This window comes from Pezoporus flaviventris, unplaced genomic scaffold (assembly GCF_033815535.1).
Source record: "Pezoporus flaviventris isolate CSIRO_AGI_PZ_B2104156 unplaced genomic scaffold, CSIRO_AGI_Pfla_v1 ptg000031l, whole genome shotgun sequence".
NCBI classification, from domain to species: domain Eukaryota; kingdom Metazoa; phylum Chordata; class Aves; order Psittaciformes; family Psittacidae; genus Pezoporus; species Pezoporus flaviventris.
The window spans coordinates 46080133-46152221 of NW_026892579.1; the positions used below are offsets into that span (position 1 = coordinate 46080133).

Below are 72089 nucleotides of genomic sequence, written 5' to 3' on the forward strand. Positions count from 1 at the left end.
ATCCTCCACAGCCTTCACCAGCTTCTCAATAGGTTGTCTCACCCCAGTGTCCCACCAAGCCACCAAAGGGCTGTGCTGCCAGCCTGCCCAGGAGCCCCCTGCCTGTTTCCCACTCTCATTCAATTTACTTTGTGCAAAAAATACCATTCCTTAGATTTGCAATGCAAAGACCACCCCAGACAACACCAAAATACTTTTCTCAGGAGACTTGAAGGTGGGCTGGGGGCGAGGGTCTGTGGTTGGAAATACCCTTGGTTGCTGGGAATACCCTCGGTGCAGGAGAGGCTGACAAGCAGAGAGGTGGGCATTGCACAGCCTTGGGGTGAAACCTCAGCTTAGACCTCGCCTTCCTTAGCTCAGACACCGGTTGTGTATGTCCCCGTGCTGCTGACCCACAGGCATGGGTGAGGTTCCCACTGCCCACTGACAGATGTTGGAGCTGGGGGCCTTTATCCTGGTGGCTCCAGGCCGTGGAGATGGTTTTGCACGGGGAATGGTGCCGGCAGATGGCAGTGGCCTCCGTGTAATGAAGAGCTGGGTAGCAGGAGCCTCTGCGTCTGCGGCAGGCGGCGGAGCAGCAAGAACAGCAACGTTGCACTTGGGGGTGCAGAAGAGGATGAGGAAGGGATTAGCTCTCATCCCAAGGGAGTTGTTCCATGGTGCAGCCTTAGGCAGCCAGTGTGCAGCCCTCTGCTTACCCAGAGCCCTGTGGGACAGTCCAATTCACTAAGGCAGCAGAAAAACTCATTTTGAGGGCAGGTGAATGAGATCAATCAGCTTTGCTTGTGGGGGGCTGGTGTGAGGGAGAGACAGGATCCTGTGGCTGGAAGTGAGATGGGGAAAGGGAACAAGCTCTCCCCTCCCCAGCAGCGGGCTTCTGGTCCCTGTGCCCCCTGCTCCAATTGCTATACCCCAAGCGCCCACGATCGATCACCACCAGAGCCACCCAGTGAACAGCACAGGGGAGACCTCTTTGGGGCTGCAGCTATTGCCCTGCAGCAGCCTCTCCCTGCCCCAGGACAGGGGATTCTCCCGCGGGTTGTTGCTTTTTTGCTTGAAGCAGTAATGGTTAGAACGGAAGGCAGCTCATTGGGCTTAAATCAGCACGAGTCCTTATGATGTCAGGGAAATGAATGAAAACTGCATTATTCATGGCTGCATTTGAAACATAGCCATTCCCCTGCCATGCCAGAAATCCACATGAAATGCTTTCATGCTGGGGCCGGATACCCCCAGAGGTACTTTTGTAGAGCACTTTAAAACCCGGGTTTTTGCCTTGACTTGAGATCAAAGCCGTTTGGGAAGCAGGAGCCACCTCCTGGAGCATGCAGGACCTTGCCGATCCAAGCTCATGGCTTGCTGGAACCCCACAGGGTAAAACTCCAGACTCCAGTTTGTAACTGAGCACAAACTGAATCTGGCTTTTTCATTCCAGTCTCCAAGGTGAGTGCAAACAGATAAAAACATGGGATAATAGAAAAGTATAAAGCAGAAAGTTAGCATTTATTTATGATGGGTTGGTCCATAACACAGAGAAGCTGCAGCTGTGAATGAGGACCTGTGTTTTGCTAGGTGCAAAAAGCACAGGGGCAGATGCAGAAGCCCCCTCAAAAGTGAATCCTTTTGCCAGAGACCATCTCAGCATGACTGTACCATACAGTGCTGGAGCTGTGCAGAAGCAGCATGTTGTGTTTTCAGTGGATGCAGTTTACATCCTGGAGCCCCAATTACAATGCAATTTAATGTGCTTTGGGTCACACATGCAAAGTGTGACCCATGGGAATGCTTTGTGGGACAGTGTTTCCTCCAGAAGCATTTTCTTGTAAGAGATAATAAGGGACTGGCAAACAAACTCAGTTTTCCCTTTCCAGCATTCCCTAAGGTAGGACAGCAGGCGAGCACATTTCTCTTTGAACAGATGAAAAACAGAGGTCTCAGTTCACCAGCTTGGCTTGCCCACAGAGATGTATGTCCCTCCCCTTCCTGTTGGGAATATCTGGATCCACGCTCATGACGCGTCAGCAGCCACAGAGATGTCCTGTGCTGGTACAGCTTCAAGCATAAATGGAGGTATGTAACTTGTATCATAAAGCTTACAAAGCAAAGAATACATGTACAGACAATATACCTGCTTTCTTTTGTAACAGGACGTAGAAAAGAAAGTGCAGAAAGGGCAAAAACTTGGGCTGTCTGCTCTGGAGATGTCCTGGGCAGAGGTGGCGAGCCAGCCACAAAAGGCATTAGCTATAGCAAGCTCATTTGCTAAAAGCACTTTGCATATTAGCAGGTTACTTCAAGCTGGTAATGATGTTGCTTCTTTGTTACTACCCTGGGCAGTGAATTCTCCAGGGTTATGGTGCACACTATCTGTTTTTTCTCAAGCCACTGCCCTGTGATCTGTGTTGCCCCCAGGATGCTGAGCATCCTTTCTGTGTGACGATCCGCACCATCCAGGACACTATCCCAGCATCTTGTGTAATAGCTTTGACTTTGGCCTGGGTTCTGTCTTGAGGTTTATTGAAAAAAACCAGGGGATTTTGCCTCACAGTGAATGCATGTGCCAAAGAAACAGTCAGGAGAAGAAGGGAGAAATGAGAACAGAGCACGGGATGAACCTGGATGGCTTTTTGGAGTCACTGAAAGAGACAGACCAACAGATGGAAGAGCCAGGAGTTTGTTGGAGCAGGGGCAGCTCCACAGCCTGCAATGTCATTGGCTGGGGAGGGCTCAGTTTTGGATCTGCCAAATAGGAGAAAAAGCATTTGGTAGAAACCAAGGTGAAGGAGTGGAAGAAAGGGGTAAGATTGACTCTGTGTACAAATGGCGTGTAGCCTTTTGCACCTTTGTATTATGAACCAAAGAAAAGGGTAGATGAACTTAAAGTCCCTTCCAACCCAAACCATTCTACTGTCCCATGATTTTCCCACCCAGTAGTGCAGTAGTTAGTGTGATTTCTCATGTTGTCCCCGCTGTCCTGTCTATTTTCCCCTGCACAGTCACACACTGCGTTATCCCTGTTGGGGGTGTAGGGCAGGAAAAGTTGCAACCACTGGTAACACAAGAAAATCAAACCTGATATAAAACCTGTTTCATTTTAATAACAAAGCCTCCTCTCTGCTGCAGCAGTGCCATTTTGGGGGCAGACATGGCCAAATGACCCCTCATGTAAGTGAGCTTCTCCGAAGGCCAGTGCAGCTCCCTCTGAGGGACACACAGACCTCTCAACTTCTCCCCCCAGCTGAGTTTCAGCCCCTGGTCCCATTCCAGACTTTAGTCTATGAAAACGTAGCCAGATCTAGCTCCTTGCCTCTCACTGGCTGGGTGAGTTAGGGGGAGCTTTCCACCAGTCCGGTGCATTGCCAGAGCTGATGGAGAGAAAATGAGATCCAGATGTACCCTCCAGCATGAGGCTTTTCTTCCAGAAGGAATTTTCACAGATCTTTCCTCAGATTTTGCTGTTGGGGCGTCTCTCATAATGTATGGACACCTGGATTCCCTCCAGCTTCCAGATATCAGCTTCCATGGGGAGAAGGTATGGCCAAAATACTGGCTGCTCCCCTCCATCTCTGCAGCCATCCTCTGTACCCTGCAGGGACCACAGGGAACCTCTCAGGCACCTGAGCTGCCCCACACCCCCCACCAGCTCCTCACCCAACTTCAGAAAGCCAACTATATCCTGGACTGCATCAAAAGCAGCATGATCAACAGGTCGAGGGAGGTGATTCCCTTTACTCCACTGTGGTGAGACCCCACCAGAAGTACTGCATTCAGCTCTGGGGTCCTCAGTACAGCAAAGACATGGATCTGTTCAAGCAGGTCCATGAGAGGGCCACAGAGATGGCTGGAGCACCTCTGCTAAGAATACAGGCTGAGAGAGCTGGACTTGTTCAGCCTGAAGAAGAGAAGGCTCTGGGGAGACCTCAGAGCAGCTTCCAGGGCCAACAAGAAAGCTGGAGAGGGGCTTTTTATAAGGGCCTGTAGTTACAGGACAAGTGGGAATGGCTTTAAAATGACAGAAGGGAGATTGAGATGAGATCTTAGGCAGAAGACCTCACCCTGTGAGGGTGGTGAGGCACTGGCACAGGTTGCCCAGAGAAGCTGTGGCTGCCCATCCCTGGCAGTGTTCAAGGCCAGGTTGGACGGGGCTTTGAGCAACCTGGTGTAGTGGAAGGTGTCCCTGCCCATGGCAGGGGAGCTGGAACTGAGTGACCCTAAAGGCCCAAAGCATCCTGTGATTCTATGATCCTGTGATTCTTCCCTGGGAGTCTCCAGCACACAGCCTGCCCTCTCTGAAGACAACAGAGCATTGAAGTTCTGTTGTACTGACATGAGATGATGTTTCAAAGCACACAGAGAGTGGAGAGTGGAGCCAAGAACTAAGCCTGGGCTCCTTATAGCCTCCGTGCCCTGCACCAGAAATGATGATGAAACATTTATTGATTGCAATGAAGTATTGCTGCACTGAGAGAGCTCAGGCAGGAGTCCATGTGGCTCAGTGTTTCCAGTCCTTTTCCTCAATATTTTTCCAACTGTCAACATGTATTTTCCCTTTCTCCCAGGCAGACATTTGGCAGCAGAGTTAAATGAACCTCAAGGGTTGTTGTAACTTACGCCCATCTTTGGGAGCCTGGTGACGCATGAGACAGCTCTGTCTTTACAAACTCCTAAAAGCACATAGGACTACTGCCTCCTGCTTTTCCATTGAGACTTCCTGACATCTTCTATCAGGATCCCTGTCTGGGTTGCAGGAAACCTAATACCAGCACTGCATCGTCTTGTCTGTTTATTTGGTGAATTCAGATTTTCATACCTCAGTGCAACAGAGTGACACTGGGATGAAGAAAACCAAAAGCTTGAGCCGCCTCCATTGTATTTCACAGCACCATCATCTGCTGGCAATTTATTGCTAATGCAGCATATACCATATTCACAGCAGGTCACTGGAAATATACCCAGACCCATTCATTGTTTTTAATAGCAAAGCAGTGCTTTAGTGCAACATTAATTTAAATTTGCCTCACTGCCAAAAACTGGTGGAAAGGGAGCCTTCTGAAAGATGCATTTTTATTAGCTCTCTCTTCCACATTTGGCTGCTGATAAATATTTATTTAGACATACCTTGCCAAAAGCTTTAAATACAGCCACATTTCACCTCCTTCCAGAGGCAAGTGGTAGCAAACAGTCAGCAGCAACAGGAAGAGCCTGCAGGCAGACCCAAAATCGTCTTCCCACGATGGCTGAATGTGACTGAAGCTTCACCACATGGACATGCAGGTCAGAGGCAGGGTGGGGGAAGGAACCCCAGTAACCTGGTGGGAACATGAGCTGTGGCTTTCTGACTGAACTCTCTTTCAGATGCTTTTCCTGGACGAGGGACTCTGCTCCGTGTGCACGTGTGTTTGGGGGTCTAGTGAATGGGAAGCTGAACTGGGTGGTAACTAAGATAAGAGGTCTTGGAAGCCAGGTATCAAAGCAACCTGGCTAGAGGCACCAGAGGTTCTGTGCATTTGCTACTGGAGGGACTAAAGGGCCCTGGCCAGCTGCTAGGGAGATCTGGAAGTCACCTGAGAGATCTCTGTGTATGTGTTTGTGCAAGAGCCATCTGGAGATGAGAGGACCCAGGGGCCAGCTAATGTATAGACCAAGTGTTTCAGGCCATGGCATATATCCATGTTGCATATATGTCTGTGTAAGTATATATATCTTCTGTTAATGGGCTAGGCACATCCACCTAGCTTGGTTCAGACACACCTGAGCTGACAAAAGGTGCTCCCAGAGACATTGAACTGCTCAGAAACCAGTTCTTGGTGTGATTCATGAATTGGATGTTCCTCTACTAGTCTACTAGAGTACAAGACTACTCTACTTGTCCCTCAGCCCATACAATGTACTGAGACAAGTCCCCCCCAAAAGCAGTCTCACCCTGACAGAGGAGGTAACTGGCATAAAGCATGTTTGGGAACATGAGCAGATTGAGAAATGTGAATACAACAACAGTGTGGAGGTACTTTCAATGATGGACAAGTCTGCTAGCAAAGATTAAGCTGAACAAAGAGGCTCTCAAGGCCTTAGCAACACCTCAGTTTAGTTTTGGCAAATAAAGTTGCAGTCCTTCTGCCTTTTCATATGCTACTCTGAGCTGCTGTGGAGGAATACCATGATCCAGCCCTGTATTTCCAACAAAACATAACAACAAATTACAGGCTCTCGTATCAGCTTGTCATTCTCTGAGCGATTGCAGAGATATACTCTAAGCTGATGAATTATTTAAAACAGATGCAGTGCATTTCAGAAAACGAATCTGATTAAGTGGTGAGATATTATGAAGAAAACTGAGACAAAAGCCTAAGAGAATCCATTTTCATAAAATATGGCATGTTTCCTGTCTGATGTTAATTTTGAGTAAACAGACAAATTAGTAGGTAGATAGATAGATTGTCCACTAGGAAGACATATTTACACAGGAAGCTAATATAAAGTGAGAATGTTCCTGCTAAGCAAGACATATTACCTTCTCTCCACTCCATCTGTGAAACAGGCAATGAAAGGAAAATAACACATGGAGCTTTTTTTAGTTTCAAATTCCTGTTCTTCCCAAAGCCCTGTACTGTGTGCTGTGCAGGTCTGTGTTTGCTAAAGGACTACTGATATTTCACGTTGCAAATGCTACTGAAACTTACAGGTTCTGTCTGAATTTCTACAAAGCATGTTGTAGATTGTCATGGTTTTAATGGCTTATCATAATATATAAAGATTTACAGGGAGAAGTCCTTTTATAGTGCTTTATTAGATGGGATCTGGAAGAGGTGTTTGAAGACACGAGCGTCCAGAAGCTTGTCTATTGTTTTTCCCAACAAAATCAGCTTGTCTACAAGCCTTGTCTTGACAACATTCTTAGGCATGCAGGCTACTGCAACACTATTGCATGAAATACATGATCTATCTTTGCAATGAAAGTGGAAAATTGCTCTCACATATTGCCTTATTATTGTTATGTACTAATTTTCTTTCTATTTCTACTGAAAGACATCATTTACTTGCATATTTGTTTCACTGAAATGGCAAAGAAGCTCTTATTTAATTGAAATGCATATCATCATATTCACCTAATAGAGTATAAATTCCCCTGCTGCTTCAATTGGACATCTGTCTTAAACTGTTGTGGCAGGTAGTAAACAGTGTATTTCATCTCAGGAATGGCCCTGTTGAATCATACATGAATATTTAGCTAATTTCCATCCTCTCTTCCATAGCACTTATTTCCTTTGCTTTTTCTTTTCCTTAATAAAAAGTCATATTTAATATTTAAATTCACAAAAGTAAAAAAAAAGTTAATAAAAAAAATTCTATTTTCCTTTCCCTTTACCTTCCTCTCTCCCTCTCCTTCTCCTTTTTCTCCTCTCCTCTCCCCTCCACTGCTCTCACCTCCAACACTGCATTAGAGGATAGTACTTTGGCTGAAGTCTAGCCTTGATATTGGCTGCTGGCAGTGTACTTCTGTATAGATTTATCACTATTGATTTGTGTTCCAGGTTTAAGATACAGGCATGTAGCACTTGCTCAGCGTCAGTCTCATACAGACTTTCTAGCTCTCCCACAGCAGATACCTGAGCTCCTCTCATGCGTGAGTACAACCAACATGCCAGCAGGCCTGAGGCAGGAAGCCCAACGTCAGCTAGAGATACATCTGTGCTGTAGACTGCAGGGGCTCCTGCAGACACAATCTTACATGAGAAGGATGAACTAGCACCCACCAAGCTCTGTGCTGCTATGGGGAGATTGCTTCCTTTCAGCTGCTCTGCAGTGCAGATGTGCACACCTCTTATGTACAGTCATACAGACTGCAGTTTGTGATGGAATACAGAAGCAACACCAAATACATGTGTCTTAGGCTAATATCCTGACTACTGGGCTGTATCCCCTTCTTTCTGAATCACGGGCCAGTGCTAAAATACAAAAAAAAGAAACTATCCAGTCTGTGGATTTCTTCTGGATGCCAGATATCCTGAAATACAGACCACTGTCCAATGGATTTCTTGAACAGCCACATAGAAACTTGCTCTTGCAAAAGTGTTCCAAGACAGATAAAGAAGAGCATTTTGATTTTTTGACAAAAGTGGCAAAAAAGAGAATTCATACATCTTTAGCAAAAGGCTGATGAAAAACCTCCAATGTATTTCTCTTTTCTAGTTCCAGAGGAGTATACAGTGGAGATTGCCAACATTTTATTTCACATAAAATCAATAAAAAGGCTAATGTTAAGAAATAGAAACAAAGATCAATGTAATAAAAGTTTAATTCAGAGTTATGTACAGTGAGCATCCTAGGAGAAGGACAACTCTAACTTCAAACCCGGGCAGATGGAGCTCGTATAGCCCTGTAAGGCCATCCACCTAAGAGAAGGACACTCTAATCGAACCTACGACCTGAGCACTTTGCTGTCACCGTCCAAGCTCGCTAGGCCCTGGCAGATAAACCTCAGGTGTAAAGGGTGGGGCCAGTTCTGCGCACGCTGTGCCTCACCTAAAAAATCCACTGTGCAGGCCCGAAGGGTTTACCCACACTTGCAAAGCCCTGTAGTGACAGGCAAGGGGTGAAACAGCAGGTAATAAAGTGCACTGGGAGTCGCAGACCCAACCCTGCATGCAGGTGGTTCAGGACATTGGTTGCTCGAGACTGACCCAGGAGATGACAGTCTTGTGCAGCAACATCCCAAATGAACAAGCAGCCTTTTCTCAAGGAGAGCACTGCTTGCTCCATATGGAGAGAGGCCTAGAAAAGGTGGCCTAACCAAAGCTCATCTCCCCCTCCACCTGGTTGGCTATCCGCAGCCAATGGGCATCTTCTGTTGCAGTCGATTAAAGACAAAGAGACAAAGGCATACACCTGCCTCCAAGGTGTGTCCAGATTGACACTCGCATGTTGGAACATCAGAACCATGCTTGATACAGCGAACAGCGGGTGTTCTGCACTAATTGCCCACCAATTGTCACGACTTAACATCGATATTGCTGCTGTCAGTGAAGTTCGCCTTCATGATGAAGGTAGACTTAAAGAACATGGTGCTGGCTGTACACTCTACTGGTCAGGCAAATCCAAAACTGAAAGTCATCTTTCTGGAGTTGGCTTCATGTTTAAAAACTCCATCGTCTCTAAACTTGAAAATTTGCCAATAGGTCATTCCGATTGTATTACCTCCTTACGTCTTCCACTACACAATAAGCAACATGTTGTTCTTTTCAGCATATATGCAACAACTCTGCAAGCTGCAGAAAAAGAAAAATTCTACTCCGACCTGCGTCACCTCACTCAAAAAGTTCCTATAGAAGATAAGATCATAATCCTTGGTGACTTCAACGCCCGAATAGGTAAGAACTTTGAAGCCTGGAAAAGAGTACTAGGCAAGCACGATGTTGGCAGCTGCAATGATAACGGTCGCCTCTTACTAGAGTTTTGTGCAGAGCAGCAGCTTACCATCACCTACAATATTTTCCAGCAGAAAGACAGCCGGAAGACAACCTGGATGCATCCTTGATCTAAACATTGGCACCTTACTGATTATGTCTTAGTGTGCCAGAGAAATATTTTTGGTGTCTGTCACACCCGAGTGATGCCTAGTGCAGAATGTCAAACAGACCACCGCCTTGTGCGTTGCAAACTTAACTTCCACTTCAAGCCTAAACCTAACAGGGGCGGCATTCCAAGGAGGAGGCTCAATGTTAATAATCTCCAAATAACTCCAGTGAGGGACAGCTTTCAGGCTAACATTCAAACTAGGCTTGAAGACCAACTTACAGATTCTTCTCCTGAAGTGCTTTGGCAACGTATTAAAAATAGCATCCTGCAGTCCTCTGTAGAATCCATTGGATTCTCCTTAAAGAAAAACAAAGACTGGTTTGACAATAGCAACCAGGAGGTCCAGGAATTGCTGACAAAGAAGAGATCTGCTCATCAAGCACACCTCACTGAGCCACTTTGCCATGTAAGAATGGAGCAGCCTTTTGTCTTGCATGTAGCAAACTCCAACAGAAACTTCAAGTCATCCAGGACAAGTGGTGGCTCAACCAAGCAGAAAAGACTCAATTATGTGCAGATCTGGGTGACCACAGAGGATTCTATGAGGCTCTGAGAGCAGCATATGGACCCACATTTCAGGTTCAAAGCCCCTTACTTAGTGCAGATGGCCAAAGGCTTCTTACAGGTAAAATCTCCATCCTGAATCGTTGGTCTGAACATTTTCAAACACTCTTTAGTGCTAACCGTGTAGTCCAAGGCTAAGGAATCCAGGACATTTTACAACATCCTGTGAAAAACGAATTGGATATAGCCCCTGCCGTGGGAGAGACTCTTAAGGCTATACAGCAGGTGAAAACTGGCAAGGCAGCTGGGGTCGATGGAATCCCACCCGAAATCTGGAAGCACGGAGGCCAAGCACTTCATGCTAAATTTCACGAGCTAGTTGTGCGCTGTTGGGAGCAAGGTAAATTACCATCAGATTTTTGTGATGCAATCATCATCACTGTATAAAAAAAAAAAAGGTGTAAAGTCAGACTTCTCAAGCTACCGAGGTATAACTGTTCTCCATTGCTGGAAAAATTCTTGCAAGAATACTATTGAACAGATCAGTACCCGCTATCGCAGAAGAACTTCTACCTGAAAATCAGTGTGGTTTCAGAGCTAGTAGAAGTACCTCAGACATGGTATTTGTTCTCAGACAACAGCAAGAAAAGCGTAGAGAACAGAATAAGGGGCTCTATGTAACTTTCGTTGACCTCACTGTGAGTAGAAAAGGCCTGTGGCTAATCTTGGAACGATTAGGTTGTCCCCTCAAGTTCCTCAAAATGATTATTCTGTCACACGAGGATCAGCAAGGCCAAGTCAGATATGGCGATGCACTCTCTGAGCCCTTCCTAATAACCAGTGGTGTGAAACAAGGTTGCGTTCCTGTACCAACTTTATTCACTATCTTCTTCAGCATGATGCTCCAAAGGGCTATGGTAGACCTCGACAAACAAAACGGCATTTATATTCGATATCGTACTGATGGGAGCCTATTCAATCTAAGGCGACTGAAGGCCCACACTAAGACCCTAGATCATCTTGTCAGTGAACTGATTTTTGCTGATGATGCCGCCCTTGTTGCCCACACAGAAGCAGCTCTGCAGCGTTTAACACCTTGCTTTGCAGAGGCGGCTGAGCTTTTTGGGCTGGAAGTCAGCTTGAAGAAGACAGTAGTTCTCTACCAACCTGCACCACAAGAAGATTATCATCATGCCCACATTACCACTGGCGAGTCAGAGCTTAAGTCAGTTCAGCAGTTCAGCTATCTGGGAAGCATTATTTCCTCGGATGCCACGGTAGAGCCTTCGGAAAATTCCATAGAAGAGTCTGGTGCAATAAGCACCTGAAGAAAAGTACAAAGATTAGTGTCTATAGATCCACTGTACTGTCTACTCTTTTATATGGGTCTGAATCATGGGTTATCTACCACCACCACCTGTGACTCCACGAACGCTTTCATCAGCGCTGCCTCCATACAATTCTAAACATCCATTGGACTGACTGTGTGTCAAATGTTACTGTCCTCAAACAGGCAGGGGTCACCAGTGTTAAAGCCATATTGCTGAAATTGCAGCTGCGCTGGGCAGGGCACGTCTCTAGGATGAAGGATCATCGCCTCCCTAAGATCTTGTTTTACGGTGAGCTTGCCACCAGTTGCCGAAAGTGCTCCAAAGAAGAGATATAAGGACACCCTGAAACAATGCCTTAGCCTTGGCCATATTGACTACCATTGGTCCACCTTGGCCTCGAATCGGGAGACTTGGCCTCCAATCTGGAGACTTGGAGACACACCATACACACAGAACTAGTCTTGAGGAGAAAAGACAGCGCAGAAAGAATCACACCCTGGCTATACCACCCAAGGAGACCTTTTGCTGTGCTGTTTGCAGGCGGATTTGCCTATCTCACATTGGCCTTTTTAGCCATCAGCGCGCTTGTAGTAAGTGTGGGTAAAGCCCTTCCCAAATCTTTGTTCGCGAAGTTAGGCCATGATGACTGACTGGGAATGAAAACAGTTACCCTTACCTTGAACACAGCACCCTTCTGGAGGAAAATACTTGTTTATTTAGATTGAAAACAGACAGCAGTCCATACGCTGACCAGTGTCCTAGTGAAGAACAGGCAGCGTGAGCTCAGGTTCACCCTCAGCTTCACCAAAGTGGTCTGAACTTTCCAAGCAGTGGGTGCAGGAAGTGCTCAACATCTCTGCAAAACTGCCCCTCTCCAGTTCAATACCCCACATCAGAGGCACCTGGGACACCTGTGTGCTTTACCTTATCTGCCGTCTAATCCTCCCCACCCACACGTACACACATAAAATGGAAATAACAATTTAAACCTACCTACATAAATACAGGTCTTTGAAATGAACTGATGTATGTTACTACCCAAATGTCCTGGGTTCAGCAGTAGCAGTCATTTTTCTCCTTCTTGGTAGCTGGTGCAGTGCTGTGTTTTGACTTTCAGCCTGGGAACACAGCTGATAACACTGATGTTTTGGTCTGGCCAAGGACTTTGTGAGCCTCATGCTCTGCCAGGGAGGAAGGGAAGCTGGGAGGAAGCAGAGACAGGACACCTGACCCAAACTGACCAAAGAGCTATTCCATACCACAGCACGTCATGCTCAGGATGTAACTGGGAGTTACCCTGAAGGGCTGGTAGACTGCGGGGTTGGAGGAGGTATCGGTCGGTGCTTGGTCGGGCTGGGGGGGGGGGGGGAGTTATCAGTAGGCTGGTGGTGAGGTGTTGTATTCTCTTCCCTTGTTATTTCCTTTATCATTATTATTATTGGTGGTAGCAGTAGTGCTACCAAGTGCCAATTGTGACCACAACAGTGCACCAGCGGCAATATCGCACCAACCAAGGAGAAAAATGACTGCTACTGCTGAACCCAGGACACCAAATCAGGAGAGCTGTTATGCACAGCACACACTCACATCCAAGCTGCATGGGAAGAAGTATTTTAAAGTTTGGGTACAATATCAGGTTGCACCAAGGGGATTATTATAGACAGAGGAGAGAGAAAATTGAGGTTAAGAATGGTCCAGGAGGCAAAAGGGAAAGGGCACAGAAATCAAGAAAAGGAAAGCTCCAAGAAGTAGGTGGTTCACAGTTATTTAAGGCAGTAGTTCCAAGTTTCTCAGTTTTGAAAATGTAAATAACACCTACTTATCACCAAGAGGTGGGTTAGTTTTCAATTCATGTTGAAAAGTGCTCAGAGATTCTTGAAAGGAAGGTACTTTTGGAAATGTGTGTAAAATACTGTCCTTCAAGCATCTGTTATGCCACAGTGTGTGATTGTGGACTTCAAAATTGCTACTAAAAAGTGATGTAGAAGGAAAACACCAACACATCCAATAATGAATACTTGGCCAACCCTGGTATTTCAACCCATGATACCATCAATAGACAAATACTGGTGGGAAGAATGGGTAAGAAAATAGTCTTAAGTGTGTATTTTGCTAGGCCTCTCACCTGGAAAAGCTAGTTTTCTAAGTATTCAGCTCCAGGTGACATCATCAGTTTAGAAATTTGTGTTTATTCTCAGTTTGTTTCCCCTTGGGAAACTGTAACCAAGCTGCCAAAGTGATGAAACCAGCACTGAGGAGGTCAGCAAAAGAAAGTGATAGACTTCCATGTTCTCCTAGTTTGTGACAGTAATTCTCAATTAGCCCCAAACCTTTACTTCAGGGTCAGAAGGGGTTTAAAAACTGTTTCTCTGTCCACTTACATACAGCATGTGCTTTCAAATCCTGCAGTCACATTATTTGCCCAGCTCCAGACTTGTGCCTTTAATGTCAGTCCATAATCACTTCCTTAGGCTGCCAGAAATTAGTGCTTCACAGAAGGGAGTAGTATGGAGATTCACCTGAAGTCTTTCCATTTTGGTTCATCTCTGTGCCTCTCTGAGATTTTCTGCTTAGGTTGACAGCATGTCTCAGTCTCTTTCCAGACTCTTCATGACTTGCAAAGCTGAGAGTGCGGTTGTTGGCATTCCCTTGACTTCAAGTTTTCTGCCTGCAAGGAGAAAACAAAGATTTCAGATAGGTCCAGACCATAAGGACAAAGAGGTTTAGAAATTGAAGTCTGGTCTTTTTACTTCTCTACTTTTAAGGTAGGAACTATCAGGAACTGGATTATCCCACCCCAGATCCAGGCTGTTTTACTCCAGTTTATTTACCTGTGCCTGAAGAAGAGGTGGAGATAGCACTGCCTTCATTGTACCCTATGGTAAACATGGCATTCCTGACGCATTTATGGAACCAAGGCCAGGCCAGAATGAATCCCAGAGGAAGTCAGACCTGTTCTTCCAGTCAGACTACTGGCTATGAGTGTGGTGACACCTTTCCCTAAGGACATCCTTCAAGGAAGTGTATGGAAGGGAGTGCACACAAAGAAATCTTGTCAGCACAGCTGCTTGCCACTAAACCTTGGTACCAGGAAGCCAGGATTAGATTCACTGAACAACATGTTCTTGTGCTCAACCCGATGGTGCTGGTTTAGGTTCCTGCCCTAGTCTGTCTGTCTCCCTTGACCAAAAAATCACTCAGCACTTTGTTTCTCAAAGGTGGAGAAGGAACAAATCCATTTTTTCAGGTGTGACACTTTGCAGATATATGGCATTTTTTTCCTCCTCCAACATAAGAGCAGTCCTTACAGCTCCCACACAACAGCAAGACAGACATCTACTTACCTTTCCACATGCTGAAATCCAACGTGTTCACTCCTCTTACAAAATTCAACAGTGCCTGTAGTGCCTCTTTGTCTTACTTTTGTCATTTAATGCACATTGGCTAATAATCTAGGGCTGTATCAACACCTTCTATAGTCTTGGCAGAACACTCCAAGTAAGCATATGCCCCAGTGCTGGCAGCTAAAACTTTTCCTTCTGTTACGGTAATTGTCTCACTTCCTGGAGTAGTTAGTTTCTTCTTAATACCTCCATCATCCCTTAGTTCTATCTTGGTAGCTACCAGAATAATAGTTATATTAATAACAGGGCAGAACATTTAGATCTCTGCAACGCAAAAACCAAGAATGTTTTGCTGAGTCAGGCCTGCCCACAGAGCAGCACATTAAAATAACATCCTTGTCCTTGTAGAACACTGAGTGGAGATTTCAGTAACTGACTTCATTCTTTCCTGCCACATCGAGGAGAATTAGTTTCATCTTTTTCCCCTCTACCTCTGCGTCAGTGGTGTAAGCATCAGAGCTGGGTCATAGGACTTGGAAGCTGTTCATTACACAGAGCGAAGAGAAGACACGTCTTACCACAGTAGTCACCTCCAACTACAGTTATCTTTCTCCTAAGGGCAGCCATTACTTGAAAACCAAGATGAAGTACAAAATGGATTATTCCCACGCTGTTTCCCCCAGCCCCCTTTTAATGTCTTTAGCTTTTGTGCAGGGTAGGAGGAGAAGAGAGAAATCCCATTAGTTTGGAATTCTTCCCCTTATTTCCTGCTTTTTCCCATACTCCTGTCTTAACCTTTGTTGCTTTTTAACTTCTCTGTTATCAGAATGTTCTGTAACCGTGATTAGCTACCTCGCTCTTGGCTGCTATCACAGAACAAAAACTGAAGGTATAAACCAAGTCTGAATGTAACCAAGACTCCTGCTGCACTCTGTATTTCTGTTTTACCATCTCAGACATTGTTTATGGTCAGTGTTCAATTCATAACAGATTTCATTTTCTAGATTGAATGACTTAATTTTGTGAGTGATAAAGAATATAAAACACTGTACTGAACAACTATCCAAATCTGTTTTATTGACTACATTTTTCCTGCCATGGTCTGCTAGTGGAATTCTACCCATGGCAATAGCTATCCTGTGTAAGTCTTCAGTATTCTGTGTAAGTCCATGCTGCTTTTGCTCATAGACCTATTGTCATGTGGGAGTTAAGAAAGTGTTCTCAGTCTTCACATATTCATGGTTAATTTATATGAGGTGTAAGTTTGTTATATTTACAGGATAGTGATTTCCAGCATCAATCTTCTCTTTTTTGATGCTCAATATTAGATTGGTTTCTTCTAACATTGTTGCCACCTCAGCTTACCTTACGTCACTGGCTCCCCTGCAGAGAGGACTTACCACCACTCTTAAAAGACTATCATGATGACCATGGTATTTAAAGGAATAGGTCAATGTTTCTTAATGTAGACAACCAGTCCACAAAGAGAACCTGATGACATCATTGTTTTTAAAGAAACTTACCTTACTGGCTGTGAAGTGCAAGTTACACAATTCATTAACAAATCACAGCATGTTTTCTTTAGACATTTCCTCATTCCTATTGCAAATGACTCATCCTGACTGAGCATTTCAGTTCTGAGTGTGCCAAACTACTTGGCAGAGTGGAGGGGGGGCTGACAGTACTAGAATGTAAACCAGCAGTAGACTCTCAAGAAACCCCTTTCCAGATCTGCTGAAGCATTCTAAAGAAATGAATTGCTGAATCAAAGAATAGATGAGGTGGGAAGGGATCATCCAGTCCACCCTGCTCTCCTCAGAGCAGGATCAGCTACAGCAGGCTGATCTGCACAGGACCATGTCCAGCTGGGGTTTGAGTATCTCCAAGGATGGAGACTTCACAGCCTCTTCGGACAGCCTTTCCCAGCATTTGATCATCCTCAAAGCAGTGAAATGAAGTCTATCAACAAGAAAGTCTAAAGCAAAAGAACTTTCCAGTGTTAAGGATACTATCTTGAGCTCCAGAGATAAAGACTGAATTCCCTGCTATCTTATGGCATTGGACAAGTCATCTCTACTCTCTCTGTCCTAGTTTTCCTGCTAGACAAAGACATCAAAGTGGCTGCAACTGCTAAAAACTGAGAACAAAGGGAATCAGAGGCAGATTAATTTGATCCCCCTGCAGAGAGCACTGATTCCAAAGACATTATTGGTGATGCAGATATGTATCTGCTGATTGCTACAGTTACATGGTCAGCCCATTTATTTCATACAGATACAGAAAAGCTTTTCAATTTAGATGAGGGAATTTAGATCTAAAAATTTTAGCCTAAGGATGAAGAGCTTGTTTTTGTTTAGTTGGAAGTCAGCTGAAGACCTGAGGCCACTGTAGTTTTCTGTGGTGGTCTAATTTTACTTCTGAGTCCTATTCAAGTAAGAATCTAATATTCTTTCCATAGGAACTTGACAAAATTAAAGTCATCAGCTTCTGACTTGCCCTACTTATTCCCTGGAAGAGCAGAGCAATGCCAGTAGGACCCATACAGCTATCTAGGATCATGAAGGCATTTCTTGTTCACGATAATGTGCTTTCACAGGCACTGAACTTAGCCTAAACTTCTGTGTGAAAATACACAGGTCTTTTTCATAGAATAGTTAGGGTTGGAAAAGACCTTAAGATCATCTAGTTCCAATTCCCCTGCCATGGGCAGGGACACCTCCCACTAAACCATGTCACCCAAGGCTCTGTCCAACCTGGCTTTGAACACCACCAAGGATGGAGCATTCACAGCTTCCCTGGGAAACCCATTCCAGCGCCTCACCACCCTTACAGTAAAGAACTTCTTCCTTATATCCAATCTAAACTTCTAAACTTTCCCTGTTTAAGTTTGAACCTGTTACCCCTTGTCCTATCACTTCAGTCCCTAATGAATAGTCTCTCCAGCATCCTTCTCTTCTTGTGCCTTGGCATTCTGGTTTCTGGGTAGATCAATCTGGCTTCTCTGCTGAGAGCACTGATCACAAAGGGATCCAAGAGTTAAACTGCTGATCTGAGAGTTAAATTGTTTTTCTTCAGGGACACTGGAAGGTAATGGACCTGCTATGACACAAGTGGTCTGGTTCCTATATATGCCAGGAACCCTTAGCAGCTTCGAGAGACAGACACTACCATTTCTGCCTGACCTCCCTCATCTGCTAAGAGCTTTCTCACACTAGCCTATAAACTGCTCATATTTAGCTAGTTCTCGCTTTCCTGACTTCACCAAGAAGCTTTGCCTGCATGAGGACTGCAGAGTGCTTGATGCCAGTGTTACAGTACAAGCCAGCATACAGCCTCAGTATACCATTACTGGCACATATGGTTCCCTCAGCATGTTACACCACAGCAGGCAATGTACTTACTTTCCTACTTGACAAAAAGGAGAAAGATTACCTTCCCCACTAAGCTTTCATACTTTCAGTACAGATTTATGCTTTAAGACACATTATCTGAGTTACAGACTTGCCCTTTAGAAAATCTGTTTTGCAAAAGGAGCGGGGGGGGGGGGGGGAGGGGGGGGGGGCTGGGCAGGGAATATAATCTGGAAACAATCTCTGGTAATTGACTGGAATTGTCTTCTCAGCAACAACAACAAAAAAAAAGGCAATTGAATTAAATCAAGTAAAAAAAAAAAAAGGGCTGAGTTTTAATCTCAAAACCACCAGCATGAGCAATGAAAGCAAAGAAGGGGTGTCTTATTTCTCCTACTTCATACTTTCTTCATCAATCATGCAGATGTATGTGGTGCAGCAGAACTAATGCTCTGCTTAGAGAGTGCACATTTAGGATTACTGGAAGTGAAGTTTCAGCTTGCTTAAAAAAGTATAGTTTAGCTTAGCATGCATATTTGATCAGAAAATGTAAAAATTACAAAAAGTTCAAATTCAGCCCTAAAATATGTGAGCTGGCCATACTCCCTGGTGTCTTCCAGACCATGACTATGCTTGAATACAGTCCTGTACGGTCCTGTACAAAAATCCCTAATGAGAGGAAAGAGCCACTTCATCCCAGAGCCTCGATATAGCCATTTGCTATTTTGTTTCCAGGTTTCACACTTCTGCCCTCAGGCACTGCCCTAAGGAGGATGCCCGAGCACTTTCACAGATGATTATCCACTGTGCTTGGTTACAGCACCGATGCAGTGCCTTCCTGCTGCAGTCAAAGCACTGCCACGCTGCTCAGATTCTCACTTTCCCTGATGCATCGATTCAAGCAGGAAGAGAACAGGATTCCTATGTACAACTCTACTGATTTCCATGGTTGTTAAAACTGGCTCAGTTCATGCTTTCATGTGTGGGCTGAAGAAAGAATGATCCAGAGAAGAGAAGAGAAGCAAATATATATAACTGAAAAGATAATATAAATTAAGGGTCTCCTAAGTTCCACTTAAAACAGCTCCAGGCAGGTACTACATACTGCAGTGATACCTATGGGCTAAATCCACTGCAGGATAGAGGTGGCGTGTAGCAAATTTACATTAAATATGAAACCCAGGCCATAATCAAGTCCCAGGTATTACACATTTAAGTACAAATGTGTGATAACCATAGTGACTTAGATGTTCCCTATAGAGTCCATGGCTGGAGCATACCCTAGGACAGTGAAATGAGGGTGATCTCAGCTGAAGTGAGTCACAGGTCTGGGGTTCCCAGTGAAGTGAAAATAAAAAACATAAAGCATTTGAAACCCAGGTTAAGGAATTACATAGACTCTGCTGCAATTTTTCTTGCAAGTGAAAGATGAAACATCTCTGCCTTCAGCATAACTGTGTAGAAAACTACAGAAGCAAGACTTCACTAGGAAATTAAGCAGTTACGGCTCAGACCCTAACAGGGTGCTGTAACTATTTCTGCGCTGTTCAGATACATGAAGAGCCCCAGCTATGGGTTTGGTTTGGGTTAGCTGGAGCTTTGTAGAGTATTTCTGTAGCATAGTTTGGAAGTCAGGACCAGCAGACAGTTTGGATGAGGCCACTCTGCTTTGAAGTCCAAAAGAGTTGAAGAGTATGAATGTGGGCCACTTAAGTTTGCTTTCTCTGCACAGTGGCACATGGAAAATTGCTGGCAGCACTCTGGGGGAACGCCAGAGCTGGGTACTTCGAGATGAAGAAGCTGGTTATTTCCCTGACTTTCATGGCACAGCACTGATGAGATATCAACACAATCAGTCATTCGGATGATTCTTTTTCCTATTGAATGAAAGTGGTTTTGCTTATGAAAAGACTAAACCGAATATACAGGCATGATTCTCCGTGACACCCAGAAGTCAAATAAGGACGGATTCAAAAGTATATTTAAGAGCTTAATTAAGGAGCACCTTTCACGATCTGTAGCGCACTTGCAGATTCTCGTGCTGGCACCGCAGAGGTGAAACTTCCCAGCCTTGGAGCTGTGAAGTGCCGCCGCGAGGTGGCACTGGACCCCGTGAAATATCCACTACCAGTTCAGTATCGCTGGAGCGCTTTCAAGAGACTTACAGCAGCAAATTCATTTAGAAGACTCACATTATACAGCAGGAATTAGAATTAACTCTATCTGCCTGTCAGAATGGCTCTGCATACTTGTGATTATAGAGAAAACAGCTACAAGCTGCTAATGCTCCATCGCCAGAAGGATGTGCCAGCATGTGGGAAGACTTCCACACAGGCAACCTCTTCCTGTTTCAGGAAGAATTTAACCTGTAAGCAGCAAAAACACATGTAAAGGGACAATGCAAATCAGAAATTTATCATAGAAAGAATCATAGATCATAGAATGGTTTGGGTGGAAGGGACATTAAGGTTTTTGACACCAACCCTCCCAGGTGTCCCCTAGGCAGGGGCACCTTTCACTAGACCAGGTTGCTGAAGCCCCATCCAACCTGGTCTCAAACATTGCCAGGGATGGGGCAGCCACAGCTTCTCTGGGCAACCTGTGCCAGTGCCTCACCAACCTCACAAGAAAGAATTTTTTCCTAATCTCTAATCTAGATACACTCTCTTTCAGTTTAAAGCCATTACATTAAACCCATTATCCTGTTACAAGGCCACAGGTACTGTAGAACACTATCCCTTTGACTACACTTTATTTCTGCCTTTTTTTTTGTGTGTGTTTTTTTTTGGTTTTGCTTTGTTTGTTTGTTTGTTTCCAGTTTTGGTTTTGTTTTTTTCTTTCCTCAAACATCACTTTGAATTTAATATGTTCACTTCCCATAAAATAGGCTGTATAAACTGTGTAACATAAAACCCCATCCATCACCATCCAGGGACATGCTCTTTTGACAGGGAGAAATGGGAATTACAAAACTCTCATGGAAGATGAATTACATTTCACTGCCTAGGATTAAGTGAACCATAAGTGAGCCATTTGCCCTATTGACACAAATGAATCATTTGCCCTATTGACACACAGTCTGTTACAAGGAACTCATCAGACAATTTTATAGACTCAGAGACGCATCTGTCTTCAAGTGGGTATTTTTAAATGCGATTTTTAATAACAAAGATACTGTTCAAATCACTCCCTTTTGCTGTCTTCACTAACGCCAGTGGCCAGCCAAAGAAGACACTTCCGATCCAACCCCGAGGCAGTAGCCACAGGACATCGCTGAGGTGGAAATGCTTGGAAGGAAAAAAATTGAACCAACACCCAGTTAAACAGCGATAGTTGCAACAGGGACACAATGAAATGCTACCAGTGAATTCACACTGTGACACTTCACAGTACACGGCTCTATTAAAGCACACAGTGTGAGGATCTGTTTGCATTCAGGCACTGGCCCCCATCCTCCAAGCGATCTGAAACTCGTCGTTTGCACTTATTTATTTTCCACATCCATTTTTCTCGTGACTATTGAGACCAAGAGGGCATTTCAGTTCAAGTCTGCTACTTCTCTTTTTTTTAATAAGCTTTATAATTCTTCCGTTCCCTTTTGAAGAGACACTGAAACATGAGGAATATTTTTTCCTTAAGGAAGGGAAGTGGTTGAATTCTGCGTTTTTCCCAGTAATATCCAGCGAAGTTTTTTGTTTTACTTAACCGCCTGCCACAATCTCAGCTCCGCTTTGTTCGGGCTTTGACCACTGCGGCTGGGACCCGGCGGTTTCCCCTCTCTGTTCAACTCGGATGCTCATCCAGCCCTTAACACCGGTCACCCCGAGCTGCGGGGCTGCTGCGGGCGCCAAAGTGGCCACTGTAGGGACCGGCCCCACCCTGCCCTGCGGCCGAGCCGCCACCCCGGAGAGAGAGCAGCACAAACCGGGGGTGGGGGTGTCGCCCGCAGAGTGGCGCGGCCGAGAGACCTGTCCTGCGCTCCTCCGGAGGTGCGGTCCGCTACCCGCCGAGAGCCTCCGGCGGAAGTCTCCTCACCGCCCCCGCTCGCCTGACGGCCCGTCTCGCGCAGCCCCGCCTCGCCATAGCCACCAGCCGTCTCCATCCCATCCCATCCCATCCCATCCCATCCCATCCCATCCCGGCCGCCCCCCGGCACGGACCCCCAGTCGGCGCGGACCCTGAGGCGCCGCGATCCAGGCGCCGCTCGCGCCCCGCCTCCCGCCTGCAGCGCTCCACCAATCACGATGCTCTCCGCCGGGGATGACCTCACTCCCTGCCTTCCCATTGGCTGGCTATATTAAGAAAGTGGCCAGCGCCTTTAAATAGCTGCGCCGGCCGCACTTTGCGGCAGTGGTAGAGTGGAGCGGAGCGAGCTTGGGGGGTGGAGGGGGGTAGCGGCAGCGGCAGCGCTTTCCCAGCGAAGGAACTACCCAGGCGGCACCGGCGGCACTTGTCTGCGGCCGTAGAGATCCCCAGAGCTGGGGGACGGAGGCACGGTGCCGGTGCGAGGAGAGAAGAGGGCGCGCCCGCCTGCCTGCGCGGGCCCGGCTCGCCACGGTGCCCTGTGAGAAGCGAGAGGAAGGGGGAGGCGGCGGCCGCGGGGAGGAGGGCGCTGCCATCGTCCTACTGCACGGCAAGGCCAGCTTGGCGAGCCTGGCCATGGCTGCCATCCGCAAGAAGCTGGTGGTGGTGGGGGACGGTGCCTGTGGCAAGACTTGTCTCCTCATCGTCTTCAGCAAGGATGAATTCCCTGAGGTCTATGTGCCCACTGTCTTTGAGAACTACGTGGCTGACATCGAGGTGGATGGCAAGCAGGTGGAGCTGGCCCTGTGGGACACGGCTGGCCAGGAGGACTATGACCGCCTGCGCCCCCTTTCCTACCCGGACACTGATGTGATTCTCATGTGCTTCTCTGTGGACAGCCCGGACTCGCTGGAGAATATCCCGGAGAAGTGGGTGCCCGAAGTCAAGCATTTCTGCCCCAACGTCCCCATCATCCTTGTGGCCAACAAGAAGGACCTGCGCAACGATGAGCACGTGCGCAACGAGCTGGCCCGCATGAAGCAGGAGCCGGTGCGCACTGAGGATGGCCGTGCCATGGCCATTCGCATCCAGGCTTACGACTACCTGGAGTGCTCAGCCAAGACCAAGGAGGGTGTCCGGGAGGTCTTCGAGACGGCAACCCGGGCGGCCTTGCAGAAGCGCTATGGCACCCAGAATGGCTGCATCAACTGCTGCAAAGTCCTATAGGGCGCAGCTGGAGCGTGGCACTGGGTACAGCACCTGGGTCACCTATTAGCAGGTGGAGGGGAGCTGGGTTAGGCACACATATGGCATCTGCCTCTCCCCTTTGTAGGGGGGCTGGTGATGAACTGGGGTGGGGGCTAAGGGAGGGAGCATGCTCCCTTAGCCTTGGCCATACAGGGTTGCACTGGCTCAGTTGTGGGGACAGAGGGAGGGGGGGATTGCATGCCCTGAGCCTTGGGGAATAAAGTAGGAAGAAGCCTTCTTCTACCACCAGCCCCCCAACAAAAAGCTGCTGAGACTGGACTGAGCAAGTGTTGCACCTGGCTCTTCCCCTTTGTCCACCACCTGCTGCTCCCAGCCAGCCTCCTCTCTTTTGCAAGAGGAGAGTAATGGAGCTGAGATGCTCAAAGGGACTTCTGCTACCTGCCTGCATGTGCCTCCTCCAGGCAGGCTGGGGAAGGGGGATGCCATCTCCTAGGCTGCCTGCAGCATCCTCGCCTCTCCCACAGGTGCCACAGCCTGAGCCTGACCTGCTGTGGGATCTGGTGCCCTGAAGACCAAGACTGGGAGGGGAGGGTCATCCCGAACAAAGCCTGTATGTATCTTACCTTTTCTGTCTTGTGAAAACTGGGGTAGTGCAGGGGGTGCTTGCTGAAAGCAAGGTGGGGAGGGGGTGCTCAGCTGGGACTTGTGCAAAGGAACTTGTCCTGAGTGACTGATGCCTGCTGATAATGCAAGCCTTGAACTGACTCCAGCTTCAGAAGCTACCAGGCTGGGAAGTGAAGCTGAACTGCTCTGTCCTCCTTGCTGGACATCCTCCTCCTGATGGATTGGGCAGGATGAGCAGGGGGAAAGATGACATTGCCATATTATGGTCTTGCTGCCTGCGCCTTCCTTTAATGTTGTCTTCTGCAAGTATATTGATTTGGGTTTATTTAAAAGTTAATTTTCAAAATTACTTTGCACAACTTGGTGGATTTTTGGTGTTGTTGGATATTTTTATTTTTTAAGTAAATACAATGCACTTGTCATCTGCATACAACACTGTAGCATTGGAACTGTTCTTACTTGGTAACCTCATCTAGGTCTTGTTTCAAATTGGTTTCAACACAAGGCAAAATAAAACCACTGTATCTCTTTCCCTTGGACAAAAAATGGGTGAAAGCACTGCTCCTTATGCATTCAGCATGTCATACTTCAGTACTAAAGGGCAGTTTAAAGAATCAAGGTTTATTTAAAACTTATTTTCACAGGGTAGCCAGCCCAGGTGAAAATAATTTTGTGTTTCTCTGCTTCAGAGAACAAATGTATCCATTTATGTTTGTTTACTTTCCTCCCTCTTCCCTCAACAGTTGTATTGTGACTTTTTAATAAACTGACATGGCAAAAACTGATATGTATATGATGTTTACATAAAATTATGAACTGTGTATGCAGTTTTTTATGTAAAATATTAAAAGATTCTATGCTGACACTTGACAGAGCAGTGGTGTGATTTATGGAGACAGTCCTTTGTATGCAGCAAAACACCTGGGTGATGTGAAATGAGACCAGATTTTGCCCCCTGTCTGCAGATGCTTTTATTTGTTTTGTCTTGGCTGCACTACTTGTCTGGCAGCTTTCAGAGGCTGGGGAGGCGCTTTTCCTTTGAGGAAGCTGCTCCTTTAATTCTGTACAGGTGGCATAGTGGAAGTGAGCCCCATGTTCAAAGTGCTGACTAACCCATTTGCTGCTGAGCACAGGCAGCCTCTGTGCCTGGTGGGCTGAGGCTTACAGTGTTCCCTCACTGCCTGCCCTTCCTGTTGGTGAATGGGGTGAGCTTTGGGCTTGTGTAGCAACAAAGCAGGCAGAAAACTGAAAAGCAGCAGTGGAAATAGAGCTTATTTTTCAAGCAAAATATTTAACTTAAAGCAGTTTTTACTAGTGAACTGCACTTTGCTTGGAGTGAGTCCCCATTTGGTACAGCCAGACATGCAGACAGGTTTGCTTGCTATGGAATCTGAAGGAGGAGGCTTTGTTTGTGCTGCAGCAGTCTCTCAAGTTGCCTGGCTAGGTTTCCTAATTGCTGGCCTCATGAATTCAAGTAGCAACATATAAAGCATAGGTCTCTCCACAACAGGGATCCTCAGCAGAATATTGTACCTGCCTGTCCCTCACTGTCCTGTGCTCCTTGCTGAGTCTTGGCCACCTGGACAGGCACAAGCAGGAACCCTAGCTCTTGTGGGTGCTGCTTGCAGCACTGGCTGCTGGCAGAAGAGGTGGCCTGGTGCAAAATGCAGGACATGGTTTTCACCAAACAGTAAGACCCATGCCCAAAGTACTGATGTCTCCTTTTTTTTTTTTTTCTTTTTCTGTTCATAGAATGAATCATAGAGTCACAAGATGGTTTGAGTTGGAAAGGACCTTAAACATCATCTGGTTCCAACCACCCTGCCATGGGCTTTTCTGAACATAACATGTTCAGAAATGTTAACAAATACCAAGGCAGGCAAAACACACTTGGTGGCTTTTGCTCATTCATTCACAGAGGGCTCTGCCAGCTGCCGACTGACACCACCGGGCCTTTTCCGACAGACTACAGAAATAGTGACTATAACTTACAGAAATAGTTCTTTGAGTATAGAAAGAGTGGGCTCCCTTGTTTGACAACTGGAAAGTCAATCAGAAATAGTGTGGAATTACATGGGTTTACATTCTGAAGACTTCAAATGCTCAGTTCATGTTGTGAGTTTATTGCGCTGTTTCCTGTGATTTCTAATGAAAGATAAGTGACGTTTTCACTTGCACAGTTTAGTCAGGATTTCTTCAAAGGCACATAAGTCCCAGGTTTTGGGTAACCACTTCCAAGGATTTCAGTTCTCCTGATGTTCAAAAGGTAGGTTTCTAATCTCAATTTGAGAACCCTAAAATCACTGTTTGGTCCTAAAATCTTAGGTACTTAAAGGGCCACCACTAAAGACCTTGTTCTTGCAAAGGCACTCAAAAGCCCAGTTCTGTGCAGTGTAGCACTGTTCTGTGCAATATCAACCAGTGACATTAAAGTTTGCATTGGAAAGTTTTTCCTTAACCTGACTGAAGTAGCTGCAAAATTTAGACATTCCATTAGACTGCAGCAATAACGAATCTTCTCAAAACCCTAAAGGAGAAAGCATTTATATTTGTATTTTAAACACTGGGAAATGGGTTAGCATCACATCTGTATAATTAACTATATCAGTATTTTCCACTAAGATGCTTACAAGGTAATTGCATTAATTATTTCCAATTGAACATTTGCCCAAGTCAGAGCTTCAGCATCTGGCCCAAGGGGGAAAAGCTGCAAGAAAATACACTTCAGTTTTAACTGAGCGTGATCTTTCTCTGCTACTTGTGAAGCTGTGAATAAGCTGACAGAGTGAGATCACCAAGTGGGAGTCCACTCCTTGGGTCAGATGGTGGGACTGGAGCCAGCACTCTGTACCTCCTTGCTTGCTCATTAATGTTAATGGCTTTGGTGGAGGGGGACACGAGGTGTGGCTCATCCCACCTGCCTTGACTCAACCCTGACATGGCCAGGCTGATGCTCCAGGGCCACACTGCTGCTGTGTAAAGATGTCGCACTGACCAACTGCACCCCATGGCTGTGTAACACACAGGGTCTGCCCACTGCTGGGACCAGGCAGAGCTTGGAGCAGGCCACCCCACAACCTGCACCGTGCCTTCAGACAGTGGTTTGGTGTCATGCAGACCTGCCCTTGCTGGTCTTCATCTGTCCCCTAGTTCATATTCAGCTGGTCCCAGTCTGTATTCTGTAACCTACTGACTGGAGGAAAGATGACAATGAGTAAGTTAGAGCATCAAAGGAAAGTCAACAACCAACTCATCTCACTGTCCCCATGCACACTGCTGGGCACACAGGAAGACTTTCCTGGCTGTGTCCACATGCCTGCACAGCTGTCCTGAGCTGAGGAAAGGTTGCATCTTCTCTTCTGGTGGGAGCCTGAGCTCCATGGCATCAATGGCTGTATCTTGCTTGCTCTGTCATGGTAGCTTGCTCTGTCATGATACCAGTGCATCCTTGGCAGCAAATCCTGTGAATGTGGAAAAGCCTCCCTGAAACATCCACTCATCTCCATCATTTTCTGTCCAAGTGAGGAGGCTGCTTGTGCACTCTCCCACCAAGATCAGGTTGGACCTTCTGACAGTATAAGGGTATCTTGTCTGGGCAGCCCAAAAATGAAGGCACCCAAGGAAGGTCAGCAGCACCTTGTGTCCTCCTGGAGAGACAGCAACAGCAGCTGTGAGTAGTCCTGGTGTGATCAGAGACTCTCTGTTTAGAAAGCACACTCCATGGGGGGTGCCAAACAAATAGCAGGTCATCTTTGGTGGGTCAAAGAAGTCAGGAAAAATCCTTGGTAATTTTGACAAAATATTTTTTAATGCACTTGCTATACATTGGAATTAAACTACAATTCTGTATGGTCATGGTTGGACTTGATAGTCTTAAAGGTCTTTTCCAACCTACATAATTCTATGATTCTATACATGTTTTTGCTAGTTTTTTTTTTTTTCACCCTTGTGCAACTCCACGTCGCACAGTGGGGTTGCATGAGTGCAAGCAGATGCACAATTTGAAGCAATATCCTCTTATATGGCTTTCTGGTTTTGCAGTAATAACTTAATTTAGCTCCACTTGCCTTACACTCTGTTGGACAGGTTAAGTCTTCTTTCGCAATTCAATGCAGAATTGACACAAATTCCCTGAAGGAAGAGAAAAAAAGAGAGAAGTACTTTGAGGAGCTCCACGAGTATTTTACTAGAATCAGTGTCACTGACTGGAATTCCCTTACAGATTTTATTCCCTGACTGCAGAAAGTAAAAAAAGCCCAGTTTGATCCTTTATATTTTAGTGGACTGTAGCACTAGTGAATTCAGTTCTTTTGGCTTTGCTGGTTCTGTAAGAATATGTATGTAAATAGAAGTCACATTAATAATCCATTGAGCTAACTTTAAAGGACATGTCTAGACAAGCCATTTACCCCTGCAGCTCTGAAAAAGTGTTTACAGATCTGGCTAACCGTGTGTGTGCATAAAGATACAGATGCTCCAGGTCAGCAATTCAAGCTTCCTCACAGTTAGCAGCCAGCAGATATGGTGGGGTGGAAGAAGCTGGTAAGCATCTCCTGCAAGGAAGCTTTTGGAGAAGGCTTTAGACCTGTTGCTGGAGTCTCTCTGGAATCTTGTGGAGCTCCTTGTGCACACCTTTAGATGTGGAGTTCAAGGGAAGGAAGTATTTCAGCTCACTTCAGTAGTCATGAAGTTACATATCTCATCCAACCTTATTGTCCAAGGTCCCTTTACTGCCAGCTTACAGCAACAGGCAGCTCCAGAGGACCTCTCTCCACTGCCTGGCAGCGAATGTCCTCACCACGTGGAAGGACTTGCAGGTGAAGCTGTGTGAGATGGGCTTTGCTGACACCACTGCCTGCTCACCTCCTAGCAGGCTGGCTCATGCTACCACAGGTCTATTCCCACCAGCAGCATTCACCCCCTCCAGTTTTACATGACTGAAAGAGAGGTGTCTGTTTCCATGCCCTGGTCGTCAGCAGGAAGATCAGGGGCTGAGCAACTTCCTACAACTGTAAGCAACTCCAGAGAGAACAGATTAGGGTGAGATAGTTTGTGAGTTTTAGCCTCAGCATCGCCAAGCGTAGGATCTGGAGGATATGTGTATATACCTATGTGAACTATATGAGAGACACTGGAACAGGTTGCCCAGAAAAGCTGTGGCTGGAAGTGTTCAAGGCCAGGTTGAACACTTTGAGCAACCTGGTCTAGTGGAAGGTGCCCCTGCCCATGGCAGGAGGTTGGACTAGATGATCTTTGAAAGTCCCTTCCAACCCACCCTGGTCTATGGTTCTATGATTCTATGTCTTTAAGTAAGTGCTTGATTTGAGTAGCCTGATGGACATTTTTTCCAGTGCCACTAGAAGAAGGGAATGAGTTGCGGTTCCCCCCCTTTCCCCTCTGCCCTGGAATTTTTCCAAGTTCATGCTGAGAGCAAAACATTTTCTTCAAGTTTGCTCCCAGTGACAGTGGAAACCACAGTCTGTGATAAGCTGCAGCCAGATAGATTAAGTTTTGCGGCAGGCACTCATGCCCTGTGCAGAAGAAGAGACCTCTCTCCAGTTCTTTAGGGAGTCCATGAAGTGAGAGGCTTTGCAGTACCCGTAAGAGGTGCTTATACATGTCAGCAGTGTATTATCCATTTGTAATTCAGCAGTGAGTGCCATTTGGCATGTAATAACAACTATGGGCATATCTGCTTTTCTTACATGATTGAAACTTTGAACTCATGCTAAAAGGTGGGGTGTAAGAGTGGGGGTAGGCACTGATGTGATACCTACACTGAACTGTAGCAGCAGAGCAAGAGAAATATCAGATTGGTGCCTACAGCACGTAATAAATTTACGTGTATATTTTTCCTCTAGCTTGCTGGTCTGTGTGGGTTTTTTGTGTGTGCTAAATCTTGCTTCCAAGTACAAGGGACCAGTGGGTGGGATTTTTTACTAAATTCCTAATTCTGTTGCTTTTAGGTCATTCATCCTCTTCATTCAGAGTTTGATGTGGCAAGGCTGGAGACAGGAATTTGGAAAAAAAGTGGATTTCCTGGTGGGCTCATCTGCATGATAATGTCCCCTTCCCTCCAGCTCCCAGGAAGGGGAGGGTGATGGTAGTGCAGGGAGACACCGAGGGCTCCCAGGAGGCAATGGCAGAGCTCTGTCCTAGAAGAGGCTATTCTCCTGCTCCTAAGCTTTTGTGTGGTAGTGGGTTTTATACAATGAGGTTTGACCCTATAGTCTTTGCTTTGTGGGGTTCTTCCTTCTGATGCAGAACAAGCCAGGACTGCTTTGCAGGCAGCAGCCTGACCCTTCCTTATGACAGCTGACTTTCTTCCCCCAGGAAAACAGTGAGTTTTAGACCAGGGCTTTTCATAAGGTATGTGCATAACTAGAAGTAGCCACACTATCTATGTAAAAATCAAAAAATATGAAAATCCACCCTTCTGCATTCAAGATTCATACAGGAATAACCAGGCACTTTGTATTTTCAGCCTCATCAGCCGGGAAGATACTGAGGAACATCACTGCCTGGTGTGCAACTGTAACTTAACATCAGTGATAGACAGATGAAGAGATATATATACATATATTAACTTTGAGAAGAAAATAATCTGTATGTTTGAGGCTTAAACTGACCATGCCATGAGAATACTGAGGCACTAGAACAGGCTGTTCAAGGAATGTTCCATCAATGGAAGTGAATTGAAATGGATGGAAGTGTTCAAGGCTGGGCTATATGGGGCTTTGAGCAACCTGGTCTAGTGGGAGGTGTCCCTGTCCATGGCAGGTGAGTTGGAACTGGATGATCTTAAGGTCCCAAACCATTCTATGATTCTATGCCCTCATGAGCATCTGAAAAAAATTCCAAATTTCAAGCTATTCTGAACATACTCAGAATTGATTTTCATTTTCCCTGACAGTCAGGTATGCATGTGGGGCACACTAAAGCTGCCAGCATCTATAGGACCAAGGAGACTGAATGGGAGAGAGCTTATGTGAAAAGAGCTTATGTGAAAACAGCTTCTTACTAAGCTGTCTTCCCACAGTGAGGCAATAGGCAGGAAGGCATGTGTCGCTCCCATGTTTGCTCTTTATCAAAGTATTCCCAAACAAAGCACCCTTCAGAAAAGAGCTGTTCCTCCTGATGACAATAGGATGCTTTGTATAGATGGGGATTGCTGCATTTCACTCTAACCACTCCTAAGGATTAACTGAGATAAGATACTGGCATGACAAAGGCACACATAAACCACTAAAATGGTAAAGAGGGAAGCAAACTATAGTAATTCCCTCACAGCTAGAAATGTAGCAAAGGTGTGCCTAATGCCTGGGCTCCTTGCTAACAGCCTGCATCGGCTGGCACACACTGGTGGCCTCTCTTGGGTGGGCTCACTGATTTAACACTGCCATGTGAAATTCACAGCAACTGTTCTCAGCCTGAATGTAGTTGGGAAGATTACAGGCTGGTGCCTGAAGGCTTCTCTGTCTTTTGCAGGTCTTACCACTGGGTTTAACAAAAAGCCATTCCTCCTCAGCGCATTCTTCATCTAAGAATGTCCTTAATTCTTCATCATGCCAGGGAATCATCTAGGGATTACAGGATGCTTCACTTCAGTGCTTAGACTGACATGGCTATACATTGATTTCAGCCACTCTTTATTCCCCTTAGCATAAGCAGGTATTTAAAACATAAAATTCTGAATTTTTACATGTCACATACTAGGCAAAGGAATAAACCAGACTTATTTCTTCCATGTGATCATGAGAAACCAGTGTCTGCACTCATTTAAAGGAGTCAAAGCCTGGCCCTGAGCTTGGCGCAGGTATCTGGCAAGTTTAGTGACCCCTATTTCACTCTACACCCCTGCAGAAGCGCCCACTGAAGGTTTCCTTCCTACCTTGACCCCTGGTTGAGAACTACCTACCCCCTGCTGAAGGCTGTACAAGTGACACGGGGGCTTAACATAGCTGCTGCAGCTGATGGTGGGTGCATTTAGTGTGTGCCCCTCCTGCCCTGGGGCATCATGTCATGAAGGGGCTGGGGGGCTGGTGCACCAGGGAGGCAGGGTTTCCGTACACCATATAGCAGGCAAGGTGTAAATAATGTGTTGATTCACTCTTCTGGTGATCCTAAGCTGAGAACTCTTTGTTAAGTTTGGTTTATTGGTTTATCCCAGGGGGTCAGTTTATCAGTATAATCATCCCATTATCAGCATAATTGTATGACTTTGTTGCACTGGCAAAACTCCCTATGTGATTAGGAGGAATGCTGCCCTTTTGCAGGGTAGCTCTCGCTGAGTAGGAGTGCCCATGTGGCAACCTGTGCCAGTGGGATGGAGACACGGGTGGAAACACCAGCATGCTCCTCTGCAGGCAGCAGCCAGCTGCCCAGGAGCAACGACTCAATGGAGACTCAGCTCAAGCTGCAGGGTCTGAAATTTCACTGCAAAAGTTTCATGTTTCTCATTTTCCTCCTTTGATCGGTTGAAAATGGATAAGGTTTCAGGGAAAAATCAGCCAGGACAAGCCACAGAGGGCTAGAATTTCCAGCATGCAAAGAAGCAGGGCTGATGCGTGGATAGACTCCACAACTCGTTAAAGTTGTAAAGTAGGTATGCTTTTTATTCAGCGCTGAGGCACATGGGGGATAACTCCTCCAAAAGCATGCGCAGTGCCTCCTAGTGGTCGTGAGCGAGGGTCTCGAGATGAAGTAAATGAGTCTTCCTCGAGCCTGAACTTTTTACCTCTGGTTGTTACGCATGCTTCCTGGAGGCTTGGTCTTTGTCTAAAGCGCAGAGCCAATTTCAGCCAGCCTAAGCGTCCAAAGGACTGGAATCAAGTCACGGTCCCTACTTCTTAACAATAGCTGTGTCCTTATATCTAGTTCTAGTATACACAGAGGCATCCAAAGGATGGGAATCAAGACACAGTCCCTACTTCTTGACAATAGCTATGTCCTTATATCTTGTCCTAGCATAATCATGAGTGAGCGATCATATTGTTAAGCAAGTGTCCTGATCTATCCCCTTGTTAGTAATAGGTGAAATTGTGTGTTGAAACAAGAATACAAAGAGAAAAGATGATTATATTTGAAAATCTGTTAATCAGTAGAGGGGTTTTATGTATTAGGAAGGTTTAAGAACAAGTTGAAACTCTTCTATTGTGTATCTTAGTTACTTTATAACTAAGCATTACAATGGTAGCTATAAGGATAAGCAATTAACATAGCCATATATGGGAAAGGGTATATGGGTGGATTTAGGGGAGTATTGTGAAACTGTACCGAAGCAGAACTCACGAAAGTACCAGGAGTAGTCAAGTGAAAATAAGAGAATGCTGGCGTCCACATAATGACTGGGACATGTCCAAGGAACAGAAAAGTGAACAGGATGACCTGAGGAAGACTTCTTACTTCATCCGAGGAAGACTCCTTACTTCATCAGGACAACCGCCAGAGGGGAGCTGCGCAAGCGCAGAGGAGGCTGATGTTGTAATAGACTGATGTGGCAATCCTTGATGCATATGTATTAGTCAATAATGTAATCTGTATTGAATATGTATTAGCTACGAAATTCTTACTGTATAAATTACGAGCGCGATGTGACGGGTTTGAAGCCAGATTTGGGCGTGCCCCTGGTTTCCCAGCACTGCAATAAAGCACCTCATATAACCATTCTGGTGGTTATGTGTTAGCTCTTACGCTAACATTTTGGCGACCCAGATGGGACCTCACGGGCATTGCTGAGGCGGATCGCGTCTCGATCCTGCTCCAGCCGGCACCGAGAAATTCTCGGGGAGCCATCGACTGCGACCAACCTCCGCTGCTCATGACAGACCTCTGATACGGTAAGATAGGTGCTTTTTTTAATTTGGTTACGGTACCGATTTTTGATAGTGTGTAGGGTACCAACTTCTGATAAGCCTGCCTGTTAGACGCGGCGAAAGCTGCATTCGGTTTGGTGAAGTCTGGTCTGGTAAAGCCTGCCTGTTAGACGCGGCGAAAGCTGTGCTTGGTTGGGCAGGGAGCTCCTGGGGTAAGCCTAGGCACCTTCTGTTAGACAGTAGCGAAAGCTCTGCAGGTACAGCAAATCTAGTCTTGTTTTTGGTTTGGTTTTGTGCTGTGGGATCAGCATCTGTCTAGCTAGACATTGTAACTCAGTGGTGGAAGAAACTTGTTTTAGAGATCTCTTTGTATTTGTAAAACATCGTTGATCCCTAAGTCGTCCCCATTAGGCTGTCTTTTAAGCCACTGGAAGGAGGGCCGATTTGGGCAGAGTATGAAGAAAAGTAAACTAATTGATTACTATAATGTATGGTGGACACTATGAACTAGAGGATCAGGAGAAATGGCCTGAAAATAGGACTTTACAGTACAATACCATATTGCAGTTGATGTTATATTGTAAAAGGGAAGGAAAATGGAATGAGGTACCATATGTGGATCTATTCTTTGCTTTAAGAAATAATGATGAGTGGCAAAAATCCTGTGGAATAATGGTTGTAAAGGTAAATGCTAATGAACAGTGTAAGGGATGTGTTACCGAAAAAGTGTATGAAGTGCCTTCCTGTAGACAATAGTTTACAACACCAGAGGGATATTGAAAGTCTGGATTTCGCAGTTGCTCCGTCAGCCCTGCCAGCATTAGAAAGGGGAGGGAAGAAGGTGATAGTGATAGTGATCTTGAGAGTCTGGGTTGTTGCGAGTGCAAAAGAGATCAGAAAGTAGACCCCCTCCCCCCCCACTCCGGTTTCACACAGAACTCGCCGGAGGGGAAATCGGGAAGGAATTAGCACATGAATTTCTATATATACCTGAATGCCCCATTCCCCTTTTAGGACAGGACTTATTGGCCAAATTGGATGCAATGATCATTTTTTAAAATGGTGAATTAATAATGCAAATTCCCGAATCAAAAGTAGGACAGATCCTGGTTCTTAAAGAAAAGCCTATTGCTCAAATCCCAAAGGAGGTAGAAGAGGCTGTAATACCGGTAGTCTGGGAAACAGAAATCCCGGGAAAATCAAAAGCAGCTCAACCAGTAACAGTGGAACTAAAGAATGGGGTTAGGCCAGTAAGAATTAAACAATATCCACTGAAGCTAGAAGCAAGATATGGGATTTTAAAAACAATTGAGAAATTTTTAAAATATCGAATTTTGGAAGAATGTGAATCAGAATGTAACACTCCAATTTTTCCAGTAAGAAAACCAAATGATGAATATAGGTTAGTACAGGATCTGAGGGCAATAAATGAAATAACAAAAGATATCCACCCAGTGGTAGCAAATCCTTAATACACTGTTAACATCTGTGAAGGAAAAATATAAATGGTTTACAGTGATTGATTTAAAAGATGCCTTCTTCTGCATTCCTCTTGATAAAAGTAGCAGGAAATTGTTTGCATTTGAATGGAAAATCCACAGAGCAGATGAAAAACACAACTAACGTGGACCAAACTACCACAAGGATTCAAAAACAGTCCAACCCTTTTTGGGAACCAATTGGCTAAGGAACTGGAGGCATGGACCACTAAAGGAAAGGTACAGGTACCGAGATCACAATATCTCTTATTGCAATATGTAGATGACATCTTTATTGCAACAGAATAAAAATCGTTACACATAAAGGTGACTGTTGAAATCCTGAACCAGCTAGGCCTGAATGGTTATAAAGTCTCAAAAGAAAAGGCACAAATTGCATGTACAACCATGTTGTATCTAGGATGTGAAATTTCACAAGGACAGCGAAAACTGGGAATAAACCGTATAGAGGCAATTTGTGCCATTCCAGAACCACGAAATTTACATGAGTTAAGGACATTTTTGGGCATGGCAGGATGGTGCAGGTTGTGGATAATAAATTACGGATTCATTGCTAAACCCCTATATGAAGCCCAAAAATCACATGCTTTTGTTTGGGACAAACCACAGAAAGAGGCTTTTAAAAACTGAAGGAGGCGTTAACGAAATCACCAGCATCGGGACTCCCAGATTTGACAAAGGACTTTCAGTTATTTGTCCATGAGAGACAGAGATTGGCGTTGGGAGTATTAACCCAGAAACTTGGAAGCTGGAAAAGACCAGTAGGATATTTTTCAAAACAACTGGACCCGGTAATTGCAGGATGGCCATCATGTTTATGAGCGGTAGCTGCAATTATTGTTCTAACACAGGAGGCCAGAAAACTGACTCTGGGAAAGCATATCCAAGTGTTTGTACCACATATGGTAACAACTGTCTTAGAACAAAAGGGGGGGTATTGGTTATCCCCTAGCCGAATGATGAAATATCAAGCAATCTTAACAGAACAAGATGATGTAAGTCTGAAGACTACTAACTTGTTAAATCCAGCAGCTTTTCTAGGAACTGACCTAGAGGAAGGAACTCTTGAACATAACTGCATAGAGGTCATCGAGCATACATATGCAACCATAACGGACTTAAAAGATGTACCTCTTGAACAACCGGACTGGGAACTTTTCACAGATGGAGTTGTGGAGAATGGGAGAACGGGACACGGTATGCAGGATATGCTGTGACAACGCAACAAAAGGTAATTGAAGCAAAAGCATTGCCTCCTGGAACATCAGCGCAATGGGCGGAGTTGATAGCTCTCATAAGAGCATTAGAACTGAGCTATGACAAAAGGGTAAATGTATGGACTGATTCAAAGTATGCGTTTGGTGTAGTACATATACATGGAGCATTATGGAAGGAACGAGGACTGTTATCTTCACAAAGAACTAATATAGAATATCAAAAAGAAATTTTGGAATTAATAACTGCTGTACAAAAGCCTAAACAGGTGGCTATTATGCATTGCAAAGCACACCAAGGAGGAACTTCAAAGATATCTGAAGGAAATACACTGGCAGATCGGATAGCTCGACAAGTTGCCCGGAAGGTATGGAGCATGATGGCCCTGATACCTCTTAAGGTAAGCCCACTCCTACCTATCTTCCACAAGATCCAAAATATTCAAGAGAAAATGAGAAGTTGTCAGGACTTTTAAAGGCTCAAAAGAATTCTGAAGGGTGGTATACAACAACAACTGGACAGGTAATAGTACCACCAGCAATAATGCGAAAAATCCTACAAACTGAACATCAAAAATGTCATTGAGGTGCAGAAGCATTGGTAACTTATTTAAAAAGAGGAATAATTTCCACACAGATGCTAACTATGGCAAAAGCAGTGGGGTCAAAATGTGAAATTTGTTTGAAAAATAATCCAGTAGTAAAAAGACAAATTGAGATGGGGAGAATTAGGATAGGAGTGGAACCAGGAGATTATTGGCAGGTTGACTTTGTGGAATTACCAAAGGTACAAGGGTACAGATACCTGCTAGCAGGGGTTGACACTTTTTCTGGATGGCCGGAGGCCCTTCCCTGTCGCACCAATCAGGCAAAAGAAACGGTGAAGTGGTTGCTTAGAGAAATGATTTATGATCTGATTGGTCAGACAGAAAGATTAGCCAGAGCAACAAGGAAGGGATTCAGAGACATGAATTTGCAGTTGCAAGCAACGACTAAAATGACCTTGCAGAACAGAATGGCATCGGATATGTTATTAATTAAAGAACATGGTGTTTGTGAGTATTTGAAAGACAGAATAGATCATCGTTGTATTCATATTCCTAAGGTAACTGCGAACATAGAATACGGTATTTCCCAACTGACCAAAATAGAACAGGAAGCAGAAAAAGAAAAGGAGTATATTGAACAAAGTTGGATTGGAGCACTCTTCGATAGTTTGGGCCTTCACCTTACAGGATGGATTCGTTCACTCGTGCAAACTGTAATTGTGGTACTGATTGTATTTTTAATGCTATATCTGATGTATCTTTGTATCTGGAAGGAAATAGCCCGAAGCAGTGCATGGATCCATCGAATTATAGGAGCAGTAACTAGGGAATATCCAAAGCACCCAACACCTCCATCTACCTATCAGGAGACGATCACCTAAGGAAATGAAAATACTTGCTTAAGTTAAATGAAGTATTTTCAAAGGGGAAAATGTTAGTAATAGGTGAAATTGTGTGTTGAAACAAGAATACAAAGAGAAAAGATGATTATATTTGAAAATCTGTTAATCAGTAGAGGGGTTTTATGTATTAGGAAGGTTTAAGAACAAGTTGAAACTCTTCTATTGTGTATCTTAGTTACTTTATAACTAAGCATTACAATGGTAGCTATAGGGATAAGCAATTAACATAGCCATATATGGGAAAGGGTATATGGGTGGATTTAGGGGAGTATTGTGAAACTGTACTGAAGCAGAACTCACGAAAGTACCAGGAGTAGTCAAGTGAAAATAAGAGAATGCTGGCGTCCGCATAATGATTGGGACATGTCCAAGGAACAGAAAAGTGAACAGGATGACCTGAGGAAGACTTCTTACTTCATCCGAGGAAGACTCCTTACTTCATCAGGACAACTGCCAGAGGGGGGCTGCGCAAGCGCAGAGGAGGCTGATGTTGTAATAGACTGATGTGGCAATCCTTGATGCATATGTATTAGTCAATGATGTAATCTGTGTTGAATATGTATTAGCTACAAAATTCTTACTGTATAAATTGCGAGCGCGATGTGACGGGGTTGAAGCCAGATTTGGGCGCGTGCCCCTGGTTTCCCAGCACTGCAATAAAGCACCTCATATAACCGTTCTGGTGGTTATGTGTCAGCTCTTATGCTAACACCCTTCTGCATTTCAAGTACAATAAGCATGAGCAAGCAGTAACCTTGTTAAGTAAGCAGTTTGACCTATTCCCTTGTACATTGCAAATACCATATACCATAACCATGAGCAAGCAGTAACATTGTTAAGCAAGTGGCTCAATCCTAACCCCCCTGTACATTTGTTAACCCTTTGCATCAGGGAGAGACAAGATAGATAGGTTTCAGGCTGCAGCCAGTCCTTACTCAATGAAAGCTTGAGCCTGGGCCTGATAGACGGCTACATCGACTGGTTTTATTGTTAAAGATACAGGTGTTTAAAATTAAAAACAACTGTTTATTAGGCATTCCCAGATGGCTATTTCATAAAGCAGCTACACACTGGTCTCAGAACTCGCAGCTCTTGAGCTCTCCGACCATATTAACTTTGTACATGAAGGGTTTTAATAAACCCAAGAAAACTCTGCATTCTCATGTTAATTTTGCAAGGCAATCCAGTGGCCGTGCTTTAGAACTTAACAATGAGAAAAAGAGCAACTCAGAAAAGTGCTCACATGCCAAAATTTGTGGGGTTGGTGGATGAAATAAATGGGGGAGGCAGTGGGGCCAGGCTGTGGGGCTGGTGGGCTTTTCCAGTGGCCTGGCTACAGCTTGTCACTTGGCATCACTGCTGAGTGGCACCAAAGGTCGCTGTGTGTTCTGTGAAGTTAAGGAAGGGCCATATCAAGGCCTCAACCAGCAGCTTCTCAAACCTTCTACCAACAGACTGAAGCAAAGGTTGTGAAAAGATTGCTTTCCTGTCCAGAAACATTGGTTGGACGATGCATTGAGTCTTTATGAAATCCTAATAAGATTGTTTTTACAGCCAACATATGCTATTGTTTTTGTTGGGCAGATACAACCTAATCATATTTTAAGTCTTTGTCCACCCAGGTTAAAGCCCTGGTAAATCTGAGACTGTAACATGTATTTCTGGGTGAGGCAAGTGTTCCTGATAGGGTTATCAAGGTGTCTCAGCAACACTGTAGGTAGCACAGTACAAAAGGCAGGTCTGTAAAATCACATGCAAATAGCTTTTAACATGATTTCACCCATAATATAGGCAGGATTTAAATTTTCTAGAATTTGTGACTTTCACAACTGTTCTGCACAAGTTCCTGACATCTTTCATAAAGCTCTTAAGCCCTTTTTATACTTTAAACAACTCTGATGAGACAACTCCTGTTGTGTTTGAAAACAGTGCTATAAAAATAGTTAAAACAACCTACAAAAAAACCTCAGACATTTTCCGCAAGGATCTCCCATTGTGAAAGGCATCACGCCAACACTCAGCTACATTGTCTGCACTACCACTGTGCTCTGGGATTGGTTCCCAGCAAGTTGACTCCCTTGGCCAGGGGTAATAGATCTGAGAAAGTAGCAGTCCTGCTTTCTTTAAGGGTGCTTCCTTTGCTGAAAGGTTTGTTAACTTTTTCCTTTCCCTGTTGACCCAAATCTCTGTCACTGAGATGATGGGCTGTGTCTCAGGAGCAGAGCACTGAATGGCAAAGCCCAGCCCCTGGTGAGAGCCAGGGTGGTTGTTTTTCTTTGCCGGGTGTGTTACTTGCAACCAAGCAGAGGCTTGATCAAACAGAAGCTGCCTGTGTTTCACCTGAACTAATAGGTGAATTGACAGGACAAGAGGGAATAGCTTTGTACTGAAAAAGGGTAGATTTAGATTAGACATTAGGAAGAAATTCTTCACTGTGAGGGTGGTGAGGCACTGGCACAGGGTGCCCAGAGAAGCTGTGGCTGCCCCATGCCTGGGAGTGTTCAAGGACAGGTTAGACAGGGTTTGGAGCAACCTGGTCTAGTGAAAGGTGTCACTGCCTGTGGCAGGTGGGTTGGAACGAGGTGATCTTTAAGGTCCCTTTCAACCCAAACCGTTCCATGATGTTGTATCATGTCAGTGTTAGCCCATCATTGGACAACATGACCTCCTGAGGTCTTTGCAAACTAAATTTAGTTTTGTACATCAAGGGTTAGCTGTCACTCACAAAGTTGGTAGGGGGTCACAGTCATCTTTCACCTATTATTCCCCGGGTAGACCTATGTTCAGATATATCTGCTTTTTGAGGGTCAGCTTCAATGTCATGGTGACTGTCCTACCCTTCACACTAGATCTTACATAGGTAATCACCAAGCCTGCATGATCAAAAGTGACCTCTTTCCATCTTGCTAAACTCTGAGGGCATTGTTTAAATTGAGGCATGGTGAGTGAGTTTCACAGGTGAAACAAGGACTAGAGTATCCAGTCCTCACCCATGTGGGACATGAGTGAGCTGAGGTGTTAGTGCAAAGGGGAGCTTCCCCCAGTTTGCTCTGTCCACTGACCAGGGCTTCTCCAGACCTGGGGCTGTCCCTTGCATTGGGAGGACATTTCCTTACTGTCCACTGGGGTTTGAGGCTGGGATCAGCCCGCAGTGTTTGCTCTCACACCTACTGCTATAAAGTTTTAGCAGGGACCTCATGTGCTTGCATGTCACAACAGGCAGCGTTAGCAGGAGAGGTGAAGCAGGAAGGTCCATGCCTGCAGCCACAGAATCTTCCACAGCCTGTGCAGAGGTCAGGGACCCCAATGAGCTGCCCCCCCCAGCCAGGAGCAGCATGCTCATTTCTGGTGGAAGCAGAGCCCAAGTGACTCCCCATCGCCAATGTGTAAATACAGCTTTGATTGCTGACAAACTGAGACGTGCTGCACAATGCTTTCCTCTTCTGGAATCTCACTTGATTGCCACTTTGCCACGTAATGCTGTTTCGCTCTCTCATTTTCTCCGCTCAACATGCAGTGCTGACAGCATCCTGGCTGTCACATGTGTCTGGACAGAGATCTGCATGTTTGAGTTGTGGCTCCTGTTCTTGCACTGACTCCTCAGCAAGGCAGGACCACGTAGAATATCAGCCATTCAGCAGTCACAGAGGCTGAGTGCCAACTGGTATATCTGTGTGCTCTCTCCACCCCATGGCATGCTTCTCCCGTGTGATTTTCCCATATCATCAAAATCCCTCCGGAAGTCAGTCAGATTTAAGTTTTTTTCTCCCCTGACCTCTACTTCTGTCATCAGAAAGCTGCTCTGTGCACCACCTCCTTCCACTTGAAATCTCATCTCCAGCCTATTTGTTGCTAATAGGTGCCCATTTATTAATATGCCAAAATTAATGGACCTTTTCCCTGGTATAGGAAAACCATATTACTGAATTACTGAATACATGTATTTCCTGTCTGTACAAGCTGAGAGGAATTTGATCAAATAAGTTCTTAAATGGGAAGCATTTAAGACTGTGCAAAGATGTTGTGTTTGTCTCTGGGATTCACATCTCACTTGTGCATTTCTCAGTCATTCCTGTCTGACCCTGGCTGCTGCCCCTCATCCCACTCTTCATAAAGGAGTCTGATACGTTTAGAAAGAAGGTCAATATCCTTGTCCTGCAAGTACCTGAGTTTTGGTCCTTCCCTGAATGTTCTTGGAAAAAGTGGAGCCTGATGGATGCTCCTGTCTTCAAAGATGGAAAATTTCCAGCCAGGCTTTCCTGTGAAGATGTTTCAGTCCCTGTTTTGAGCATTGTGAAGGGATTCATGGTCCCTGTAATGCAGCAGCCTGTGGGCAACATTTCCCAGTGTAAGCATGAGCAGGCAAGGACTATTAAGTTTGTTACCTCAAGCCTTTCTTTTGGCTTCACATGGAACCACCTTACCTGCATTTGACAAAGCTTTTGTCACGGGCAACAGTACAGAGACAAAACAGCACACTGCCCCAACACCAGGTCCCAGGCCAACACTGCCGCCCAGCCAGGCTCAGACATTGTTTGGTGGGACAGCTGAGATAGCTGCAGCACAGGGAGCTGCAGGCTGTCCCCCTTGCAGATGCAGGGCACATGCATGTGAGGATGCAGCACTGGTGAGCACAGGTCCAGGGCTCCTCTGGGCAGCATTGTGTCTATGAGAGGGTGCACCATGCTCCTGAGCCCCTTCACTGGCTGCAAGGTCAAAACAGACGTGGGAAAGGTGAGAGGGTGCTGAGTCACTGCCAATTCTCATGCTCGCCCTGTTTTTGTGGCCAAAACAACTGATTTTATTTTCCACAGCTGTCTGTCACGGAAAGCAGCTTTGTTTTTTGTTTGAAATGAGGAAGGAAAAATGGTGGTGAAAGCTTGCAACTGCCTATTAGTGATTAGGTCTGATGGAGCCAGACTGCGGCTGCAGAACATTTATTCCTCCTACACTTTCAGTAACTCAGCTTTGTACTGTGAGATCAACAAATTACTCTTCCAAAGCTGTGCCATCAAGCCCGTGGTGTGTGTCCTCTCCTGGTTCAGGCTGTAGTCACTAGCCTAGCGAAGGGGCGCTTTCCAGGTGCGTTCATGGATCAAGTGTGTGTAGCTTTTCAAGCTTGCCCAGCAGTTTAGCCACCTCTAGAAGCAGTTTGTATGAGCTTTTTAAAAATTATTATTTTTTAATTATATATATATTTTTTTAGCAGCGGAAAATATTTACCTCCTCCAAAGCCAGCAGTATTCCTCCTAGGGTGGAGAGGATTACCAGCCAGCACTGCAGTGAGCAGCAAGCAGCCGGTGTGGAAGGGATGTGGCATGACTGCCAAACTCCCAAACTGCCCGGTAACTGAATAAGAAATGTCACCTTTACCTGCATCTCTGCACAGCTCTTATATGGCAGCAGACTTATATGGCAAGCTCCATGCTTGCCCTTCACCCGTGTCATTTTTGGACAGCTGAGAAAACTTTCAGCTCTACCTGTTCGTGTTTCCTCCTTTGTAAACAAGAAGTAAGCGAGGCCAAAGAGGTCCCAGGGGCACTTGACTCTCCTTCCTCTCCTCATGTTCATTTATAGCTGACTCGCAAAGGAATCTTTTTCCCCTCTCAGCGCTTCCCCTTTTGATGACATGCCTGCTGTTTACAGGACCCAGAAAATGTGAAGCAAAGGAGATACCACCTTGTTCATCAAATGAGCAGCCTGAAAGGTGTTGGACTTGTGTCTGTCCATCTTATACTTACAGCTATTGCTATCCTGACTGCTTTTCTTCCTTTCAGGCTCTTTAAATCATGTCCTTGGTGTTTCTTACTGCACACAACACATACAGAGCCACCCCTCTCTATAGTAACCCCAGCTGGCAGCTAACCATTTAACAGTCTGACTATGTTTTTTAGTCACAGAGCTTGTATTTCTTAGGATGACCCAAACCTGGGGTTTCTTCGCAGCCCATTCGATCCAGCAGCTGATTCTGGGGTCTCTGGGGCTGTCACTGAGTCACATATTGTGCCATGGCAGCTCTCTCTGGGCTGTTGGTGGGGGGGATTTGATGCTTCAGAAGGGGTTTTCTGGTGAAAAGCTTCTTCTCGAGAGAAATAAGCCAGGGGCTTGAGATGCCCCCTCAATCTTTCGATGCCTTCAGGCTGGAGGGCTAATGTTCTTCATAAACATTCCTCATTACTGGCTTGGTTGTGCCCAATAACCTCAGCCACCCTGAACATCCATCCACTCTTCTCTGCACCCTCCTCAGCACACCTGGCTCACACACACTTCTAGGATTAGTTTCATGTGAAAACTGTTCAGGACAAGGGTTGATTTAGAAATCCCCTGAAATAGCACCATAAGTGCAGCTCAGAATGCAGAGGTGCTATACACCAGTTAGCTCATCTCCATATGGGACTAGCTGCAAGACATTTATGCATCCCTGCTGCTACAGTACAGGGTTTGTATTTCTTTTGGAGTGCCAATTTTTGTATGCAGACAAGGAGGAGGGCCTGGCTCTGAAGCACTTGTGGTGCTGAGGTAATTATCTGTGACGTAGAAAGCATTTCCTCCTCCACTTTTCCTCCTCCACTTTCAGTGCCCTCCGCACCCCTTGTTTTTGTGTCCCAAGAGTTTAATTGGTGCCATGGCAGCTGCAGCCCAGTTCCCGCTTCTTGATGGGGATTGTAGGTTGCCAGCAAGGGCTGCCTTCAGGCACAGGCACCTGGGGCAACATCGGCTGGGGCAGTGAAGAGCCACCACCACTTCAGCCCAAGAAAGCCAAAAGTGTTTACCTGGGGAGCAGAGAATGGTCAGAGTCAGCACCTGAGGGCAGGAGTTGGAGTGAGGTGTCAGAAACTGAACTAAAACAAAAGTTAGGTTCAGGCCCAGGAAAATGTTCTGCTGGTGCTGAGGGTGAATAATGACACAGCCTTCACAGACACAGTGGCAGAGCAGCACAAAACCCAGGCAACAGGGTGAATGCAGGCAGGAACTATTTAAAACTGAAAAGCTGTGCTTTGGTTTTTTATGTGAAAGACCTAATTATGGGGACTTAAAATCCTGTCAGAGCAGCTACTCCAGATGATTGAGTGCCAGGTTGCTCACAGCAGGGAAGAACATTCCCAGGTTCTTTCAGACAAAATGTTTAAGGCCCTGCTTCTTTATCCCTTTTCACACATCGAAACCTTTCTTATGCCAACAGTTCAGGAAGATCAAGACTACTGTGCTAGAAATAACTGCTTTTCAGAAGCTGATCACTCAGTTGAAAGGGTTTGGTCTGATTCTTTTGCTGTTGCATGGGATACAGCAATTCGGTTGGAAGCAACCCCACCAAGAAGACTGAAGTTTTATCTGCTGTCTGCTTGAATCAAATTTAACTCCTCTCAGCAGCAGTAAGAGTGTGTTGCAGGTATTAGTAAGCTCTTACCCTGTCAGATTTGGGGGTTGTGAGGACAGAAATTCAGTAACTACTACTCTGCGTCAAGTTTTGCCTATGCCAGGACGGTAGGACACTGTTGGAAGTAGCAATTTGCTGTAGGAAAATACCAGTGTTACTAAGACCAGTTGTGACTTTGTTTCAAGATGGTTTCTTACATTATAAAACTGAGATTTCTCTATGTAGTGCAGCAGTCTCCTTGGTTTAAAGACCACCCCCCCCACCCCCCTTTTTCACTTCCGTATCCCACAGCAATAGATTCTCTCTCTCCAGAAGCACAGTCAAGAAACCTTCTTGTGAATCATCAAGACAGCCCCTGCATGGCACAGGCTCCCTTTCTTGTGCCATCAGACGCACGATTAGGGAAAGCCACACATGAGCTTTGCTTTCAGCAGAGCAGAGGATCCCACACCCATCCAGTGCAGATCACTGCAGCTTTTCACTCCCAGTCACTCTCAGCTATTCAGCACTAACTGCTTAGGATGCCGTGTTCAGCATAGGCTCAGATATGAATCTAGATAAGCACAGCCCAGCAGTGCAACTCCCTGTGAATGGGATTAATCTTAATGAATACTGACATGGGACTAAGCATATTTATTCTGTCTGAAATCTCCTGTTTATGTCAAGGGGTCTATACCCGTACAGGCAGGTATGCAGTAGCTTACCCACATTTTTCTTGCTGCAAAGGTTAATTTTGTTTTATCTTTCTCACACATTACCTGGGGAATAATTCAGTATTGCCCTTTTTACATAAAAGCTCCAATTTCTGACTGCTTTTCTCTTTATTAGACAAAATAAAACCCTTTGCCTATAGGTTATAGTTTTGAATCCTTTCATCATTCTGGCTGCCATGCTTTAGCCTTCCCAGTTTATCTACGTTCTTTTTAACTAACTGAGCCACAGTGATCTAGCTGAGGCTTCTCTACTGTGGGCCAGAAAAGAATAATTATGTCCTGTCTCCCAGAAAGCTTTACGTTGTTGGCGCATCTTTATTTTCTGATCCATTTTAACTCCATACCTTCTTCCGCTGCACTGCTATCAACCTGCATGTTCCTCATTTGCATCTGTGCCTTTGGTTCATCATTCTCAAGTTTAGTATTTTGCATGTGTATGTACTGAATTTAATCTTGCAGTTTGGTTCATTTCTGATTTTTTCCAAGCTATTTCATCTCTGAATTTATCTACAGGGATGTTCTTGTTGCCAGAAAATTTTAAAGTATACCATCTTGTTCATCATCCAAATGCTCTTAGAAATACGGAGTAATACTGGATCTAAAGCAGAGTGCCACAGTACATATTTTAAATGTCTTCTAAGTTTGGTATACCAGCTGATCATAAAAGACCTTTGAGGACAGTTACATGACGTAGTGTTTTCAATAAATGAAAATCAAACTTCTTTGCAGAAGTATACTCTGTCTGTGGTACAGATGAGGGCTGTCAGATTTTTCTGTCAGCATTAGTGCCAAGAATAGAAATGACAGCACCAGCTGACTGGACAGCATTGACCATGCAGAGATTTCCTTGTGTGAGTCTGAAATACCTCTCACAGCGTATATGGCACCCTCTGGAAAAGCTTGGCTGGCATTTTTTTGTCCTCAGCCAAGCCAATTTTCAAATGCCTGAACTCAGCAGGTACATGGAAGGACCAGGGAAAAGGATGAGGCTTCCCACCAAGAAGAGTGATCTGATTTTTTTTAATGGCCTGAACTCACAAGCCAGTGTGTTAACCTTGCAAATGCTCAGAAAGCGTATGTATTGCTTTTGCACATGAACTTTTGGAAACCCTTAATGAATCAGACCGGTGAACAATGGAAAACATGTGTTAGCTCTGCTGCTGTGTTAGTGCGTGGAGATTGGGCAGCTGAGAAGAAAACTGCCTCTAAGGTCTGTGCACTGGATCAGGTAAATCTTATGGTGATAAAGGCAAACTGTGCCTGAGCTGAGAGCAACCAAACATGCTCAGTGTGGAGAACTTCCTGGGGAGTGGACTGGGTGAGCAGAGCAGAGGACTAAGCCTGGAGCATCATTTGTGGCTGTCAAGGGTCATACTGCATACTCCTCTAGTGGCAGGTGACTCCTGATGGAGCCTCAGAGGGGAATTATGAGACTACAAAATACCACGGGTTGCCTTTGTTTCTGTTAATTTCAGAAATGTCTGTCTAAAGCAGAGTGCCACAGTACATATTTTAAATGTCTTCTAAGTTTGGTATATCAGCTGATCATAAAAGACCTTTGGGACACTCACATGACATAGCGTTTTCAATAAATGAAAATCAAACTTATTTGCAGAAGTATACATGACAGAAATGTCATGTGAAAGCAGGCAGATTGGCTTAAAAGTTAGTTCAAAGCTGAGCAAGTAACTTCTTTGTGAAACTCTACTCAAAAAGTTGCCATTTCTTACGGTACAGTTCTAATTCTGCTGTACTTTGACTTTTATACCAGGCTCATTTGCTCTGTTTTGAGCACCTTCTAGCTGTGAATTAAGTGTTCCAACAAATTCTCACAGTCTCTGAATACACAAACATTTATGATGATGCTACCTGAAATGGCAGAAATCTTCTGCACAGCATTTTTAAACAAAAACCAAAGTGCTCAATTTGAAGGGGAAGGATCATGTGTGTGCTTCCAACAGTAAACTGCCTTTTGACTCATCTGCTAAAGGCAAATAGACACGTCTCTTGAGGACAGGCTGCTGGTGTGGATCAGGAGAGTGGCACCTTGTGTGGCAGAAGAAGCTGCTCCAATGCCAACTGCAGCTTCTGCTGCCTACAGTAGGCCCTGATGCTTGCACTGCTTCAGTGGTGTTTAGAACTGAGGGAAATCCCCATGTAAAGAAAAGTGATTTCTGAATTTCTACTAAAGAATGGTTGTCTGTCCATGGCCAGAGATACAAACCACATGCCACCATGTCTCATACAGAGCTAAGAAATGTGAATGCTCTGAGAAAATGCAGGTCAGTTTGGCTCCCGTGAGTCAACTGCTGTTTACCAAAAAAATCCAGAAAACTAGACCACAGCACTTATTTCAAAATCAAAGTGCTGTGTATTGAAAATGTGCTAAAATATCTCAACACAGAATGTGCCACACAAAATGTTCTATCATATTAGAAGTCCCAGTAAATACGGTAGTGAAATTGGCTGGAAAAGAGCAGGGAGCAAACTTAGTGGACTGTTTTTTCCAAAAGCTATCAACAACTCTTACTGCCCAACTAGAATGTGTGTCAAATGCTCAGCTGTAACTCCCTCCAAAACTGCTGCCTTGGGAAAGAGTTTGGGCTCTGTGGGAAATGCAAGGAAAATTTGGCACTTTGCTTTCTGACTGCTGTCACTTGGCAAATTAATCATTAGTGGTTTTGTTTCAAAGTCATCTGCAGCTTCAAAGATCTGCGTAAGTTACATGTCCCTCCATGCTTTTGTTCTGTGTAACTCAAGGCAGCATCAACACTCAGACAGGAGTGAGGGACACCTGACTAGCAGGTAGCACTGGCCACCTCCAGTGGACTTTGCACTGAGCGAGGTTATTGCAGAATGAGGTGTGGTGTAAACCCAAAGCGTCACAGCTGCACCGGAGCAACTCTGTGCAGGCATGGATTTTGGAAGAACCAAGGTACTGGAGGCAATATCAGCACAGCTCTGCTGCTGCACAGTAGAGCATACTTTCAGATCTTTCTTCTGTCTTGTTCCATATGGTCTTGGGGAAGAAATGCATTTAATTTTCGTGTCAGCTCTGTGGGACTCTTCTCCCTGTTTCCTTTGCTCTCAGGGAGCTGAAGTAGCCAAGGTGAGTTAGGAGACTTGCAAACAAGGCTTGACTTCACTGAAGTCAATGGAGAGACCAGTGGGGGTTTACGTAATTGCCTACTGTATTATTTCTAGTTAAGCATGCAAAATAAACACTTTTAAGCCACCTTCTTATAACTACTCTGGATCTGGATGGCTGCTTCTAGAAACAAGAGACCTTTCAGCATACCAGTTAACTCCCCTGCTATCACAGAAATCTCTTTTATGAGCTTTTGAAAGAATTCAGCTTGCAAGTCTGTTTTCAAAGAAAGCATGCTATTTTTTGCCTTTGGAAGAGATCCTGATTACTTTAGAAGCAAGAAACCTTCTCCTTTTCAGCCTAAGTATATTTGTGGACAGTCTGTACTTGTTTGTTCTCCTGCCAATGCTGTGCTTTAGGTTAAATGGATCCTTTCCTCTCTTCTGTTTGCTTCTGCCTTCCTCCTTGCTGTATTTATAGAAAGCAGTTAACAGACCTTCTTAGCCTCTGGTTTCCCAGGCTCAGAATGCCAAGCTCTGGATGCCACTCAGAAAAACATCCTTCCTTGATACATTTTTTTCAGACAAACTTGCTACCAGACCTAGTTTTCTGTACAACATGCATATCTATAATAATTGGGATAGAGGTCATTTAGTTCCTGTTTCAAGTCCATCAGACTCCCTGGCCTCTTTGCCCCTCAGATGCTGTCCTTCCCAGTCCTATGTGCTTATTCCCATTTAGCCACCTTGCCTTGTCCACACAATGAACGATGACATCCCAGTTAAAATATTATTTTTGCTTTCAGGCTTTGCCTGTATCATCCTTAGATGTTACTCCACACCCTTTCTTCCCCTTTTGTCCTTTTTTTTTGTGAGGTCTGGCCCACATTGATGGGGTGTGTTTTAGACTCCACAAGCCCCTTTTTTGCCTGCCTGAGACTCCCTGCTTGTTCCTAGTAGCCTTTGAAACCAGCCCTCTTCTCACAATTGTCAGGCTGCTCTGCTGATACTTTGCAAATAGTTAAAAGCCTGAGAATCTGAAAGATGCCTTTGTTCATTCAACAGTGAGATTAAATCACCAGGACAGTGTCATGCTTTTGTTCCATCCCTTTGTAGTGCCTTTTAGAGAACCACAAACATTTGCGATAGTGGTGCCAGATCAGGATGACGCCATTCATCTTGTCCATCATCATCCTGTCCCCATTTGGCATCATGTTCCTTGTGTGCCAGCCCAAGAATATTTCTAGCTTGCCTTAGTGTGAATGGCTTTCAGTCACGTCAAAGCAAGCTGTGTTTTTCTGTTGCAGTGACATTTCTGGGGGACAAAGGAGGACTTTGAGAGAAGAGTCACATCTTTTGTAAGCAATCACAGCCAAGTTTCCAGAGCTGTAGGAGAACCTCTTATGTTTGCCACACTGTGACATGAAATCTCTCAGATCAATATGACAGAGCTTGAGCAGGACAATTGTGATGGGCCATAACCAAGAGAAAGGAATGCAAAACCTCAAACTAATCATGCTCTGCTTGGAGTGTCTTTTCCTTTGGCTTGTTTGGTTGAAGACTTCAGGAGCAGCAGCCAGACAAAGCAGAGCTCCTCAGTGCCTTGCAGAGACACAGCACTGGAACAGCAGAGAAGGGCAAGAGAAGTGTCCAGGACAGAGCCATATCCATGAGATTCCGCCCTACCGCTCTCCCTTTGAGAGCTGGGACCTCATTAAGTAGACAGGAAAGCCTTTTTAAAATATTTAGTTTGAATACACAGTCCTTGGCTGTGAGATTTCCTGAGCTATCAAACAGCAGATTTGGTCTGTTTCAGAGCCTGATCTCCAGCACAGTCTGAGACATGGTGTGACATGTTCTCCTGCAAGAGATCCCAGCCTTTTTAACAAGACTCTGAAGGGCCGGGAAGGACTCATGGGTCCTTTTGCACCTGGACTTGGCACAACCTTTCCTGGTGAAAGATTCTTGGGGAAAATGCCTGATTTCAGCAAAAATTCACCAAGCAGCCCTGGCTTTGCTGAACAGTCGCGTATAGCCATAGGGGGCGAATGTGGCTGGTAACCACTTTTCACTAATGAACTCATAAACCATGAAAACACACATTTGCCAAAGGGAAGGTTTCATGTTTGCTTCTTCAGTTCAGCACTTGCCTGCATTTCAGAAACAGGTGCTGTTTCTTAATGGTCAGTATGATTTCTGCTGTCTGTCTATACACAGAGCTAGAAACAATGCAGCAATGAGGTAGAGATACCATGATCTGAAAATGAGATGATGAGCTTGGAAGGCCTACCTCAGTCCTGCCTCCACACATACCACCTAGTACCCTTTGCATTGTGATACTCAGTACATAAAATAATGCAGTCCTTACACTGACAGAATGCCATCAGTTATAGTATCACAGAATCAACTAGCTTGGAAAAGACCTTTAAGACCATGGAATCAGCTAGGTTGGAAAAGAGCTGTAAGCGCAACCTTTACTCCAGAACTGCCAAGTCCACCACTAAACCGTGTCACTGAGGGCCTCATCTACACAGTTTTGGAACCCTTCCAGGCATGCTGATTCCACCACTTTCCTGGGCAGCCTGTTCCAATGCTTGACCACCTGCTCTGCGAATAAATTTTTCCTAGCATCCAGTCTAAACCTCCCATGGTGCAGCTTGAGGCCGTTACCTCTCGTCCTGTCACTTGTTACTTGGGAGAAGAGACCACCCCCATCTCACTACAACCGCTTCTGAAGTTGCTGTAGAGAGCAATAAGGTCCCCCCCAAGCCTTTTTTCCACCCTCCCTATTATATTAATGACATTCATGGAGACATATATTCTGTTGTTCGTTCCAGAAAACAAACATGTTTTAAGAAGTCCCTGTACTGTAAGTACATGGGGTTACTGGACCAGTACAAGCAGCCCCATGAGGTGGAAGTACCCGAAATGTGGATGGGGCATCCCTGGACAGGATGGTGGGCATGTGGGGCCAGGGAGTGTTTTTGCGGGGCATCTGCCATTGCCCAGGGGCTGTTGACCTCTCTCATGTCTCTCCTTGCCTCTGCTCTCTCCTTTGTGCTTCTTTGGTGTTCTTTCCTACACAGGCACAGGAAGCAGTGGGTTAGAAGTAGACATTCCGCGCTATCCCAGTGGCACCAGCAGAAATCTGAGCCCATCCAGGGCCAGACCTGCCTCGAGTCTCCTGGCCCAGGCTGGTTAGGTCCGGCTGGGAAATGGCCTCCCCTGCCAGGCAGGAACATCCCAAACCAGCCCTGGAGCTGCTCCTGGGCTCCTGTTGCCTCCTGACCCTGCCAGCCAGTGCTCGGCTCAGCACCAGCAATGACTCCTACCTGGAGCTCCCCTATGGCCACTGTGAAGTAGTAGCAAACCACCAGCAACAGCAACCCCAGGTAAAGAGGGAGGACCACGTGGCTGAGCAACCCACGTATTTCATATGACATGCCAGCTATGCCTGTAGCATGTGAGAGAGAGCCAAGGAGAGCTTGAGGAGGAGCAGCCAGACCCAGCTAGCGTCCACTTGCTCTTCCTCTCCAGCTCCAGCTCCACTTTGTGGGCAGCTTGTGGGCAAAGCCTGCTGTACCTTGCTTGGCACCACACATGTAGCTGCTGCTGTTTGTGACACAGGCATGACACAGGGCTGTCATCAGCTGTGGTGCCACCAGCAACTGGCAGCTGATGTCATTAGCTCTGGCATCGTTTGTGATGCAGGGACAGTGACAACAGGGGAGGTGGCTCGAGTTGCTCGAGCACTGGACAACTGCAGCACAGCTGGACCAAGCTCAGCACAGCTGGACTGCAGCCAGCCTACCTTGTCCTGAGTCCTGTCCTTGTGCAGGGACGTATAAAGCCTCTGGTGTCTCCCCAGGCACGGCCAAATCCCAGCTCCTGGCCTGGACTGCCCCTCCAAGAGCCCATGAACTGCTCGCTGACCCTCTCATGTCCCGTCTGGCCCGTCCCTGTCCCCAGGATGGTGCCCAGTGCCTGCAACTGGGGCTGCCCGTGCCAGCCTGATCCCTGCTCCCTGATGGGCTGGTAGGACAGGCCCTGGGTGTCAGGCTGCACCCTGCCACTTTGGTGAGCCACTTTTGTTCCTTGCTCCTGGCCTACAGGTATCTGCCAGCCCTTCTTAACAGAAGACATTTGAGTATTTAAATCCCAAGCGGGCATTTTCTTGTTTGTGTTTAGAAAAGGAAGATGAACACTGTGCCGCAGCGTTGTCATTGATGGTGTCACTGGTGCTAGCCGAGCCTCTGGCAGTGGTCCAGGCTGCCATCCCCCATGGGAAGAACAGCCTGAAGGAGGAGAGACTTCTGCCAGATGTCTGGTGACTAAGTTCACACGTACTCTCTTTCACAACTATTCCCTGCCTGAGCTTTTCTGTCTTTTCCCCTCCAAACTGCCCCTGCTCCATGCCTGTCATACCGTTTTTGCACTCACCAAAGTTCAGTCTCCTCACCTTGCCAGCCTTGTCCCTATTCCTCTGCTTTCCCAGACCTTATCTCATTGCTTGGCCATTCTCAGCTCCCCATGCCCAGCCTCTTTGCTATGCATTTCCAGTTGTCCATTATTTTTCCATCCCTTCATGTCTTACCTTCATCCCCTCCAGCTCACTCTCTTAATTTCTTCTGCCTTGCCTTTCAATTCAGTTCAGGCAGCAACAACTGTCTGGGCTCAGCAGGATTCAGGGACATGGTGGGAACAAGCCCTGTGCTCTCACACCTGGCAGTGCACTGCCATCGCTGGGCAGGTCCTGTATGTCCCTGCACTGGACCATGCTCTGTGCAGATACACCAATTGGGGTGCAAATAGAAAATTTCAAGTGAATCTCTACTGAGCATGGGAAAATCAGACTTTTTCCTAAAACTCGCTACTGAGGCTGATTTTAGCAACTACTGGAATGGGAAGGAAGGAGCAAAATACACAAGATCAACCTGTGAAAGCATGCCCTCCCCATTCAAAAGGAGTGGCCCTCTCATCTTCGGTATGGGCAAATAAACTAGGTAAAATTTTGGTAATTTCAGAAATTATTTGACACTAAAACAGGTTTTGCATCTCTGTAGCATCTCTTAACACAGACTCCTGGAAACGGCTTGTAAGCCTCAGACAGCTCTATCCTCCCAAAGGGCAGGGGAATGATGGGTAAGCAGATGGAGAATGTTGAACAAGCCATCAGTGCACCCACAACCAGCCCACCTGCCCAGGCTCCTTGGGTGGTCTGCAAGCCACCCTCCTGGCAACTCCCTGAAGGTGTGATCTTCCCAGATTACACTTCAACTGTACAGACACCACATCTAATAGATAGGGGGAAATAGGTTTGCTCCACTGACTTCATTCCTTCCAGGGCCCCTCACTAGAGTGCCAGGACCTCTCCCAGAAAAACCTGACCCTCTCTTACCGAGTCAGAGATTCTGCTCAAAGACTCTCTAATATACCTTTACCTGATGGCTTCTAGTTAACGTTTGTAGTGTTCCATGCCTCCCTTTCCTGCTGAAAAATAGGAAAAAAGATATTTTAATTTTTTTTTTTAATTATCACCTGAACATATTCGTCATCACTGAAAATTCAACTTGGAACTTGCAGGCATGGATCATAATGGCATAACCTCAGTCTTGGTCTTAAAGGGACAGAGTATCCAAAAATGGGTGGAAAAAGAAAGCCTTTATGCTTTCCAGTGTCTAGGAGAGATCCAAAACTCTATTTCAAATCACATCCAAAAGGTAAAAGAACTAAAGAAAGACTTGCAAGACATCACTGAAGCCTCCCAGACTACCTTCCTACACTGACTTTACCACTTGGACCTGAAGAGCCTGAACAACGTGTTTTGGTTATTACAGAGAACTTCACCAAAACAGGCAGGTGCTGGCGTGATTTTAGGGCTGTAGATGAAGCTCTCAGTGGAAAAGTTGTGCTCCATTTGGCAGTCTGTCTCCCCAGTCTATTTCTGCTGCCATACTAATGAAGTTGTTTGCATAAAGACTTTGAAATGCAACTGAAGAAATGCAGTAACATGCACTGATACAGCTGATAGTGAATGCAAAGAAAGGAGGTGGATGGAAAGGGATTTCTGTTGATATATAATGAATTTTTAGGGCTGGCGAACCATCAAATTAGAATCCAGCTAAGGATTTTCAGCATTTTTATAATTTTAAAGCTGAATGCCGCAGTCTGGCAGCTCAGTTTGTACAGTTTCTTCACAGATCCTCTATGGACTACAGAGAAACAATTTTTTTTTTTTTCACACATCACTTGGCTTACATTACATGCTTGCAGCAACAAATAAACTCATGATTCTTCATGTCATCCATTAAGTCTGGGTTGACATCTGAGATTTCTCAAGATAAAATATATGTTCACATGCCCAGGACGTTTGCCGCTACTGTGGTGGGAATGCCCAATCTGCCTCCTCCAGATGGTTTTAACACATTTTCGTGGTGGCTGTACACATCAAGCAGCTATAGTCACACCATGCAAGTCCAGCGCTTCACAGAACTGCAAGTTTGCTGTACCTACAGTGTACAGCTGATAAACCTCCCCAGCGCGGTGTTTTTTTTTTTCTCAGGCCCACAGCAACTGTGCTGTGCTGGGACAGTAAGTGCAATTCTTTCCAAAATCATCAGACTTCACCTGTACACGTGCCATGGACACAACCAAGGTTTCTGGGTGCATGGCAGCCCAGATAGATTTGTTGCCCATTAACTCCGGGTTGGTCACTGAACATCTGAAAACCCTGGCAAATACAGAAAACGCTCAGGACTGTCTGGGGAAGGTTTCTAGTTAGGAAAAAGGTGATCATAGCAGTGGAAGTGCCAAAGAATGATGGTCTACATTGCCATTTGGCATTAGGATCCACTGGTATGTTCTGCCTACATCCAGACCATGGGCTGACAGATTTAAGTGGGTGGCAAACGAACAGCTGCATAGTTTATAAACAAATGTTTGATTATTTGTGAAAGAAAATGTTGCATGAGTGCTTATTGTCAATGAAGGAGAATTATTTGTGCTCAATATTTTGATTATCACCTATGGCAGGAAAGCATCCTTTTAACTAAGCATGTGACGTATTCGATGACAATATATTTCAAGATTATCAAAGTCAACTGTCAGGGAGATTAGATTAGTCATTATTAGTCCTCAGTAGTTCCCACGAGAACCTTAAACAGTTGGTGGTTCTTCTTAAAAGATTAGAGTAAGCCTTGTAATGCGTCATGATGAAAGTGGTAAAGATTCGGAATAGAAGTCTTTGTTTCTGAAAGTAGATGGCTTCTAATTCAAGCTTTTAAGTGTGCTGAACTTTATCAGTAACACAGAAAACATTGGAAAAGGGCCTGTATCTTTCCATGAACTGCTGGAAATGTATTTTAATTCATTCCTCTGAAAGAATCTGATTCCTATTGGCTGCATCAATGCCAGCAGTTATTCTTATTTCCACACCTTTTCTCCTTGCTCTCTTCAATTCTTACTAATGCAAGTTGAGAAATGATGCTGATAAGCAGTCACAAGACTAATTATTAACACATGGAATCCTACAGCCTTATCAGTGAAGCTGAAACAAAATTGGCAGAATATAAACCGTGACCTAAAAGTAAAAGTGGGGAGTTTCAAAGCAAATGGGACGAGGCTTTAGCCATTATGACTGGTCTGCAGTATAACAGAAAAACCCCTTCTGCGTTGACTGTTATATTCCTTCCACAACTGGAAATTTCTGTGATGTGAAAAACTCTGTGTGAAAATGGAAATCCTATATAAAGGGTATGGCTTCAGCAATATTTACCAAAGAGGCATTCAGATAATCTAGAATATCTGTGACAATGATTTCTTCAAAACACTAGCCAAGATTTCTCTATGAAACAGCTTGTTTGAAGTCTCTTTGCATGACCATAAAACAAAAGACTCTCTGTTTAAAGGACTACATTAAAGGAGTCTTTTTTTTCTGCATTTATTTGTTGGAAAATGCTGATGAGGGAGAGAACCCCAAACTGCCATGGAGAGTATTGTAATTGTCGTTTCAAAGAAGACTGATGAGTTCTTTAGATCTTTCTCCAACATTAAGGTAATCATGCGTCCTTGTACTTCCATGATTTTTTCTTAGGCCAAAATTTATCAAAGATTGTAATTTTACTGCATTTTGATGTTCTTTGTTATTGTCCTGAGTTTAGCAGTAGCAGTCATTTTTTCTCCTTCTTAATAGCTGGTGCAGCGCTGTTTTTTTGACTTTCAGCCTGGGAACAGAGCTGATAACACTGATGTTCAGTCTGACCAAGGACTTTCTGAGTCTCATGCTTTGCCAGGGAGGAGGGGAAGCCGGGAGGAAGCAGAGAGAGGACACCTGACCCAAACTAGCCAAAGAGGTATTCCATACCACAGCACGTCATGACCAGAACGTAACTCGGAGGTACCTGGAAGGGCACTCTCTGCTCGGTCGGGCTCATTTTCGGCAGGTGGTATCGTACTCTCTTCCCTCGTTATTTCCCTTATCATTATTATTACTGGTGGTAGCATTAGTGATTTGTGTTATACCTTAGTTACTGGACTGTTCTTATCTCAACCCGTGGGAGTCACATTCTTTTGATTCTCCTCCTCATCCCTCTGGGAGTGGGGGGAGGGGGGGAGGGGCTAGACTGCATGGCTGACTTGTCGACAGAGTTTAAGCCACAACAGTTCTTTTTGGTGCCCGACGTGGAGCATGAGGGGTTGAGGTAATGACAGATCTGACCAGAGTGTGTCTAATTGTATTTGTGATAAGCATGCATTGTTTTGGATTAATAGTCACTCGTCACAATGCTGATTTATTGGCTCTCAAAGTTGTTTCTCTTGATCTCACAGTTTCAGTATATCATACCTTACTTCGAGCCGGTATTTGCTGTGTTAGTGTTTTTCAAGTGTGAGGCTTGGGCTAAGGTTCTTGTCTCATTGTACTTTATGGTAATGACTTTTAATACAATAGAATCATTGATCATGAAACTGATCTGGCTTATGTTCCCAGTGTGGTCACCACCTTTATACTTTGGGAGGTATATAATAGAAGGGATTAGCAATTACACATCTTTTTTCTCCTTCTCGGGTGGTCAACCTGTGAAGGAGATGTTCTCTTACCCTGCCACCACTCCCAGACTGTTTACAGCATCATTTGAGAGTTTTGAAGCTTTTGAATGGCCTTTTAATACTGTTGAGACCTGTTTGCTGATTGTGATGGGGATCACCGTGTTGGCACGCATACAGAGTGTGTTTTGCCCATGACCATTTTGTCTGATTTCAAGAGTTAAGCAGAGTCAGGTTTGGGTCTTGTCTGGGGTTAAATGACAATATAAGAGGACCAAGAGATTTTCCCTGAGGCTGGACAGCCATGAGTGGCAGGGTGTGTGGGACAGTATGGGCTAGTATCGAGGTCAGTGGGCCCCTCCAGCACTTTGGAATTTCACCACCGAACAAGTGCAAAATCTGGGAAAAATAGTAAAACACTTAAATGAAGTGTGTTTTGGCCATACTAGAGATGGACAAATCATGGCAACGTGCTATGGCTTGGCCTATGCTTACAGGGCCTTGTTCAACACTATCCGGAACCTTCAAAAGGAAAAAAATGTCTCTGGATCTGAGGGCAAAGCAACAGTCAGCGCAGCTACTCCAGCTCCAAGCACAGCAGCTACACCACCCCCAGCGACAAGTACAGTCACTTGGCTGCAACGGATAGCGCAGCTACCTCAGTGACAAGTACAGCAGCTACTCAAACTTCGACTGCAACAGACAGCGCGGCTACCCCAGCTCCAAGCACAGCAGCTACACCACCCTCAGCGACAAGTACAGTCACCATTCCAACCACAGTGATAATCACTGCAGCTAAACCAGAGGACCAGTTCGTACCAATATCGGTAGCCCCTGTACGCCAGAGAAAAAGCAAAAAGAGGCAAGAAGAGTGAATCAAGATGAAGAAACAATGTATTCACCACCCGGTCCAGCATTTGATCAGGAGTCATCATCACATGACGAAGAAGAAGAAGAAGAGGTAACTTCTCGACCTCGGACCTCAACCGAGCTACGGAATATGCAAAAAGATTTTACCCGTCAACCAGGGGAGCACATCATCACCTGGTTGCTCCGATGCTGGGACAGTGGGGCTGATGGTCACGAACTAGATGGTACAGAAGCCAAGCAGCTGGGATCACTTGCTAGAGAAGGGGGAATTGACAAAGCAATTGCAAGAGAGAAAAAGTCCCTCAGTCTTTGGAGGCGGCTCTTGGCAGCTGTGAAAAAAAGGTTTCCATACAAGGACGATGTTACGAGTCGTTCGGCCAAGTGGACTACTATAGACAAAGGCATCCAGTCTCTGAGGGAATCAGCCATCGTAGAGATGCTCTATCACATCAAGCCGAATAACGGGGATACACCCATAGACCCAGATGAAGTCCAGTGTACAAGACCCATGTGGCGAAAACTTACATGGAATGCACCGTCATCATATGCCCATTCATTGGCAACAGTAACCTGGAATGACATAGTACCACTAACCGTGGATGAAATGGTTCATAAACTCCGAGAGTTCGAAGACAATCTCACCCCTTCCGTCATCTCAGCTGTGGAAAAACTGTCCCAGGATCTCAGACAGTTGAGGGACGAACTGTCTGATTTGTCCAGCTCCTCACGTGTACCAACACATGTCTCAGCTATTAACAAAAGGTGTTCTATTGTTCGAGAGAGGAGATACAGGAGGTATACGCCACGGGGTACCCTATGGTTTTACCTGCGGGATCACGGAGAAGACATGACAAAGTGGGATGTAAAACCTACCTCAGCTTTGGAGGAACAGGTGCGTGAATTGAAGAGGGGAACAATGGTCAAGGCTGATCATCCCATGAGAGCTACCGCTTCAGTCTCTGTTGAGCAGGTTCCCAGATGGAGCAGAAGAGCTGATTTTACTCCAGCTCCTGTGATAACGAAGAATAATCCCTTTCAACAAGACTTAAGTGTCCAACGTTGTGATGACTATTAGAGGGGCCCTACCTCCAGCCAGGTGGAGGTAGGGCACAATTGGATTTACTGGACTGTGTGGATCAGATGGCCTGGCACATCAGTCCCACAGAAGTATAAGGCTCTAGTAGATACCGGTGCACAGCGTACCCTGATGCCATCGAGCTGTCAAGGGGTGGAACCCATCTATATTTCTGGAGTGACAGGAGGATCCCAAGAGTTGACTGTGCTGGAGGCTGAAATCAGCCTGACTGGGAGGAGGAAATGGCAAAAGCGCCCCATTGTGACTGATCCAGACGCTCCATGCATCCTCAGCATAGACTACCTCAGGAGAGGGGAAGCCAGGAGGAAGCAGAGACAGGACACCTGACCCAAACTAGCCAAAGAGGTATTCCATACCACAGCACGTCATGACCAGGATGTAACTTGGAGTTACCCAGAAGGGCTCTCTCTGCTCAGTCGGGCTCATTTTCAGCGGGTGGTATGGTATTCTCTTCCCTTGTTATTTCCCTTATATCGTTATTATCACTGGTGGTAGCAGCAGTGATCTGTGTTATACCTTAGTTACTGGACTGTTGTTACCTCAGCCTGTGGGAGTTACATTCTTTCGATTCTGCTCCCCATCCCTCCGGGAGCAGGGGGGATGGGGGCGGAGCTAGACTGCCGACAGACTTTAAACCTCAACAGCTATCAATGGTTTCTTTTTGGTGTTAGTTGTTTTTTTTTTTGGTGTTTTTTGTTTGTTTTTTTTTTAATATACATCCCTGAAGCACATAGCTCAGGTAACACAAAATCACGCAAACCCTTAGAAGCATGTAATAGCATGGGACTTACAAAAAGCAAGGTATCTGTTGACCAAGCTTTCATGCTCCTTATTTGTGCAATTGGACTACATGTTATTAGTTAAGACCATTTGTTCATAGGAGTGGTTTGCATGATACATCTCTTTCATGCGCTGTTCTTGAAGGCATTCCCAATAGCAGAATCACCCTGTAATTGTCACTGAAGCTGCTTATATTCCAGAGGATGGTTTAGAGAAAATTTATCCTATTTGTCTTCCAAAGTGTTATGACTTGTCCTCATTGTATGTTAACATCACATATATTACAGTTTGCTACAAGTGGTTGTTAAACACTGGTTGAAAGTAAGGCACATAGGCTTCATATTCACTGCCACAAAACAGTAAATACTTGTGACTTTCTTCAGAAATGTGTGTCTGTCTTGCTGAAGAAAGCTGTGGGGAGATTTTTGTGTAATGTGTAAGCATAGAGAAGACCTGGGCGGCTTGACTGGCTGCGCCTGGCTGGAGAAGAGTGATGCAGAGGTACTGTGGGTGCTCATGCCATGGATTCATGATCTGCCACACCATGAGGGTAAAAGTGATTGAGGCCGTGATAGCCTGGGGAATCTCTGTAGTATGCAGCATGAGCACATCATCAGGGAAGTCAAGTGAAACTGATCTGTGGGCAAGTGCCAGCCCATGCTTGCCCGCCTGTGAGAACAAAGCAATGGTGGTAATTTCCTGGTGTTTCCTTTCCAAAGAAGGAAGAATGGGGACAGGTAGCATTTTTAGGCAATGAAGAGCTAAAGAATTTAGGCTGAGAAGAGAGAAGTTTATACAGATTAAAACAATTTCCTGATCCCTGCCAAATGGCAGCATTTTTCAGATGACCCAAGTGACCAGATAGGATCCTAATTTCATGTCTTTTGAAGCAGTAACCCAATCTGAAATCTTTGTGTTGCATTAGTGAGTTCTTAAGCCACACAACTCTACTCCATGAACAAGTATTTTATGAGATAGCTGAGAAGAAATATCGAGATCCTTGAGGGACCACTAAATACTAAGCATGTAAGTTGTGGCATTAACTCAGGCAGTTAATCCAAAGAGTTAATTAAATGTCCAAATGATGTACTGGCTATAAAAGAGAACTCAGGCAGGATTTATGACTTTTACGGAAAAAAATAAGATCAAGAAGGTGAAAATGGAGAGATATAAATTTTTCTTTCCTGGCAAAAAAAACCCACATTAAGTTAGATCTGTAAACAAATGTGCATGAAGGCATCAGTTCTTCTAACAGATAAATGACTAAATGTGCGCTATTCTGCCTTGGTACTATAGGAAAAAAAGAATAACTTCAAAAATGTATTTCAGGACCATGGAAAAGTAGAGACTCGACTTTAAACTAGCCTTCCAGGATAAATGTTGCCTAGAATAACAGAATGGTTTGGGATGGAAAGGACCTTAAGATCATCTAATTCCAACCTCCCTGCCATGGACAGGGGCACCTCCCACTAGACCAGGTGAATCTGTGATCCTTGTAGACGTAGGAAGGACATCTTCCCTCTCATACCATGAAGAAGGTGCTTGTATTGTATTAGTGTTGTTCCACTGAAAGAGCATCAGCTTGAAGGACCTGCCAGCTGTCTAAACCACATTTAATCTTTAGAATAGCTGTGCAGATCTGGTGAGCATGCCTTGCTATAATTCTGTCCTGTCAACACTGCTCAGAAATGAGTGGCCTTTTCAGCTCCTTTGCATAAGAAGTGAAGAATCATATTGGGGCATGCTGAAAACTGCTGAGTTACAGGGAACAAATCCGACATGGTAGTGTCTCTCTTCTCACAAGACTTCAGTCTCCTTATGTGAATTCTGCACCATCAAGATTTGAGGGATGGCAAATCAGACTAAGGCAGTAGAGATGGGAAACTACATTACACAGACCTTTTCAGGGAAGATCAAGCAAGGTCAGAGCAATACAGAAACATGCTTACTTGGGCAGCATTAGCCCATCTCCTTTGTTACTTGTGCAACACAAGTATATCTTCCCCTGTTTTCCACAGTAAGTGGCAGTTCAGGCTCACAGGCCCTTGTTCTCATGGAAGACTTTCAACCACCCTGATACCTGTTGGAGTGACGGTACGGACCGGCAGAAGCAATCCAGGAGGTTCCTTGATTGTGTGGAAGACAATTTCCTTCTGCAAGTAACAGAGGAGCCAACAAGGAGAGGTGCTATGCTTGACCTCGTGCTCACCAACAGGGAAGGGCTGGTTGGAAATGTGATGCTCCAGGGCAGCCTTGGTTGCAGCGATCATGAGATGGTCGAATTTGAGATCCTCAGGACGGTGAGAAGAACGTGCAGCAAGCTCACGGCCCTGGAATTCCAGAGAGCAGACTTTGGCCTCTTCAGGAACCTGCTTAGTAAGGTTCCATGGGATATAGCCCTAGAGGGCAGGGGGGCCCAAGACTGTTGGTTGATATTCAAGGATCACCTACTGCAAGCTCAGGAGCGTTGCATCCCAACTAGAAGGAAGTGCAGCAGGAGGGCCAGGAGAACTCTTTGGATGGATAAGGAGCTGCTGAGGAAAATTCGAAGGAAAAAAGAGACTTATAAAAGGTGGAAGCAAGGACAGGTGTCCTGGGAAGAATACAGGGATGTCATCTGGGAAGCTAGGGACCAGGTTAGGAAAGCTAAGGCCCAGTTAGAATTAAACTTGGCTAGGGATGTGAAAGATAACAGGAAGGGATTCCGGAGGTACGTAGCGAATAAAAGACAGTTTAGGGACAACGTAGGCCCCCTCCAGAAGCTATCAGGAGAACTGGCTACTCTGGATTTGGAGAAGCCTGAGGTTCTGAATGACTTCTTTGCCTCAGTCTTCACTGACATAGGCTCTGACCACAACACCCAAGTCTTGGAAGGCAGATGCAGGGTCTGTGAGAATGAAGACCTTGCGCCCACTGTAGGAGAGGAACTGGTTCGAGACCATCTTAAGAACCTGAAAATGCACAAGACCATGGGACCTGATGAAATCCATCCGTGGGTCCTGAAGGAGCTGGCAAATGAAGTTGCTAAGTCACTGTCCGTCATATTTGAAAACTCATGGCAGTCAGATGAAGTTCCCGATGACTGGAAAAAGGGAAATATAACCCCCATTTTCAAGAAGGGGAAAACGGATGACCCAGGGAACTACAGACCAGTCAGTCTCACCTCTGTGCCTGGCAAAATCTTGGAGCAGATTCTCCTGGAAAGCATGTTAAAGGCACATGAAAAAGAAGGTGCTTGGTGACAGCCAGCATGGCTTCACTAAGGGGAAATCCTGCCTGACCAATTTGGTGGCCTTCTATGATGGGGCTACGGAACTGATGGACAGGGGTAGAGCAGTTGATGTCATCTACCTGCACTTGTGCAAAGCATTCGACACTGTCCTGCATGACATCCTTGTCTCTAAATTGGAGAGACATCAATTTGATAGGTGGACCACTTGGTGGATAAAGAACTGGCTGGACGGCCACACGCAAAGAGTTGTGGTCGATGGCTCAATGTCCAGCTGGAGACCAGTAATGCGTGGTGTCCCTCAGGGATCGGTGTTGGGACCGGTCTTGTTCAACATCTTTGTCTCTGACATGGACAGTGGGATTGAGTGCACCCTCAGCAAGTTTGCCAATGACACCAAGCTGTGTGGTTCAGTTGATATCCTGGAGGGAAGGAATGCCATCCAGAGGGACCTTGACACGCTTGTGAGGTGGGCTGATGCCAACCTCATGAGGTTTAACCATGCCAAGTGCAAGGTCCTACACCTGGGTCGGAGCAATCCCAGGCACAGCTACAGGTTGGGCAGAGAAGAGATTCAGAGCAGCCCTGCGGAGAAGGACATGGTGATATTAGTCAATAAGAAAATGAACATGAGCCAGCAGTGTGCGCTTGCAGCCCAGAAAGCCAACCGTATCCTGGGCTGCATCAAGAGGAGCGTGACCAGCAGGTCGAAGGAGGTGACCCTGCCCCTCTACTCTGCTCTCGTGAGACCTCACCTGGAGTATTGTGTGCAGTTCTGGTGTCCTCAACATAAAAAGGACATGGAACTGTTGGAACAAGTCCAGAGGAGGGCCACAAGTATGATCAGGGGACTGGAGCACCTCCTGTATGAAGATAGGTTGAGAAAATTGGGGCTGTTCAGCATGGAGAAGAGAAAGCTGCATGGAGACCTCATAGCAGCCTTCCAGTATCTGAAGGGGGCATTTAAGGATGCTGGGGAGGGACTCTTTGTTAGGGACTGTAGTGATAGGACAAGGGGTAACGGGTTCAAACTTAAGCAGGGGAAGTATGGATTGGATATAAGGAAGCAATTCTTTACTGTGAGGGTGGTGAGGCACCGGAATGGGTTGCCCAGGGAGGTTGTGAATGCTCCATCCCTGGCAGTGTTCAAGGCCAGGTTGGACAGAGCCTTGGGTGACAGGGTTTGGTGTGAGGTGTCCCTGCCCATGGCAGGGGGGTTGGAACTTGATGATCTTAAGGTCCTTTCCAACCCTAACTATTCTATGATTCTATGATTCTATTCACCTCCTAATGACTGGGTCAAGGTGTGATGCTGACCCACTCCTATGTCTTATGTGAATCAATTGTAGAATCATTGCTGCTGAAGTATTCAACCAAGAAACATTGGAACCTTTAGGTGGGTTGTTGCGATAATAAATATTAATGTGGACAAAGCTGCTGCATAAGTTTCTGAGTTTTTTTGGTTGTGAGATCAATGCGAATGTGAAGTAAAGTCTAGGCCCACAAATGAGAAGTTAGTGTCTCCTGATCTGTCTCTGGGAAGAAGTTAGGTACATCTAACAACATAATCGAATCTCCATTGGGAAATTCAAGCACCTCACAATCCTCTTCCTTTACCTAGTATTTACAAGGTAAGACTGAAACAGGGAAATTTGGAGTAGATCTGCTCTCCGTAATTAAAAAATGATGTTGAAAACCTGGAGAAGGTGATAGGAACCATTTGAGGTAAAGAAATAATTAAAAAACTCTATGCAAAAAACTCACAGCATAGAAGAGTTTAAATAGTTAAATCTCTATTTCGCAAAGAGATTGAGGTCACTACTATAAACCTAATGAAGGAAAAAATACCGCATATATATAAGCCAAATGATCTAATAGAAAAAGAGAGAACAAGATCCAATGTTGCATTGCTGACACCAAAGAAATTCTAGTCATGGAGCACCTTTTTCTAAGAGACAATGAAAAAACATTGATGTTGACTATCAATGGGTGCAGTAGATGGCTCTTCTTGATTTCTGCAAGAAATAAAGTCTTTCTGGAAGACACACTTTGTCAAGCACAAGCTTGTCCTGCGCGAGAGTGGTTAAGTGTAAAAGTCTGGGAAATTCCAGAGGCCGAAACGCATGTTCAGATAGTCCTTTGTGACATTAAATTTAGTGTATAATCTGAGATGAACCTATCAAGCACTCTTTATGAGCTCTGGGTTAATGACACGGGTGTGCAATGGTGTGTGGCAATGCAGAGCTTACACTAGGAAAGGTCAGATCCATTTGCAGCACCTGATTACAAACTTCATTATGTGTGTCAGCTCTAAGTTTTACCTAATCAGAGCAGTTATCCCTTTTTCCTTACTCCCTGTTGTACTTATTCCTACGCAAAGAAGAACAAGATGCTTTCAGCCTAACAGAAGGAAGCCTTCAAAGAACAGACTGCTTGTGGGTACCATGGTCAGTATTTTTAGAAAGGAAAGCTGAGAATATTTAAATATGATGTTGCAACATGTAAGCAATAGATAAACTTCCAGGCAAGAGGCTGTGCATTAAGCAGTTGTATACAGCTCTCAATTCTAGTTCATGTTTTCACAGAATCATTGGAATACTGGTTGTAAGGGACCTCTGAAGGTCTCGAGTCCATCCTCAAGCTGAAGGCAGGACTGTTGCCAGCATCAGACAAAACAATGGCTAGTCTGATTTACACTTCATCTCTAAGGTTGAAGACTCCATCACCCCTCTGTATGGGAGAGATGTATTGTTCCACAACTGTATTATTCTCCTGCTTAAGAAATTTCCTTAGGGGCCAATCTGACCCTCCCAAGGTGCAACTTCTGGTCATTGCTGTCTTGAACCTCAGTATACTCCAGGTTCCTTTTCTGACTTAGTCTTGGGGTATTTTTTAATTAAATTACTCTTGCTTTCTTCACCAGTGGCGATCAGTGTGTGTGTTATTCTTTGCAGTATTTCTGGAGATGTTGCAACCTTCCAGCATTGCATCATTCTAGACTTGAAATACTGACTGTTCTGCCCATGCCATGTGACAAAATTGCATATGCTCAAGTGTGTGTTGATGAGGGAATTGAGTCCTTCTCAGCATTCCACTTTTGATTTTTTTGTTCAGGGAAATAGAGTATTTGGGGGGGGCGGGGGGGGGAGGGGTGTTTGTTTGGTGGACGTTTTTGTCTAAGGCTTCTGCACTGGCACACGCTGAAAATTTTGGTTTTGAAAAGGTGGAGATGGGAGCAGCATACCAATGGTAAAATGACTTGTGTTGAAGACTGTAGTAGCTGAAACCATGGGGAAATCTCATAGCCTGAGTGATACCATGATTCAGAGTTAGAATTGGAGGAAGAATATTTTCTGTGATGAAAGTTATTTTAGATTCTTTAAGAAATTGATTTCTTGTACCACAACACATTGTTTAAGGTGGAAATTAGAGACACTATTTTGTTGGACTGTTTTGCTGGGGGGTGTGTATGCTGTGACATGACCAAAAAACCCATCTCCAGCTCTGCTTATGAGAATTTGGCATAGGATCTTTCAGTGGGCAATAGTTAACCTAGTTAATTCACCCATAGTTAATTTATGTAACTCTTAGGAAGATTAGACAGGTGAACAAATATTGGGAAAAAGAAGATATAAACATGTTTGAAATTTGAAACACGTGTCCTGACTTACTTACACTCATCTTTGTGCTGGTCATCCACAAACATCTTGGCAATTTACTAGCAGGAGTGTTTGTGTTTTCTGAAAGAACAATCTCTAGCTCTGTGCTGCAGACACTCAAGGAAACTGTGATTACAATCAGGCATATTAGAAAACATGGTTCTGTTCATTAAGTCAGTGGCATCAATAGAAGGTAGTGATACCAGGAAATAAAGGGTTAACATTGTGCCTGCTTGCTTAAGCAGTCGCTGTGCTTGGTGAAGCAGAACCGTAGGAGTCAAAGTTGCTAGAACGGTGAAGCAGAATTGTAGGAGTTACAGCTGCTAGGCAGAATTGTAGTAGATAAGATTTATAACTTAATATTTAAGACATTCTTGTTCAAATAGTATCTTTAGAAAGAAAAGGAACAAAAGATAGCCAGAGTAACAAAATTTACAAACTTGACAAGTTTCTGCTTTAAGATACATAAAACCGGCCTGTACCGAACTTGAGGTTTGGACAGGAGCCGAAACCCTATTGAGTCTGCGTGAAAGCAAGAGGTTACTCGCGGTGATGAAGAGGAACTACAGGCCTTCATCCTCACGACCCCCTAACGACCACTACCGGGAGGCACTGCACAGGCGCACCAATGGGACGAATGCCAGAAAACTAATTATAATACTAGACGGAAATAGATTTTGCATATGTATTAGGTGTGAAGCAATCTCATGTTTAGGTAATCATTATATGTAATATAAACGAACTGAGTGACAAAGGGGGATGCGCATGCTTTTGGAGGAGAAACCCCCATGCGCCTCAGCGCTGGATAAATCATACCTACTTTACAACTCTAACGAGTTGTGGAGTCAATCCGCGTATCAGTAGTAGGTCCAAAAGAGGAAACCCTCCACATTTAATCAGTAGGAAGGGAAATAAGACACATTGTGTAGTGTGCTTTGGAAGACAGCAAAGTGCAGGGCCACAAGGAGAGAGTCTGTCACAGGCAACTCAACTAAGGAATGAATTCATGAAGATTATAACCTGTTCATTCTAAGCAGGAAAAAAAAGTAGAGAGCTACTAATTATTCCCGTTCAAATCAGAATGCAGATAGGTGTGCACACATCCCACTTTGCTGAGCAATTTCCATGTGTTTGTGAATGTAAATTTAATTGGAAGTCTGTACCTCTTGAAAAAGCCTAGAAATCAGACATCTACCAGGTAGGCTTCACTAAAGAAGAGCTGTAGTCGCGAAGCTTATTACTCAGATCTTTCCGCTCTGGACACAAGAAAGTTTCTCCTTTGTTCACTTGGCAGTGGTCCTGGTTCAATCCTGGCCTGAGGTGGCTTGAGGGATGCATGCACAGAGGAAATGGTGGGAATTGGCTAATTCTGTTTCAGTGCCAGATCTGTTTCTAGCACACGTGGCACAGCACCTGTGTAAAGGAAAAGTGAATTGCACCAAGACTTCTGTGGCCTCCAGACAAACTTCCACAGAATGCTCTGCTCCCCTCAGCCTCCCAGACAAGTCTGCAGGCATAAATTGTGCCTTTATGTGGACCCTGCCATCAGGCATGCCTGCCAATGCTCTGTGGCAGCTGCTTGAGGAGAGAGAGAGTTTGCTGGGAAGCTCCTTGATAAAAGCCTTGAGCAGACTAATTCTTACAGAGACTGGGAAGTTGCAGGCAAAACAGGCTTGACCTGGGGAATTTTTACTTGATGTGTTTTCAAACAACATTAATTTCTGATGACTGATCAGGTACTGACGAAAAAAAAAAGAAACAGACACAAATACCTTGTTGTGCTCTGTCCCCTGACTCATCATCCCCTCTTTGTAGCCTCAACTTCCCTGACTTTCATCCCATCATACAGTTAGCCTGTCCTAATTTCTCTGATGGCATAAGAGCTTCAAGTCATGTGTGGAACCGCTTCTTGCTGCTGCTTTTTTGCTTATTCGTTTTCTCTGTCACCATTTTCTTCCTCAGTTTTTTTTCTCTACTGCTCTTTCCTTCTACCTCATTTTCATGGAGCTGTTTCTTACTGTCCCTGCTATGGCATGGTTTACTTATGTCTGCAGTCTCTTGGGATGTCTCTGCACTGGTATGTTTCTCCCATGGCCACAGTCCTTTGGGGGTGTCCCTCTATGGATGTGGGTCACCTATAGCTGCAGTCCATCAGGGATGTTTGTACAAAGGTGTGGGTCCTCCAGGGCTGTAGTCCCACAGGTTGCACCTACTCCTTTTCCCATGGACACCTCCCCTCATGCATTCATCTCCAGCCTCCAGCAGCCCCCAGTTTGGGTTGTGCCGGAGAAGAGCAAAATGGCTTTTAAATCTCTCTGGCTGTGGAGGTGCTCTGGGGCTGCCTTCTGGAGCCCTTTGTTGTATTCCACGTATTGAGTTATTTTTTCTTTTCATATAGTTTTTAGCAGTGAGATATGAGATTTGCAAATCTTGGGAGAGCTGACAAGAGACTTTATTCACTTCAACAAATGACATAAAAGAATGCATTTCATAGAAATAACTGCATAATGTTTTACCAAAACTGCTTATGAAAGGCACATAACTTTTATTACTGCAATAAATTGTTTAAGTAACTCTAGAATATGTTCAGTTGGTACTTGGAGTTGGGGGTGGGTGAGGTAACATGCAGATTTTAAAATCAACACTTTATCAGACATTAAAGAAGATAGCATGTGCTGACAGCAGGCATTTCCAGAGGGCTGGAAGGTCATGTCAGATAGTGGTACATCACAGGATGGTAACACTGCTGCCTCTTGTGCTGAAATGGCCCAAAAGTAATATCTGACTTGCAGTTTTGTGTAATAGACATCTATAGCAGAGTGTACATTCCCTGCTTTCAAAGAGCTGGAGAAATAGGATCATCTGGAGAACAAATGGGATATTTCCAACACTTTCTTAAGAGCTGACTTTCCACAAAGAAGTCTCTGATGTTTAGCATTTGTTTTGCTTCTACGAGGGAGCTTGTGAGAGCAACAAGAAACTGCCAGGGGTTTTGTCATGATAAACTGCTTATTTGATCTTTGCCTTGATGTTAAGCCAAGCCTTGGTGTTCTATGTTCCCTCTGCCTGCTGTGCAAATACACGATATTTTCTGCAACTTTCATAAAAAGGTGTAAAAGGAGACAGTGAAATAAGAGATAAGTAATGTGCAGGGACATCTTTTTTTTTGGAAGTGCAAACACTGTATGGAATACGGTGACCTTGAAAATGGATTTAGGCCAGTTAAGTGAGTGTGTGGCTGAGCTGCAAGGGGGAGGCTGTCGGTAGTGGGAAGTGACAAGAAGCCCTAGAGCAAGGAAGGGGTGAGCAGCACCCGCAGTGGTAGGCTGGGTTGCTGGAGGAGGAGTCCTCAGGACAAGCTGTTGCTCTCTGGAGGCATGTCTGAAGCATTAACTCAGCCTGAGCTTTCATCTGGCCCAGAGATACTAATTTAATACCTCTCACAGACACTGCTGACTTGTTTCAAAGGTACTGACTGATCAGAAGCTCCCATAAGACTAGGCTATACATTTGAATCCTCAGGCCACATTTATTATTAAAACTCATATATCCCAAGTAGAAGTGGTCCTTTTGTGCTGAATGTCTTGCTGTATCCTACTGATTCTGCTCAAAATATGAGACACTTATTTAAAAAAATAAGTGCTAATGCTGGGCTGTGTGCTACCCTCTGTGACAGCATTTCTGCCTTTATGGTTTTTGCTATCATATTTGTGACACCCAAGCAGTCATATAACAAAATAAGCATCATCCAAACAGCTGGTCATGTTTCTGGAATAGATGGTCCATGTATAGCTTAGAGGCAATGTACGAGGTCTCTAACCTTTAAAAGACTCTCAGGAGGTCTGGAGACATTATACACATCTATGAAACTGGTAGGCATGAACCTCAGCTAGAACTACTACTAATATATCCAGGGTTACTGCTAATAACTGTGCCATGTGTGTCCTGAACACAAATTCAGTGTTAGCTATCTTACAAATAAAAAAGGGGTTTGCCTGCACCATAAAACTATTTGAGTTACTGGCTAGCCTGGTATAAATTCCATTGTGGTTAAGAGTTACATGCAATGCCCAAACTTAAATTAGCAGAGAAATGGAAAGCTAAGAGAGGAACTGGCTGCCACCTTCTAAACTTGAGGAACATAAAAAATCAGAAAGGCTTAAAGAGATGGACCCATATGGAAAACACCATTTTCTACTTCTGAAACCTCCTTGGGTGATGGGTCAGACTCCTCTTCAGTTGTGCTTCCTTCTCCATTGTGAAGGTAGCTGCTCCAAGGATCCCCTAGGATTTCTC

General features: G+C 45.1%; 1 protein-coding gene across 1 annotated transcript; it reads left to right on the plus strand.

Annotated features, from left to right (window-relative positions):
* The first annotated feature begins 22541 nt into the window (after window positions 1-22541).
* RHOB (ras homolog family member B) lies at window positions 22542-24826 on the plus strand. The gene has a single exon (XM_061460912.1). The coding sequence runs from the start codon at window positions 22765-22767 to the stop codon at window positions 23353-23355; it is 591 nt and encodes a 196-aa protein (XP_061316896.1). The 5' UTR covers window positions 22542-22764; the 3' UTR covers window positions 23356-24826.
* The last annotated feature ends 47263 nt before the right edge of the window (window positions 24827-72089 follow it).

Excerpts from the sequence above, each read along its gene's own strand:
- RHOB (XM_061460912.1), top strand. The coding sequence starts at position 22,765 with ATGGCTGCCATCCGCAAGAAGCTGGTGGTGGTGGGGGACGGTGCCTGT.